We start from the raw sequence: 72,089 nt of genomic DNA on the forward strand, positions 1-72,089 counted from the left end.
AAACCTAAACAGAACCAATAAATAATTATGTCTGTGATTGCTCGCTCTGACCGGGATCCGAAAGCCGAGGGTGAATGGGTTGAGTTGGACGGTGATGAGGAGACCATCTCTCCGGATCTGCAAAGACTGCTAGATCAAGAAGCTCGTCTACTCCAACCGAATCAAGAAGAATTGGAGACCGTGAATTTGGGGCAGGATCAAGAATTGAAAGAGGTCAACATTGGGACCCGTATCAGTGATGGAATAAAAACACAATTGATTCAATTATTGAGGGAATACAAGGACGTATTTGCATGGTCATACCATGATATGCCCGGGTTGGACTCCAACATTGTCGAACACAAGTTGCCCTTAAAAGAGGGGTTTCGACCCATTAAGCAAAAGCTTCGACGAATCAAGCCCGAATGGTCCTTAAAGATTAAGGAGGAGGTAGAAAAACAATTGGACGCGGGATTCTTGGTTGTATCCCAGTATCCCGAATGGCTGGCTAACATTGTGCCAGTCGTCAAAAAGAACGGAAAGGTTAGAGTGTGTGTTGACTATAGGGATCTGAATCGTGCCAGTCCAAAGGACGATTTTCCCTTGCCACATATTGATACACTCGTGGATCACACAGCCACGAACACGCTCTATTCCTTTATGGACGGATACTCGGGGTATAACCAAATCAAAATGAATATGGAAGACCGCGAGAAAACTTCTTTCATCACACCCTGGGGAACTTTCTGCTACAGGGTGATGCCTTTTGGACTTAAAAATGCGGGTGCCACCTACCAGCGAGCGATGGTGACGCTATTCCACGATATGATCCACAAAGAAATTGAAGTATACGTGGATGACATGATCGCAAAGTCAAAAGACGAGATGGACCACATCCAATATTTGAGAAAATTATTCAATCGGCTTCGTAAGTATCAGCTTAAGCTAAACCCGGCTAAGTGTACTTTCGGAGTTCGGTCAGGTAAGCTTCTCGGGTTCATCGTCAGTGAAAAAGGCATAGAGGTGGACCCCGATAAAGTAAAGGCAATAATGGAAATGCCTCCTCCTAAAACTGAGAAAGAAATTAGAGGATTCCTCGGCAGGGTGAACTACGTCGCAAGGTTCATCGCACAGTTGACTGACACGTGCAAACCAATATTCAAGCTGTTGCACAAGAATCATTCCGAAGTTTGGGATGAGAATTGTCAACAAGCTTTCGATAAGATCAAACAGTGTTTGGCCAATCCACCAGTATTGGTGCCACCTGTCGAGGGAAGACCATTAATCCTCTATCTAACGGTGCTTGATGAGTCCATGGGAGCTGTGCTAGGACAACAAGATGAAACAAAGAAGAAAGAACAAGCCATCTACTACCTGAGCAAAAAGTTCCTTGATTATGAAACCCGCTACACGCCACTAGAAAAGACGTGTTGTGCGTTAGCATGGGCAACACAACGGCTCAGGCAGTATATGATTAGGCATACTACTTGGTTGGTTTCCAAAATGGACCCAATTAAGTACGTGTTCGACAAACCGATAATCACTGGGAAGATTGCCCGATGGCAAGTGCAATTATCAGAATTTGACATCATACATGTCACACAAAAGGCCATCAAGGGTAGTACCCTAGCTGATTACCTAGCACACGGGCCGACCAATGACTATCAATCCCTTCAGGATGATTTCCCCGATGAGGATATAATGCATTTACAACATGAAGATCCCAAGGATGATACGTGGACCATGTACTTTGATGGAGCCTCCAACATGCTTGGACAGGGGATTGGAACAGTATTAATCTCCCCACAAGGAAAGCATATCCCCCTAACGGCAAGACTCAACTTCGACTGTACAAATAACATGGCCGAATACGAGGCTTGCGCGTTAGGAATCCAAGCAGCAATCAACAATGGTATCCTAAAGCTCAAAGTATTCGGAGATTCGGCTTTAGTCATCCACCAACTGCGAGGTGAATGGGAAGTCCGAAATCCTAAGCTGATACCATACGTTGAACATATCAAAGACCTGATACAATTCTTTCAAAATGTCGTATTTGAATATATCCCAAGGGAGGAAAATCAGTTCGCTGACGCCCTTGCTACACTATCATCGATGTTCGCCTTGGATAAAGATCATGAAATGCCCATCATCAATATCCGGCGACATGATAAGCAAGCGTTCTGCCTACTGATAGATGAAGCTGTTGATGATTATCCATGGTTCCATGACATCAAACAATATCTGTCAAAAGGGGAATATCCTGATATGGCTAGCGATAATGATAAAAAGCATATCCGAAGAAGGGCCATGGGATTTCTGTTGATTGGAGAAACCCTCTACAAAAAGAATTATGACTCGGTCTTGTTGAGGTGCATAGACCAAGTCGAAGCTCAAAATGTAATCAAAGAAATACATGAGGGGGTTTTCGGTACCCATATTCCCGGGCCTGCAATGGCTAAGAAAATCCTCAGAGCAGGATATTATTGGTCGACCATTGAAAGGGATTGTTACCAATACGTCCGGAAATGCCACAAGTGTCAAGCATATGCCGACAACATTCATGTCCCACCAACGCCACTCAATGTTTTGGCTTCACCATGGCCATTCGCAATGTGGGGCATGGATGTTATTGGACCCATCGAGCCAAAGGCATCCAATGGACATAGGTTCATCCTTGTGGCCATTGACTATTTCACCAAATGGGTAGAAGCGGCATCGTATGCTCATGTGACCCGAAAGGTGGTAACATCCTTCATCAGAAAGAATATCATATGCAGATACGGTATTCCCGACAAAATCATCACTGATAATGGATCCAATTTGAACAATAAGATGGTGGAAGAACTGTGCAAAGAGTTCAAAATTCAGCACCATAACTCTTCCCCATATCGACCAAAGATGAATGGGGCAGTCGAGGCAGCCAATAAGAATATCAAGAAGATAGTACAAAAGATGGTTGTCTCATTCAAAGACTGGCATGAGATGCTACCCTTCGCTCTCCATTGTTATAGGACTTCAGTACGTACATCCACAGGAGCTACTCCATTCTCCCTTGTTTATGGAATGGAGGCAGTTCTGCCGGTTGAAGTCGAGATACCGTCTCTGAGAGTAATCATGGAAGCAAAACTTTCCGAGGCAGAATGGGTTCAAAGTCGATACAACCAATTGAACCTTATCGAAGAAAAACGACTGAACGCCATATGCCATGGTCAAGCCTACCAAAGGAAGATCAAAAAGGCTTTTGACAAGAAAGTCCATCCTCGAATTTACCATGAAGGAGAGCTGGTGATGAAGAAATTGCTACCAGCTCAAAAGGACAAAATCGGAAAGTGGGCCCCAAATTACGAAGGACCATACGTGGTGAAGCGAGCTTTCTCCGGAGGAGCATTGATTCTCACAGACATGGACGGAGAAGAACTTCGATACCCAGTCAACGCTGACGTGGTAAAGAAGTATTATGCTTGAAGACGTTGCTTGCATCAGCCCGCTAGGATGAAAACCCAAAAAGGGCATCCTAGGCAAAAGTTAGGGCAAAACAAAAAGCCCGCCAGTACAAGGGTACTAGGCAAAACAAAGGCAAAATAATCCCCGCTAGGACATGTCCTAGGCAAAAATTAGGGGCAAAAGAATAAGATGCAAAAAGTAAAGCAAGCAACGATCACTTGAACCGAAAACCGAAAGGCGGTCCAAGTGATAATCTTCTAGAAGCAAGCGTCTTGCAGTATCTACACTCCTGGCTCAGGCATCTCATCCGAAACGATTAGGGGAACGGGAAGAGCGACAATTACAGATATAATTGTTTAAGCCAAAAATGTATAGCCCACCTCGGCCAGCCATTCTTCAGAAATTCCCTTTGTAAATCTTTCTGTATAAACATTTGTGAATATCAATAAAATATCCATTTGTTTCTTTTCTCTCTTGACCATGTGATTATGCCTTTGAATTGGTTTTTCATAAAATTGTACGAAATTCCATTAATAATCGGTCAATAAAAGAAAATTGGAGGGGTTCCTGTAAAATCCATAATCTCCTGCATAAAGGCTCACAAAAATACTCCCTCGCGTCAATGACAGAAAGTCCTCCAAGAAGAAGAGGATAGGGAGAGCCACTCACTTTTCTAAATAAATGAACAAAAATAAAAATTGTATTGCATTTGTGCATCACACACACATTAGTTGCACATGCAAAGACCTTATCATGAGGCAACCGCATAAAATAGAAAAATAGAAAATTGCTTGTGTATGACAACAGCAAGCAAAATGCAAAGATTCAGAAAATCAACAGCATCATACAAAATAACTAAGCCTGGAGAGGCTTGCCGAAAGAATACTCTCAGAATAATTGAGCCTGGAGAGGCTCGCAGAAATAATACTCCCCAGAGAAACCTCAACTCACGCTCTTGGACTCAAAATCCCCAGCAAGAGCTATCAAAGCAAGATCGACGACATTCCCAATGGAAGCACGATCTCCCAAGCAGAATATCCAAGTCAAAGGACTTAAACTTCCTCAGTGAAGATAGCTCTCCAACTCAAGTGTCGAGTGAGGCTAAGCCTGTAGAGGCTTCCTAAATAATACTCTGGGATACATAAGATCCCCAAATCCCCAGTCGCCTACTCAAGAGGCATCCCTGCAAAAGGAGAAAAATAAAAAAATCAATAATCATTCCCCAAGTGGAATCTGGCTCTCAGCCAATTATTGAACGTCAAGCTGATATGCCTAACAGAAGAGGCTAATCAAAATCAACGACAAAATCCCCTAGTGGATAACAGCCTACACAGAGGCAGCAAAATCAGAAAACCAAAAGAGACACCCGAACAAGGATAACCGGGATACTCCACCAACGTCGAAAGGACGTCAGCCAATCATAAGGCACCGCTCACATCAGAAAGAGCATCTTTGTGTCTGCACCCCAAAGGAATCAGAAATTCCCCAGTGGGCACCAACTACGCAATGGAAAGTTGGGACACAAGAACCTATGAGTAACTGCACATCCCCTAGACGGATCCCTGCGTTATCCAGCCCCTAGTGGCACAAAATCAGAAACAACCGTCGAAGCAGCATCGTGGACTGTGGAGACAAAATCATCACAAAATCCCGGGAAAGGAGATATTCACGCTACCCCGTCGTCACAAACACGGAGGTATGCAGCTTCCGGCTCGAGCAATGAGCGAACCTATCTCTGGAAAGAGGGTACTCACCGCCTACCGTTGTCACAAAGGTACTTAGCTTCCGGCTCGAACAAAGAGTGAAGCTAAGCCTGGAGAGGCGGGTACTCACAGCTTCCAGCTTGGGCAACAAGCAAAGCAAGGCCTGGAGAGGCAAAACTCACACTGCTCACCGTCGTCACAAAGGTGCTTAGTTTCCGGCTCGAACGAAGAGCGAGACTAAGCCTGGAGAGGCGAAACTCACACTGCTACCGTCGTCACAAGGGTACTTAGCTTCCGGCTCGAACAAAGAGTGAAGCTAAGCCTGGAGAGGCGGTACTCACAGCTTCCAGCTTGGGCAGCAAGCATAGCAAAACCTGGAGAGGCTACTCGACAATTTTCCACCGGAAGACGCTACAAGTCAGAAGGTCGGCGCATCACCCGGACAATTGGGTCAACTCCTTTACTTGTCGGCCGGTATACCAAAAGGCCGTCCGACTAAGTAAAGGGGGGGGCAGCTGTAGACCCCTAAAATTGTCCGGGTCGGAAATAAAGCTTGAAGACTCTCGAAGACTGAAGGAAAATCAGCCAGAAGGACTCCTGGAAGGCCCTAGGAGGGTTCTCTGTAGGTCTAGAGGTCTTAGAATAGCTCAAAATAAGGAAGTGGAGGGAATGAAGCCCAATACGGCCGTACTGAACTTAATACGGCCGTATTGAAGCTTCAATACGGCCGCAGTGAACTCAATACGGCGTATTGAAGTTTCTGAAACTTCAATACGGCCGTACTGAAACCAATACGGGCGTATTGAAATTTCTGAATTTCAATACGGCCGTATTGAACTCAATACGACCGTATTGAAGTTCAAAAATTTCAATACGGCCGTATTGCTCCTGTAGGCCGTATTGCGCCTATTCCCTATAAATATGACGTCAATTGGACGTCATTCCACACTTTTTGAGATAGTTTCAACCCTCTCCTTGAGTATTCTGGGGTTTTTGAGCAGTGTTCTGCCCTAGAAATCACTCGGAGAGTTGATCCGACGAAGTTCTTGAGCCCCGAGCCATTTTGCTTGAGGATCGAACCTAGTCGAGGGGAAATCTTTTTGATTCCCTTAGTTAAAATTTTGTTCTAGGAGAGCGAGAAGCGGGCTTGTAGAGCGAGGGAACGCCAAAACGCTTCCCAGTTCATTTTTTGCAATATATAAAAGCACGCTTCAAGAGGTTTCCCTTCAATCCTTCCTTTTACCGCTTTCTGTTTGTTGCATAATTTAATAAGTCATCATGTAGATATTTAATTCTTAATCGTTCATAATAAAAGGGGTAATTTAGTAATTTACACTGTTATTTTAGAAATAATCTGTCATAGGGAACCCGAAAGGGGCGCTGTGGGGTGCTAACACCTTCCTCACGCGTAACCGACTCCCTTACCCGACTCTGGTTGTAATGGCCAAAGTCGATTTTTGAATCGATTGCCTTAAACTTCTTTTTCCAATGTTTTGAGTAAAACATTGGTGGCGACTCCATGAACCCTCAATTTTTATGAAAACCACTAATCCATAGAGGGTCCCGCTTGGGATTAACATGGATTGGTGAGCCTTTTAATAAAATTGCTCGTTTGACGAGGTCTCAGTTTGAGAATAAGTCATTCTAAGCAATCCATATTTTAAAACAAACGAGTCCAACCATCCTTCGCGAATGCCGAAAGCCCGTTTCGGGCCGGTGGCGACATGGAGGAAGCCGAAGACGAATGGAGAAGAAAAATGAACCCGCCTGTGGGTTTTTATCGGCTTTTCTTATATTGTAAAAAATTGCTTCAAAGCATCGTATGATAAGTTGTACACTTTCTTTAATGAATAAAACAGTATTTTTGAGATTTATTGCCTTTGCATCTCATTAGTCATTCATTTTGCATTTATCTCTCCTAGTAATTAATAAATAAGATTAATAAAAAGAAAGAATTAATCGATGCGTATGTTCAGAATGGATCGCACGCCATTTGTGATAAAATGCAAACCAACAACTGCGCAAAGTGAACACACGACGACGCCGTTGTTGGTAATCAAGACAGAAAAAGGGGAGGGTCCCACGCCGTTAAGGATTGTCGCTCCAAGACCTTTCCCTTACGAATCGAATAAGGCTGTGCCATGGATATACGACATCCATACTTCTGCCGACAATGATATCTCCAATATCGCTGGACTTGGGGGCATGACTAGGAGTGGCAGGATCTACTCTCCCGAAGATCTGCACGATAAAGCTCCCAAGAGTAAAGGAAAAGAAAAGGAGAAAACCGAGGAAGATAGAGAATCCGAGGAGGAGACTGATGAGCTGTTAAAAATCATCAAACAAAGCGAGTACTCCATTGTGGATCAACTTCACAAGACACCAGCAAAGATCACTTTGTTGTCGTTGATCCTAAGCTCCGAACCGCATCGGCAAGCTCTGTTGAAAGTCTTGAACGAGGCGTATGTATCACACACCATATCCCAAGACAAATTTGAGGGAATTGTTAGTCACATCACGGCTAATGATCACCTCACCTTCACAGATGAAGAGATCCCCACCGAGGGACCGCACCATAACAAGCCCTTGCACATCTCTGTAAAGTGCAAGGAGTATCACATCGCGAAGGTCTTGGTGGATAATGGATCTTCCTTGAACGTGATGCCAAAAAGGACGTTCGATCAGATGGCAATCAAGGGAGTCCAAATGCGCCCAAGCAACATGATCGTTCGAGCTTTCGACGGCTCTAAAAGAGAAGTGGTGGGAGAAGTCAGTCTTCCAATCCAAATCGGACCCACTATCTTTAACGTCGAATTTCAAATAATGGACATTACTCCTGCATACAGCTGTCTCCTCGGCCGACCTTGGATTCATGATGCGAAAGCTGTACCCTCTACGCTCCACCAGAAAATCAAGTTCATCGTGGGTGACAAACTGGTGACCGTGCAAGCTGAAGATGACATACTCATCAGTAAGCCATCCAACATACCTTATGTGGATGCAGCAGAGGAAGCTTTGGAAACCACCTTCCAAGCATTGGAAATCGCCAATGTTGAAACGTTTCCCCGAGAAATGAAGAAGGTAGCCCATATGCTCACAAAGAACGGATACTTGCCAGGACAAGGATTAGGTAAGAACTCCCAAGGAATCCCGGAGCTACCCATTATCAAGGACAATCCGGGGAAACAAGGGTTAGGATACAACCCTGTTAAAGATCAAAGAACGAAGAGGAATCAAGATCCTTCTCGACGTTCTTTAAGCCAGATCTTTAGGAAGGCTGGTTCACAAACGTCAAGGCCAGCTGTCGTCATCAGGTGTCCTTTTCCTTCTAAAAGGGATGTGTAAATCCAGTGACTATTAGAGATCACTCCTCGGGGACAGCCCGACCCCCGAGCCTCGATAGGGCACATGTTTCCATCATGATTATAATAAAATCATTCTTCATTAATTCTTTATTGCTTTTTTTCTTGCTTGCAATAAAATTCTAGACCACATTATTTTAACCCTGTTTGAATAAACATGAATGAGGTTAAAATCATCTTAATAATAATAAACCCACATCATTTTTATGTGGAAGTGTGTGTGTCAACTTGGAGCACCTTTTCTTGGCCTCAATAAGTGCCATCATGGATAAAGAAATCCTAAAGAGCAAAAGACCCGCTAGGAATCCCACAAAAGGGTGACCTAGGCAAAAGTTAGGGTTACAAAATAAGACCAAAAGACCCGCTAGGAACCCCACAAAAGGGTGACCTAGGCAAAAATTAGGGTTACAAAATAATGAATAAAAACAAAAGCCCGCTAAGACACCACAAATGGGTGTTTTAGGCAAAAGTAAGAGCCACCAAAAAAAAGGAAAAAACAGAATAAATCCATGATGGTACCATCAATTGAATTCAACAAGGTGTTCAAGAAAAGCTATCCAAGTTGTCAAAGCACAATCATTAATAACAAAGATGTGCTTAACTTCATAAGTGTTTAATCAAACAAGCCTAAACACAATAAGCCTACCAATGGCCAGCCATTCTTACAAAATCCATTTTTCAAAAATAAAATAATCCCCTCTAACATATATCTTTTCCTTCTTTTCTCTCTTGTCCCAACGATTTTTGAATAATCTAGTGGAAACATGGAGATATAGTGGTCAATAGGAGGGTTGACACATCTTCTAAAGGAAGGGAAGGATTATTTGGTTGATGACACCAAATCCCAAAATCAAATACGCATCATTCCTCGGTTACAGAAATCGGCAGAGCACGGCTCGTCTAGAGGAATGGCAAAAATCCAAACACAAAAACACATCGGTTAATTCTTTTGAAAAAAGAATCAAATAGAATTAGGTGCATCATACTGCATACATGCATACAGATGATAGGTGTACTGGAAGATCACTTATTCTCTGTTTATCTTCAAAAAAAAAAAAAAAAAAAAAAAAAAAAATTATTATCAATCAATGCGCCCGTATTGAGTTTAATACGGGCGTATCAAGGTGAACGTTGAAGCAACGTTTCGTATTCAATACGACGTATTAAACACAATACGGGCGTATTGATGCTCAATACGGCCGTATTCCATTCAATACGGGCCGTATTGATTGCCACATTTGTACAATAACGGTAAAGCCAATACGGCCGTATTATATTCAATACGGCCGTACTGGCGAAAACTTCTCTATAAATAAGCCTCCCCCCTCTCATTTTTGCATACCAATCTTCATTCTCTGCATATTTTGTTTGTGAGTGCACCCTAGACAGCTTCTCAGAAATGGCAGAGTCATCCCGAAAAAGACAGAGAGCCCCAGCTCGACGTGAGATGACGGATCGACACAGGCAACGGCTGGAGCTCATAGAGACATTCAACTTCGAGCCGTCAAGGGTGCTCGACTTTGACCTTCTCCGAGCAGTGGGCTTGGAGGATGACGTCAGGGGTTACTTCGGCAGCATAGGATGGGGATTTCTCCTTGATTCCCCTTCTCAGCTGTACTTGACAGCCACGAAGGAGTTCCTGGCCTCCGTCGGTATTACTGAGTCGACGAACAGTTATGGGGAAGATGTCTGCTCGGTTGACTTCTGGATGAATCAGGGGTACCGCTCCTTGACTTTGGACGAGTTCAATGTCCAGGCAGGATTTTTCAGCCGCACTGATCAGCTGGAATTTCGTGATGCCATATGCGAGTGGCCTGATCAGTGGACTCCGGTTGACATGTGGAGATTGCTCACTGGCCGAGAAGATTACCATTCAGGGGTAAAGGGCTCCAGGCTTCCGACCGCTCTTCGGATCTGCCACAAGATCCTTACCAGTACTATCCATGGCAGGTCCAAGAGCCCCGAGTCGATTACTCGTCCGGACCTGCTGGCATTATATTGCATGGCCACCGGACGGAAGGCCAACCCTGGATATTTCTTCCTCGAGCATGTGAAGAAGCTGGGGACACGAGAGGGAGGAGAGTCTAGACAGGGGTATATCTTGGTCGCCCCACTCCTCTCACAGCTGGCGGAGACATGGGGATGCCCCGATGGCGAAGAGCCAAGGGCGCTGGCGCCAAAGCTGATCGGTGCTACCACTTTGATTAGCATGAGGATCATTACTAGATCAGCTGGGGGGTTTGTACGAGTAGATGGCCCCGATGCCTATGCCGACATCCTCAATGACCTCGACTTTGAGGGCGATGGCAGCCCACAGCCAGAGACCGGCACTTCGCAGTCGGATAGGGCCTACTTTGATGCCCGCTTTGACGCTTTACAGCAAAGCATCGATACTCGATTCGATGCTTTTCAGCATAGCATCGGCACATGGCAGCAGAGTACAGATGCTCGACTAGATACCTTGGTGCAGGGGTTCGACAACCTCTCCATCTGGATGCATCGTCGCTTCCCGGACCCGCCACAGGACCCGCCGGCAGAGGAGTGAAGACCGGCTTCTGTTTTCTTGCTTTTTTATGCATTAGTTTGGTTGGGCTTAGCCCCATTTCTTAAATTTTCCTTGTACAAATTCATTTTTAGTAATGAAATTTGCCACTTTTGAATTCAAAATTCTCTAGCAATTTAAATTCTGTACAGCAAAAGCCAAAAACATAAAAAAAAGGCAAAATACAGAAAAAGCCAAATCATAAGAAAAGGCAAAATACAGAAAAAGCCGAAAATGAAAAAAGGCAAGGATATAGAAAATCCAACAAACAGTTTGTACAGAATAACTAAGCCTGGAAAGGCTTACCAAAATAATACTCCACATCTTCCACAGTATGCAGAATAACTGAGCCTGGAGAGGCTCGCAGAAATAATACTCCCCAGAGGGAACCTCAGCTCAAGCTCACGGGAAAATCCCCAGCGAGAGCTACCAAAGCAAGATCGACGCAATCCCCAATGGAAATGCGATCATCCAAACAGTATATACAAGTCAAAGGACTAAAACTTCCTCAGTGGAAGATAGCTCTCCAACTCAAGCGTTGAGTGAGGCTAAGCCTGCAGAGGCTTCCTAAATAATACTCTGGGATACATAAGATCCCTAAATCCCCAATCTCGCCTACTCAGAGGCACCCCTTCAAGAAAAATCACAAAAAGATCAATAACCATTCCCCAAGAGGAATCCGGCACTCAGCCGAACACTGAACATCAAGATAATTCGCCTACTCAGAGGCACTCTTCCAAAAAAGGAAAAAAATATATCAATAAATATTCCCCAAACGGAATGTGGCATCCAGCCAAGCACCAAACATCAAGATCATTTGCCTAACAGAAGAGGCCAGTCAAGAAATGAATGACAAAATCCCCAGCGGATAAACAGCCTACACAGAGGCTACAAAAATCAGAAAATCCAAAAGAGATACCCGAATAAGGACAACCGGGATACTCCACCCACGTCAAAAGGACGTCAGCCAAACATAAGGCATCGCTCAACTCAGAGAGAGAGCATCTGTGTCTACACCCCAAGGAGTCAAAAATTCCCCATGGGTACCAACAATGCAATGCAAGTTGGGGCACAAGAACCTATGAATGACTGCACATCCCCTAGACGGATCCCTGCGTTATCCAGCCCTCAGCGGCACAAAATCAGAAAAACCGTCGAAGCAGCATCGTGGACTGTGGAGACAAAAATCATATCAAATCATTGCCGAAGTGATCAGAAGACACGGAAGCAGGCCTGGAGAGGATAAACTCAACTGCTGAATGTTAAGAGGCAGGACCTGGAGAGGGTAAACTCACACTGCTGAATGTTAAGAGGCAGGACCTGGAGAGGGTAAACTCAACTGCTGAATGTTAAGAGGCAGGACCTGGAGAGGGTAAACTCACACTGCTAAATGTTAAGAGGCAGGACCTGGAGAGGGTAAACTCAACTGCTGAATGTTAAGAGGCAGGACCTGGAGAGGGTAAACTCACACTGCTGAATGTTAAGAGGCAGGACCTGGAGAGGGTAAACTCACGCTGCTGAATGTTAAGAGGCAGGACCTGGAGAGGGTAAACTCACACTGCTGAATGTTAAGAGGCAGGACCTGGAGAGGGTAAACTCACACTGCTGAATGTTAAGAGGCAGGACCTGGAGAGGGTAAACTCACACTGCTGAATGTTAAGAGGCAGGACCTGGAGAGGGTAAACTCACACTGCTGAATGTTAAGAGGCAGGACCTGAAGAGGGTAAACTTAGCTACCGAGGTTGTCAGGAGCGCCGAGGTATGCAACAAAAGGTCGGCGCATCACCCGGACAATTGGGTCAACTCCTTTACTTGTCAGCCGGTACACCAAAAGACCGTTTGACTAAGTAAAGGGGGGGCAGCTGTAGACCCCTAAAATTGTCCGGGTCGGAAATAAAGCTTGAAGACTCTCGAAGACTGAAGGAAGATCAGCCAGAAGGACTCCTGGAAGGCCCTAGGAGGGTTCTCTGTAGGTCTAGAGGTCTTAGAATAGCTCAAAATAAGGAAGTGGAGGGAATGAAGCCCAATACGGCCGTACTGAACTTAATACGGCCGTATTGAAGCTTCAATACGGCCGCAGTGAACTCAATACGGCGTATTGAAGTTTCTGAAACTTCAATACGGCCGTACTGAAATCAATACGGCCGTATTGAAGCTTCAATACAGCCGTATTGAACTCAATACGGCCGTATTGAAATTTCTGAATTTCAATACGGCCGTATTGAAGTTCAAAAATTTCAATACGGCCGTATTGCTTCTGTAGGCCGTATTGCGCCTATTCCCTATAAATATGACGTCAATTGGACGTCATTCCACACTTTTTCAGATAGTTTTAACCCTCTCCTTGAGTATTCTGGGGTTTTTGAGCAGTGTTCTGCCCTAGAAATCACTCGGAGAGTTGATCCGACAAAGTTCTTGAGCCCCGAGCCATTTTGCTTGAGGATCGAACCTAGTCGAAGGGAAATCCTCCGGATTTCCATAGTTAAAAGTTTTTTAGGAAGGAGCGAGCGAGCTTGTAGAGCGAGGGAACGCCAAAAAGCTTCCCAGTTTCACTCAATATATAAAAGCACGCTTCAAGAGGTTTTTTCTTAAATCCTTCCTTTTATTGCTTTCTGTGTGCATATTTAAACTGTCATCATGTAGATAGTTAATTTATAATTGCTTAGAATAAATAGGGGTAATTTAGTAATTTTATGCTGTTATTTTAGAAAATAATCTGTCATAGGGAACCCGAAAGGGGCGCTGTGGGGTGCTAACACCTTCCCCACGCGTAACCGACTCCCTTACCCAACTCTGGTTGTAATGGCCAAAGTTGATTTGTAAAATCAATTGCCTTATCCCTTTTTCCAATGTTTTGAGTAAAACATTGGTGGCGACTCCACAAACCCCTCCTTTTGCGAAAACCACTAATCCATGGAGGGTCCCGCTTGGGATTAATATGGATTGGTGAATCATTTAATAAAATTGCTCGTTTGACAAGGTCTCAGTTTGAGAATACGTCATTCTAGCAATCCATATTTTTAAACAAATAAACGAGTCCAACCATCCTTCGCGAATGCCGAAAGCCCGTTTCGGGCCGGTGGCGACAGTCATGTGTGTTACACGATTCTACACGTGTGATGCATCGGCACGGGCATGTGCGTGATACAATGCTGGTTGTGTGATGTTTTGACACGATCTTGTGCATGACATGATACTAGATGTGTGATGCATTGATATGGGCGTGTGCATGATCATACGGTACTAGTAGTGGAATGCATCAGCACAGTCGTGTGCGTGACACAATGCTAGATTTGTGATGCATCGACATAGGTGTGTGCATGATATGGTGTTGGATGTGTGACCTGGCGCATATCTAATTTGTGATGTGGTAGTGGAATGGAATGATTCTAGAGTTGATGATATTAAGTATGTTTGGATGATGGCTATATTGTATTTATATTTTGTTTTAAATTGAGATTGTGTTGGTGAAGATTTCTGATTGTGATTTTCATATGAATGTCTTTTTTTCTAACCGTACGTTATGTGGTTGTTTTTAGGTGAGGAGGATTTGGATATGAGTGGCATTCAATATGCCAACTGTTAAGTTGAGGGATTGCTCTGATGATGTGATATCAGGGCAAGGGATTTTAGAATGTTAATTTTATTATAATCAGATCTTATATTTAATTGTTAGTTAAATATACAAACTTATATTTTCTAATTTTTAAAAAAAAATTATTTGGATAGTTGAATGTATTTTGATACGTGAACCATTTTACCCATGTTGAAGGAGTTATATATATATATATATATATATATATATATATATATATATATATGTATAAGTTTTTTGTACAAAAGAAATTAATTGGCCATAACTCAGATAGTCATAGGTAATAATGTTATCAAGTGTTAAAGCCCTAATTTTATCCCTAACTTTGTCGCCTAAAGATCTAGGAAGACCGACTAAAAAATTTTCTTTCCAAAATGGTTCTTCACTATCTTCTCTTGTAAAAACCCTAGTCAGGAAAGTATCCTTATACCACTTAAAATCTCCTATGGTTTTACATTTGAGGTTAGACAAAAGTTTAGTAGATTTATCTTTCCATAAAGACGGATCTCCTATAAAATGTTGGGCTATGGTAAAAATTAAGGTATTCACCGCATCTGGAATGGTCTCACCATTATTGAAGATTGGTTCACCATTGTCATCGATCTTAACAGTTGAAAAGATCCCTAATTTTTGTACTTCAATGAGATAATGATCCCACCAACCTTTAAGTTGCCCTGTAAATCCTGATACTACAATATTTGCTATAGCTTCCTCAAAACTCTCATGGGCAGTTTGGTAGGCAGTAAAAACCATGGTCATATGTTGTAACATATGCATGATATTGTATTCAGATTTACCATCAATATTCCATTCATAAACATTGTTCGTATTAAAACTACTATTATTGAGATCCTTATCTTCTATGGCCAAATCTAAGGCTGTAAAGGGATAGGGTTTTGTTAGACCTTTCCATTGTGTTTTGGAGGTGGTCATGATGGGATTAATCTGAATGGTTTTGGGATTACTAGAATCAGAATCCTGGTCTGATCCTTGGTTTAAAACACCTATATGGAACCTAAAGTAGAGACCAAATCCCCACCAGGGAAGAAATCCATAGTATGTTACAATTGTAAGAAACCTGGTCATATCAGTAAATACTATAGACTAAAAAGGAGAATTAGCAACCTCAACCTACAACCTGAATTAGAAGAACAAATTAACAATCTTCTAGTTGAAACTTCTGTAGAAGAATCCACGGATGATTATTTTGATGAAGATATTCATAATATTCAGCAAGATGATGAAGTCTCATCATCTAGTAGTAGTGATACCCCAACCATAAATGTTTTAACAAAAGAGCAAGAACAAGTAACTTGACCTGAACTGTTTATAAATGAGCTACAGTGTCGGTATCTTGACAGGAACTATTCATTCTGGTAATGTTTTGCTACAGTGCCGGTATCTTGACTGGAACTGCTGATCACATTAGACTGGGTAGATATCTACATACATTGCTGGGTTGAAATGATAACAACAAACAATCACTATGACATGCGGTGCATGGTTTTCACAATATGTAATGTGAATATATCCACCATGAAATAACATTATCATGATTAATATTCAAACAGATTGATAATTGTTAGATTTCTGCTAGGTTTATACCAAAGAAGTCATCTTCATTTTGATAGAACTCATCTAGAGAATCTGTAGACCCTAATGAGTTGGGTAAGGAGGATTTTGAAGTTTCGCCTTCATTTTTTACTAGAGTCAAAATATCTTCAAGGTTCATGGCAATTCTTTCTTTTGTTTTTGCAGCAACCAGTGACGCTGTAATTTTTGCTTTCTGATTGAGAAACAATGATGTTTTTGGGTCAGCTATTTTTAAATACTTTGTATTAGAGACAAACCAATTTTTTACTTCTTGCAGGTTTGCTCTACTAGCATCAAATTGAGTCCACCATTTGACATAAGAGTTTCTTTGCAATAGAGGAGGTTGTAGTGGATGTTCTGCTTTTCCAAACTTGTACTGCAATGAACATATCCATGATAGTGAGAAGCTTGAAAAAAATTGAAGATCTACTGGGATCCATGTATTTTGGTTGTCATACATGGATTTGAAGATCTTAAACCCTTCGTCTGTTGGGGTTGGAAGGATTTCTTCGATTGGACCAAAGAAGTCCCACCATTGGAGAAACTAGCTGGGGAACTTATATTGGACATTTCGTTTAAAATATATTAGCCATGAATGGCGGTTGGTTTTATTTTGATACCAGAATGTTTTATTCCAAAAATCATGGAAAATTTTCGAGTAGTACTCCGGTTTTGGCCAAACTGGCTTGGAGTTAAAACTTTTAAAATTTGAAAGGTTGTATGAGTTATATTACAAGGATCTTTAAGATCCTTATAATGCTTGATTGCTACAGAACCTGTATCAACCAAAATAAACTCATAAAACTTTCTTGTTTTGTTGAGGGCTAGAGGTTTGAAATGAAAGCCCTCAGGAAAATTTTTTTGTGAAATTTTATTTGGGTTTTTATCCCAAAATTCAGATTCCATTTGAGTAATTACTGTCGCCACCGGCCCAAACGGGCCTCGGCGGTCGCGAAGACGGTCGAGCTCGCTTTTATTTTAGTTTTGAAAATGTATTGGATTATTAGAACGACTTGTTCTCAAACTGAGACCTTGTCGATCTTATCCAATTTATTTATTAAAAGTCTCACTAATCCATATTAATCCCAAGCGGGACCCTCCATGGATTAGTGGTTTTCGCAAAAGGAGGGTTCGTGGAGTCGCCACCAATGTTTTACTCAAAACATTGGAAAAAGGGATAAGGCAATTGATTTTATAAATCAACTTTGGCCATTACAACCAGAGTCGGGTAAGGGAGTCGGTTACGCGTGGGGAAGGTGTTAGCACCCCACAGCGCCCCTTTCGGGTTCCCTATGACAGATTATTTCTAAAATAATAGCGTAAAATTACTAAATTACCCCTATTTATTATAAGCGATTATAAATTAACTATCTACATGATGACAGTTTAAATATGCACACAGAAAGCAGTAAAAGGAAGGATTTAAGAAGAAACCTCTTGAAGCGTGCTTTTATATATTGAGTAAAACTGGGAAGCTTTTTGGCGTTCCCTCGCTCTACAAGCTCGCTCGCTCCTTCCTAAAAAACTTTTGACTATGGAAATCCGGAGGATTTCCCTTCGACTAGGTTCGAATCTCCAAGCTAAGTGCTCGGAATTCCAGAACTTCGTCGGATCGACTCCCAGAGAGATTTCTAGGGCAGAACACTGCTCAAAAACCCCAGAATACTCAAGGAGGGAGTCAAAACTGAGTGTGAAAGTGTGTAATGACGTCCAATTGACGTCATATTTATAGGGAATAGGCGCAATACGGCCTACAGAAGCAATACGGCCGTATTGAAATTTTTGAACTTCAATACGGCCGTATTGAGTTCAATACGGCCGTATTGAAATTCAGAAATTTCAATACGGCCGTATTGAGTTCAATACGGCTGTATTGAAGCTTCAATACGGCCGTATTGATTTCAGTACGGCCGTATTGAAGTTTCAGAAACTTCAATACGCCGTATTGAGTTCACTGCGGCCGTATTGAAGCTTCAATACGGCCGTATTAAGTTCAGTACGGCCGTATTGGGCTTCATTCCCTCCACTTCCTTATTTTGAGCTATTCTAAGACCTCTAGACCTACAGAGAACCCTCCTAGGGCCTTCCAGGAGTCCTTCTGGCTGATCTTCCTTCAGTCTTCGAGAGTCTTCAAGCTTTATTTCCGACCCGGACAATTTTAGGGGTCTACAATTACCCAAAATTTATTCTTTGGAATGTAATGTGATTGAGTTTTTTGAGATTTGGATTGTGCTAAAATTGGATTTTGAGAGGTGGATTGGATCTGTTTTTCTGGTATTTTTCCAATAAGGAGATCCAAGGATTTTGATTCTGATTCATCTTCTTCCGACATAATGTCAGCCCAAGTCTTGATTAGAATTGAGGTAAGACTTTGGGTTTGAAGATTCATGAGGGTTGAGATTGAGATTGGTATGGCATAATCTAACTTGGTTTGTTTTTTAGGTTGGTTGGCATGGTGAGTAGATGACTCCGCAACTTGGTTTGGTTGAGTCAATGACTCTAAAAGTTTGAGAACTGGAGTGGATGGATCCAATGATTTTGTTGACTTTGTTAACGTCATTTGATTGGTTGATGAGTCCATAACTTGATCCGTTCTAGAGGACGCCACCTGTTTCCCTCTACCTTGACCTCTGGTTGAGGCCAAGATTGCCTTTTTAGGCATTTTCCGTATTCTGTAAATATTCACGAGTTAAATAGTCAGGGAGAGAGTTAGAAGTGCCTTTGAGATATTCTATGTCAAAATCAAAAACACTTAAAATTGCTTGCCATCTGGCAAAAATATGTTTTGATGCAAGATTTTTACATCTTTTTGTAAAATTTCTTTGGCTGATTTACAATCAACCCTAATTAAAAAATTTTGGTTCAAAAGATCAGATTGAAATTTTGAAACACACAAAACAATTGCTAAAACTTCTTTTTTAACATTTGAATAATTCTGCTGTGCAGGATTCCAGTGTTTAGAGGTATAGGCAACTATATGCTCATTTTCTCCCAATTGTTGTTTGAGAATTCCTCCATAACCAAGATCAGAAGCATTTGTGTCAACAATCTTATAGGCTTGAGGAATAGGTAGGGAAAGACAAGGAAGGATTTTTACCAAGAGTTTGGCTTGTTTGACAGACTTGGTATGCTGGTCTTTCCATGATGGAGCATTTTTATTTAATCTATCATGAATAGGTTTGATAATGTTGTTTAAATTGGGAATGAAATCTCCCACATAATTCAAACATCCTAAAAATCTTTGGAGTTGAGTTTTATCAAAGATTTTATCGGGGAATTTATCAGAAAATTCTATGGGTCTACTGATAGGGGTGATTTTACCCTGATGGATGATAAGACCCAAAAACTGGATCTTTGTTTGGAATAGACTGATTTTTGAGCTTGAAACTGCTAAGCCATTTTGCCTAATAGTTCGAACGAAGACGTTAACATGTTTGAAATGTTGATCAATAGATTGGGAAAAGATTAAGACATCGTCAATATAGATAATGGCAAAACTTGTATACGGATTAAAGATGTCATTCATAATCTTTTGAAATTCTGAAGGAGCATTTTTTAATCCAAATGGCATAACGTTCCATTCATATTGCCCAAAGGCAACAGTGAAGGCGGTCTTGTACCCTTCCTTTTCTTGTATTTGAATTTGCCAATAACTAGATTTCATGTCAAACTTTGAGAAGATTTTGGCAGAATGAAGATGGTTAAGAAGATTTATTTTGTTTGGGATAGGATACCAAATCCATTGTAGAGCCTGATTGAGAGGTTTGCAGTTTATGACAAGTCTAGGAGTCCCTCTTTCAAGTTCAGCTTGTTTATTGACATAAAAAGTTGCGCAGGACCAAGGGCTTTTACTAGGTCTGGTAGATTTTTACTCAAGAGATCCTTGATCTCCTTTTGACAATATTGGAGAAGTTGCTCATTCATTTGAATGGGTCTGGCTTTGGTTGGGATTTGACTTTCCTTGAAATCTTTTTCATAGGGAAAGCTAACAACATGTTGTTTTCTATCCCAAAAAGCATGAGGAAGGTCAGAACAAACAGAACTTTGGATTGTAAGTAGAAGATCTTTGATCTTGTTTTAGATATGAGTTTTCTCAAGTTGTTGCTCAATAGTCTTAAAGGAAATTTCTTCCTTCAGATAGTTAATATGGTTGGATTTTTGTTCTATCAGATTAATAGTTTTACTGATGGGTTTTTTAATAAATCTAAACATAATAGATTTACCACCTTTGTGAGAGGATATACCCTCATCATTAATTTCTAATGGAAATAAAGCCCTAATGAAAGGAGTTCCTAGAATAACATCGTTTCTCAGGTCCTTGACTAATAAAAAAGAGGTTTCAATTTTTTGACCTTGGTTTTCTATGGTGGCTTTGGAAAGCTTGTATCTAATCTGTAGTTTACATCCATTAGCAGTGCTAAGCTTTTCAGATGTTTTTTCAAAATATTTGGTTGGAATGATTCCCTCTAGGATATAATTGGAGTCTGCTCCAGTATCAAACAGAGCTACTGTTTCCAGGACAAAATCTTCAACGATAATCTTGATATTGATAAAGAACTTTTGAATGGTTAATCGGTTTATAAGACCTAAGAAATCACTCCAATCAACTTCATTATGCTCTAAATCCTATTCAGAAGGAGGTTTTTCTTGGTCAGAATCTTCTTGTAATTGGGAAAGAATATTTTTATGAAGGACTTGTTGTTCCTTAATACTCCTAATTTCCCTTTTCAGATTGTTAATCTCAGCTTGGAGATCTTGGATAGTAATAGGTTTGGTAGAAGTTTTTTCTAACTTCTTGAGGATAGGATTTAAGTCATACTTATTGGTAACAACAGAATTCCTGGGTTTTGTTTCTAAAGCCTGTTTAAGTTTATTCAGAAAAATTCTTTTTTCTTCTAGGTCAGGAATAGAACTGATTGCTTCAAACAAAAGATCTTGCTCTTTTGTTAAAACATTTATGGTTGGGGTATCACTACTACCATATGATGAGACTTCATCATCTTGCTGAATATTATGAATATCTTCATCAGAATAATCATCCGTGGATTCTTCTGCAGAAGTTTCAACTAGAAGATTGTTAATTTGTTCTTCTAATTCAGGTTGTAGATTGAGGTTGCTAATTCTCCTTTTGAGTCTACAGTATTTACTGATATGACCAGGTTTTTTACAATTGTAACATACTATGGATTTCTTCCCTGGTGAGGATTTGGTCTCTGCTTTAGGTTCCCTAGTGGATGTTTGATTTCTCCTTTTATGATTCCTAAAACGTCGTTGGTGTTGGTAGTGGGTGATGCTAGGTTGGTCATGCCTAACGATTTTCCTGGTTTTTTTTTAGAACATCCTGGTAAGCCAAATTGTTCACAAAAAATGCTTAATTCTTTCCTACTTTGGGCTTTTTCTTTTGCTAGCTGCCTCTAAAGCTTGTCATTTTGACAGATTTCCAAGGCTATTTTTTGTACAAAAGAAATTAATTGGCCATAACTTAGATGGTCACAGGGAATAGTGTTATTCGGTGTTAAAGCCCTAGTTTTATCCCTAACTTTGTCGCCTAAAGATCTAGGAAAACCGGCTAAAAAATTTTCTTTCCAAAATGGTTGTTGACTATCTTCTCTTGTAAAAACCATAGTAAGGAAAGTATCCTTATACCACTTAAAATCTCCTAAGGTTTTACATTTGAGGTTAGACAAAAGTTCAGCAGATCTATCTTTCCATAAAAACGGATCTCCTATAAAATGTTGGGCTATGGTAAAAACTAAGGTATTCACCGCATCTGGAATGGTCTCACCATTATTGAAGATTGGTTCACCATTTTCATCGATCTTAACAGCTAAAAAGATCCCTAATTTTTGTGCTTTAGTGAGATAATGATCCCACCAACCTTTAAGTTGCAATGTAAATCCTGATACTATAATATTTACTATAGCTTCCTTAGAACTCTCCTGGGCAGTTTGGTAGGCAGTACAAACCATGGTCATATGTTGTAACATATGCATGATATTGTATTCAGATTTACAATCAATATTCCATTCATAAACATTGTTGGCATTAAAACTACTATTATTGAGATCCTTATCTTCTATGGCCAAATCTAAGGCTGTAGAGGGATAGGGTTTTGTTAGACCTTTCCATTGTGTTTTGGAGGTGGTCATGATGGGATTAATTTGAATGGTTTTGGGATTACAAGAATCAGAATCCTGGTTTGATCCTTGGTTTAAAACACCTATAGTTCTTGCGGGCATCCTTAATTTGGGTCTAGAAGAGGCTTCTTCAGTACCTTGGGGAGTTTCAGGGATGATGGTACCTTTAAGCAAATTATTAATTTTACTTAATAATTCACTAGCATTTGAATCCGTATTTGCTTTTGCCTTAGCCTTTTGCAAAGTTTGTTTAGCTTTTTGACTAAGCTTGAAAGGTTGGAATAGGGGTTTTTCTAAATGTTTAGAACTTGAGGCTTGGATAGCGAGTGGTTGGCTTGATTCAGATCTATGGGCAGTTAATTTGTCACCTAGAACCTGTAGATACTTGTTTGTATAATTAACTTGCTCCATAATACTTTTAATGTCTTTGGAAGTTAAATTTTCATCTACATCCTTGGTCTCAAAGGGTGCAGCAAGTACAGGGTTGCTCTTGTCATCCCTAATTTAAGGGAGTTGGTATTGGGTTTTTGGAGGAAGTTCAGATTGGACCTTCTTTCCATCTTTGAGATGCAAAACAAAATTTGCAGAATATTGTCTTATAAGGTCATCTCTGAAAGGATAATTTATATCTTTCTTAATGGTATAAGCATGAAACCAATCAAGAAAGGGGATATTGAGTTGGACTTGATTCAATAAATTATAATAAGTCTCCTGAATCTCTACTCTTTTTGAACCTTGGTAATTTTTCAAAAACCAAGATCTTTGAGGTTGATTTTCCTCCGAGGAAAAATCTTTATGGAGGGCCTCTTTATCAATTTGGAACTCAGATTGTATCATAATGATCATTAAGGGAAGAATAGGTTGGAGACTGGATAGACTTTTGGTCATCCTCATCATTGGTTTGGTAAACGGCTCTTGGAATGGTTGAATTGGTTTCTATTCCTTGAAGATTTGTATTAGGAACAATTATTCTAGGAATATTGGTTGCACTAGATTGTGAGGCTACTGAGAAGGATCTTCTAGCAGAAGTGTATTTAGATCTAGTAGCTTCGGTTCTTGAAGAAAAGGAATTTCTCCTATCGAAAATGATTTCTACCTTACCATCCTCAAACTGCCTAATTTCTTGGAATTCAGGGGCTTGTCTGGGTAGGGTTGGTGTTGCTCTTTCAAGTTGCCAAGCTGTAGGAAGTTCTACTTCATCCCATTTTATGAGTTTGGGAACAACAACATTGGCTTTTGTGATGTCTGTGACAAACAAGGTGGTTTCCTTATCATTTGTTTTAAGAAGAACCCTTGAGTTACAAGTGTTCATGACTTTGTATTGGATTCTATACAGGAGGGCTGCAGGGATAGAACCTTCTTTCATGTTTAACCCATGCAGTCTAATATTTAAAAACAATGCATCTAAGACATTTCTATCTAAAAGACTCACAGATTTATTTGGGAAACAATTGAAATAAACAGAACCATGTCCTAAACTTGTTTCAACGATTCCTATAAGGGAGTCATGGAAGTCATTGTTCCTAATATCTCTAAGACACATAAGGATTGAGGCATTAAGACCTTCCCTGATTAGGGGCTTAACAGCAACTTGGACACACCCTATATGGAGGTACTTGTACTTCCTAGAATGTTCTATAACAGATTGTTTAGTAAGAAGATGAAACTCCTCACCAGCTTGGGGGTCTAAAGGTATGTTGTTTTCAGCAGTCTTGATAATGTAATAAGAACTGCGAACATGTTTTTCATCAGGAATATATAACTCATCCTAGGTTATTTTGGGAATTTCCCAATTATCAATTGCTTGGTTAATATCTTCAAAGCAGACTTCTTCTTCGAAGATATTGCTTTTAGGAGGAATTTCCTCCATGGTTTGATTTTGCTCAGTGAGCAGATTTTTTGAAGGTGAAGAGGAGGAAGCAGATGCTTTGACAGTGAGACGACGAGAAAGGGAGCGAAGGAAATTACTCATGGTGTATTAGTATCCAGTATCATTACCCTCATTTGGTTCCATAAGATACCATAAATTAATATTAAATTAATTTCTGTCCAATGAATCTGGTTTTATAAAACTTTTTTTTTTTTACAAAAAGGAATCCTTATGAACTAGCTTTAGATCTTGAAGACAACATTGTCAAATTAGTCTTACTGCCACTCACGGGTCTTACTGCTACAGTTGTTTCAAAATCTTAAAGCATAGATTCATAGTTTTCCAGATGTTGGGGGTAGAATGGGTGTCACAAAGAACACAAAATATAAGGAGTGAGAATGAAGTTAGATGAAAACACATAGAAGGGGGTTTGAATATGTGTGTGTGTGTGTGAACAAAGAGAATTTATAACTCGTTTTCGCAAGAAGACATTTTTTCATCCAATAAGAAAATGTTTTTAAGCATTTGACGATTCTGCATCATTTGCTTAGCAAAGGACATTTTCGTCTGAGAGTTTTATCGTCTCCTTTAGGAAGATGTTTCTTGAAGTAATAAGTTAAAAGTGTGCATCTTCTATATAAAGATAGTTGTGTTTTAGAAACAAGAAGTAGACGAAACTTTCAGTTAAATAAGTAAGCTAAACAAGGTTTGCGTTTGCGTCTAAAAATTGGTTTCAATGAAGAATAAACGTTGGACGAAATTTTATAAGATGATTTGACAATTAAGTAAGCTTTACGTCTGAAATATAAATAAGTAGTGCAAGCGTTTTTATACTAGTTTGCTCAAACTGAGCTACGTCCAGTCTCCTTCAACTGAAAGGTTCCACTAGATATTAAAGTGAAGAACATTTGAGTATTATCGTCCACTCCTGGACTTGAGTATTCTTAACCACTCCTGGCCCATTGGCTTCACTCACCAATGCTAGTATTCTTAAACCACTTCTAGTTCAACAAGTATTCTCGACCACTCCTGGCCTGCCAGCTTCACTCACCAGCGCTAGTATTCTTAAACCACTCCTGGCCCGCCAGCTTCACTCACCAGCGCTAGTATTCTTAAACCACTTCTGATTCTCCAAGTATTCTCAACCACTCCTGGCTCGCCATTTTCACTCACCAGCACCAGTATTATCTTACCAGCCAGTTCTGGCTAGCAATGAGTATTCTTTGACAAGCCCCTCCGAGCTTTACAAGTATTCTTTTCCTAGCGTCTTCAGGTTTTACAATGTTTGCTAGACAAGTTTAGTTTGAGTGTTCGGGTTACTCTCAAGGAGAGGATACATGTGTTTCTACACTCACTACGGTTTGATGCTAAGTTGTACTTATTTGAAATTCTGTAGTTTACTGAGAAGAACACATTAATGTACTTTTGACTCTATACGCATTATCTCTAGTTTCATTACATTATGGGCTAGATATCACTCTTCTTCACGCTTACACCATTTCGGGCTAAACAGCCAGCCTTTTAAGATTTGATGTTGAGACCTATATATAGTCTTGTGAAATTTTCCCGTTGCAAGTGTCCACTGAAGCAGATATAGTTGTTTACGACTAGTTTGATCTTCTCATTTAATGCTCAGATTCTTGCATTAAATGTTGCTTCCTGTGATAGATCTTGTGTGAAGTATTTCTTGTCTTGGTAGTAGCATTGTCTAAATTCAGCAAAGACCTAGGAACGTTTTTGTCCTTTTTAGGTCACATAGCTGTGAAGTTTTGTCCTTGTCTGAAAAAGTAATGTACTTTTTCTGACACATGCATGATTTTAGTTCTACGCTTGATTTTCTCCTTTCTTCTCTTATTCTCACAATTACGATGACTTCGTGTGTTCTCCTGTGAGTGTGGACGACATTTAAATTGTCCTTTGAAACTTGATTCCTCAGGTGGTTGTGTGATAGCTTTCGTCTACGTCTGTTAGTCTATATGTAGCTCAAGCCTTGACCTTTGTCTGAGCATTTGTCATTAACACATTGACTTTTCCTTTTTTCTTCCTTTGCGTCTTTATGTTGCATTTTAGGTTGTGCTTGACATAGTTTTGCCTTGTTCTTGATTTGGCCTTGTTGGATGCTTGTGTTAACCTTTCGTCTGTCGTCTTGTATCATCTGATGCATATGCTTATTCTTCATTTTACCTGTACTTATATTCTTCTGAAACACTAAAACACTTGTTAGAGATAACCACGTGCATTATATTTGTCACACTCAAAACCTTTCTAAGAATTGCTTCGTCTGACTTAACAATCTCCCCTTTTTTGATGATGACCAATATAATTTATAAAATTGCTTCAGATAAAATTAAATCTTGTAAATCAGATCTGTACTAACTGTACTTCGCACTCGGGCTCCAAGCCCGGATTAGCGATACAAAGCAACCCCGGGCACACGCTGAGTGACGTCAGCCCGGTATTTAGGGCCCGGTATTTGGGTAGATCATTCCCGAACCCGGGGATCTCGTCCCAGATCAGAACTGCCCTCCAATTATATCATATCATATCTCATCATATCATATCATACCATATCATATGATATCTTATCATATCATATCATATCATATCTTATCATATCATATCTTATCTCAGGCCCAAGGCCCAAGACAACCCTAATTCACACAAAGGTATGTGCATTATTTATACGAGACTCATACTCCCACAAACACTAACTTTGGCATCGGAGTCTCTTTTGCAGGTACCTCCCCCATCTTCGAGCACCAACGCATCAGCAAAGAAGGCTCATCGATCTTACTGGACGGTCCACCCCAACGACCAAATTCTGGTAAGAACATTTGGCGCCCACCAAGGGGCCGATCAAGACCAGCTCTTATCGGGCATTCTTATGGTTTTCACTAGAAGCCATAACAGACGCGCAACAGACGACCTAGATCGCTCAACTACCATGGATAGTGATACAGCAACATTAAGGAGGCTGATCGACTAGGTCGAGCAGATGCGGAAAGAACACGCCGCCGACCTACAAAGCATTGTAGACCCCTAAAATTGTCCGGGTCGGAAATAAAGCTTGAAGACTCTCAAAGACTGAAGGAAGATCAGCCAGAAGGACTTCCAGAAGGCCCAAGGAGGGTTCTCTATAGGTCTAGAGGTCTTAGGATAGCTAAAATAAGAAAAGTGGGAGGAATGAAGCCCAATACGGCCTCCCAGAGGTTCAGTACGGCCGTATTGAACATTTTGAACTTCAATACGGCCGCACTGAACTCAATACGGCCGTATTGAAGTTTCTGGACTTCAATACGGCTGCATTGAATTCAATACGGCTGCACTGAACTTCAATACGGCCGCACTGAACTTCAATACGGCCGTATTGAGGTTTTTTGAACTTCAATACGGCCGTATTGAATTCAATACGGCCGTATTAGTTCAAAATTTCAATGTTGACCGTATTGACCCTCATAAACCGTATTGAGCCTCTTCCCTATAAATATGACGTCAATGGGACGTCATTTGACACTTTTCCACACAGTTTTGACTCCCTCCTTGAGTATTCTGGGGTTTTTGAGCAGTGTTCTGCCCTAGAAATCTCTCTGGGAGTCGATCCGACGAAGTTCTGGAATTCCGAGCATTTAGCTTGGAGATTCGAACTTAGTCGAAGGGAAATCCTCCGGATTTCCATAGTCAAAAATTATTTTTAGGAAGGAGTGAGCGGGCTTGTAGAGCGAGGGAATGCCAAAAAGCTTCCCAGTTTTACTTGATATATAAAAAGCACGCTTCAAGAGGTTTCTTTTCTAAAAATCCCTTCTTTTACTGCTTTCTGTGTGCATATTAAACTGTCATCATGTAGATAGTTAATTTATAATTGCTTAGAATAAATAGGGGTAATTTAGTAATTTTGCACTATTATTTTTAGAAATAATCTGTCATAGGGAACCCGAAAGGGGCGCTGTGGGGTGCTAACACCTTCCCCACACGTAACCGACTCCCTTACCCGACTCTGGTTGTAATGGCCGAAGTCGATTTTTGAATCGATTGCCTTAAGCTTCTTTTTCCAATGTTTTGAGTAAAACATTGGTGGCGACTCCATGAACCCTTCCTTTTTATGAAAACCGCTAATCCATGGAGGGTCCCGCTTGGGATTAACATGGATTGGTGAGCCTTTTAATAAAATTGCTCGTTTGACGAGGTCTCAGTTTGAGAATAAGTCATTCTAGCAATCCATATTTTTAAACAAATAAAAGAGTCCAACCATCCTTCGCGAGTGCCGAAAGCCTGTTTCGGGCCGGTGGCGACAGATGGCGACTCCACTGGGGAAGCTTCGAGAGTCAGTCCCATTGAGTGACAGATTATTTTTAACAAATAATAGTTAAAATTACTTTATTACCCCTTGCTTGTATGATAACATGTTTATCTAATTGGCTTTAATAACTGTTGTTTGTTTAATTTTCTGCAATTGTTTGAAATACAAACTGCACACGAACCTTTGCACACAACAGTTCCCTCTATACCCGGGGGCATGAGTGGTAAGCCATAGGGAGTGGATGTTAGTACGGCCGGTTGTCGAATGGGTCTATAGGTGCCCGTAGACCGTTGTCGGAAAGCATCACTCAAGGTGATAACCATGAACTCGAGTCCGACAGTGCGTTGGAGCTTTCCATCGGCTTACGACGAGAGGAATTGGGTCCCTATAATGGGGGCACCTTGGGGGCCTCAGACCGGTGAGAACAGTTAGAACCACCTTGAATATGCACTTTTCTGCAGGATACCCCTACCTCGTGATTCGCTCGTGACTGTTCGTGGATGAGTGAATTGTTTGTGCATTGTTTATGTGAAATTGTTTGAGCATACATTGCATTTCTTTAAACATACAACATTCCTATTCTTTTAAAATAAAAATAAATAGGAATAAGGATCTTCCATTGCATGGTGTTAACATCTACCTTCATCACATTCATGTAGGTAGTTTCCCTTTTCACCCAAAAAAAATACAAAAAACAAAATACCCAAAAAAAAGGAAAAAAGGGTTATTTATCCAAACCAAGCAATATCATGCATCATCTTAGGGACATCCTAAAAACATGATAATGCTTAGTTGAATAAACACAATGCATGCATATTCATCGCCATCATCTCATATCATGCATTCTTATCAAAGATCATGGAGGGATCTAGGTTTGCATTTCATACATCCCTCCCAATAAATCATTAATAAACATTAATAAAAAGAAAGAAATAATCGATGCGTATGTTCAAGATGGATCGCACGCCATTTGTTATTAAGTGTAAGCCAACAACCGCGCCAAGCGAGCGCACATCAACTCCGTTGTTGGTAATCAAGACGAATAAAGGGGAAGGTCCAACACCATTAAGGATCACTGCTCCAAGACCTTTCCCCTACGAATCAAATAAGGCTGTGCCGTGGATATACGACATCCATTCTTCTGCCTACAGCGATATCTCTAACATCGCTGGACTTGGGGGCATGACTAGGAGTGGCAGGATCTACACTCCCGATGATCTGCACGACAAAGCTCCCAAAAATAAAGGAAAAGAAGAAAAGAAAACCGAGGAAAAAGAATCCGAGGAGGAGACAGACGAGCTGTTAAAGTTTATCCGACAGAGCGAGTACTCCATCGTGGATCAACTTCATAGGACGCCAGCAAAGATTACGCTGTTGTCGTTGATCCTAAGTTCCGAACCGCATCGGCAAGCTCTGTCGAAAGTCTTGAACGAGGCATATGTGTCGCACACTATCTCCCAAGACAAGTTTGAGGGGATTGTTAGTCACATCACGGCTAGTGATCACCTCACCTTCACCGATGAAGAAATCCCCGCTGGGGGACCGAATCATAACAAGCCCTTGCACATCTTTGTAAAGTGCAAGGAGTATCACATCGCTAAAGTCTTGGTAGATAATGGATCTTCCTTGAATGTGATGCCAAAAAGAACGCTCAAGCAATTGGCAATCAAGGGAGTCCAAATGCGCCCGAGCAACATGATCGTTCGAGCCTTCGATGGTTCTAAAAGAGAAGTGGTGGGAGAGATCAATCTTCCAATCCAAATTGGACCCACTATCTTTAATATCGAATTCCAAGTGATGGACATTACTCCCGCATACAGCTGTCTCCTCGGCCGACCTTGGATTCATGATGCGAAAGCTGTACCCTCTACGCTCCACCAGAAAGTCAAGTTCATAGTGGGTGACAAACTGGTGACTGTACAAGCTGAAGATGACATACTCATCAGCAAACCATCCACCATACCTTACGTGGATGCAGCGGAGGAAGCTTTAGAAACCGCCTTCCAAGCATTGGAAATCGCCAATGTCGAAACGTTTCCCCGAGAAATGAAGAAGGTAGCCTCCATGCTCACCAAGAACGGATACTTGCCAGGACAAGGATTAGGCAAGGACTCCCAAGGAATCCCGGAGCTACCCATTATCAAGGATAATCCGGGGAAACAAGGGTTAGGATACAACCCTTATAAAGATCAAAGGACGAAGAGAAACCAAGATCCTTCTCGACGTTCTTTAAGCCAGATCTTTAGGAAGGCCAGTTCACAAGCGTTAAGGCCGGTCGTCGTCGTCAAGTGTTTTTCTCCTTCCGATAGGGATGTATAGACCTGATGACTATTAGAGATTACTCCTCGGGGACAGCCCGACCCCCGAGCCTCGATAGGGCACATGTTTCCATTATGATTATAATAAAATCATTCTTTATTAATTCTTTATTGCTTCTTTTCTTGCTTGCAATAAAATTCTAGACCGCATTATTTAACCCTGTTTGAATGAACATAAGTGAGGTTAAAATCGTCTTAATAATCAATAAACCCACATCATTTTGTGTGGAAGTGTGCACGACAACTTGGAGCACCTTTCCTTGGCCTCAATAAGTGCCGTCATGGATAAAAAGAAATCTATTCAAGACAAAAATCCTAAAAATAAAAGAAGCTCGGCAGGAAACCCAAAAAAGGGGACTGCGCAAAAATAAGAGCAAAAGACCCGCTAGGAATCCCACAAAAGGGTGACCTGGGCAAAAATTAGGGTTACAAAATAATGAACAAAAACAAAAGCCCGCTAAAACTCCACAAATGGGTGTTTTAGGCAAAAGTTAGGGCAATCGAAAAACAGAATAAATCCATGATGGTACCACCAACTGAATTCAACGAAGGGGCTCAAGAAAAGCTATCCAAGTTATCAAATCACAAATGTTAATAACCAAGACGTGCTTAACTTCATAAGTGTTTAATCAAACAAGCCTAAACACTTAAGCCTACCATTGGCCAAGCCATTCTTACAAAATCCATTTTTCAAAAAATAAATAATCCCTTCTAAAACACAAACTTTTGAAAATATATCCTTTCTTTCTTTTCTCTCTTGTCCCAAACGATTTTTGAATAATCTAGTGGAAACATGGAGATATAGTAGTCAATAGGAGGGTTGACACATCTTCTAAAGGAAAGGAAAATCATTTGGTTGATGACACCAAATCTCAATATAACATGCATCATTCCTCGGTTACAGAAATCGGCAGCACACAGCCCGTCTAGAGGAATGGCAAAAATCCAAACAGAGAAACGCATCGGTTAATTCTTTTGAAAAGTGAATCAAATAGAATTAGGTGCATCATACTGCATACATGCATACAGATGATAGGTGTAATGGAAGATCACTTATTCTCTGTTTATTGAAAAAAACAAAAAAAATATATATAAACTTCAGAAAAACAATACGCCCGTATCATGTTCAGTATGCCCGTACCAAAATTAGGGTTATGAGCAAATTTTCAATTCAATACGGGCATACTGAAATGAATAACGGCCGTATTGGCAATAACAGAAATCCTCCCTCACATCAATGACAAAATTTCTCCAAGAAGAAGAGGATAGGGGGAGCCATTCATTTTTTCCAAAAATAAAATAATTAAACTTGCATTTTGTGCATCGCGCACATTAATTGCACATTCAAAGACCTCATCATGAGGCAATTGCATAAAATAGAAAAAATAGAAAATTGCTTGTGTATGACAGCAGTCAACAAAAGTCGAAAACGAAAAAAGGCAAGGATACAAACAATACTCCTCAGTTTGTACAGAATGATTGAGCCTGGAGAGGCTTGCTGAAAAAAATACTTCCTCAGAATAATTAAGCCTGGAGAGGCTTGCAGAAACAATACTCTCTCACCATACAGAATAACTGAGCCTGGAGAGGCTCGCCGAAATAATACTCTCAGAATAACTGAGCCTGGAGAGGCTTGCCGAAATAATACTCTCTCAGAATAATTGAGCCTGGAGAGGCTCGCCGAAATAATACTCTCACAGAATAATTGAGCCTGGAGAGGCTCGCCGAAATAATACTCTCTCAGAATAACTGAGCCTGAAGAGGATTGCCAAAATAATACTCCTCAGAGACATTTCTGTACACAAAAAGCCGAAATCAACCAAAAAAAGGCAAAAACACAGAAAAAGCCAAAATCAACAAAAAAGGCAAAAACACAGAAAAAGCCAAAATCAACAAAAAGGCAAAATACAGAAAATCCAACAAATTATACAGAATAACTGAGCCTGGAGAGGCTTGCCAAAATAATACTCTCCAAAAAGACATCTCAGCTTGCATTCTTGGGCTGAACAAAAAAAAACCAATACTCCCACAGAATAAATGAGCCTGGAGAGGCTTGCTGAAAAAATACTCCCACAAAATAATTAAGCCTGGAGAGGCTTGCCGAAATAATACTCTCCAAAAGACGTCTCAGCTCGCATTCTCGGGCTGAACAAAAAACAATACTCATGCAGAATAACTGAGCCTGGAGAGGCTTGCCGAAACAATACTCCCACAGAATAACTGAGCCTGGAGAGGCTCGCCGAAATAATACTCTCTCAGAATAATTGAGCCTGGAGAGGCTCGCCGAAATAATACTCCCCAGAGATATCTCAGCTTCCACTCACGGGCCAAATTCCCCAGTGAAAGCTATCAAAGCGAGATCAGCAAAATTCCCCAACGGAAGCATGATCCAAACAAAATATCCAAGTCAAAGGACTTAGACTTCCTCAGTGGAAGATAGCTTTCCAACTCAAACGAAGAGTGAAGCTAAGCCTGAAGAGGCTTTCTAAATAATACTTTGGGATACATAAGATCCCCAAATCCCCAGCCGCCTACTCAAGAGGCATTCCTACAAAAAGGAAAAAAAATCAAAAGATCAATAATCATTCCCCAAGTGGAATCCGGCTCTTGGCCAAACATCAAGCATCAAGATGATCTGCCTAACAGAAGAGGCTAATCACAATCAATGACAAAATCCCCCAGCGGATAACAGCCTACACAGAGGCGACAAAACCAGAAAAACAAAAAGAGTCACCCGAATAAGGATAACCGGGATACTCCACCATCGTCGAAAAGACGTCAGCCAATCATAAGGCACCGCTCATCTCAGAAAGAGCATCTTCGTGTCTACACCCCAGGGAAACAGAAATTCCTCAATGGGCACCAACTATGCAAAGGAAAGTTGGGACACAAGAACCTATGAGTAACTGCACATCCCCTAGACGGATCCCTGCGTTATCCAGCCCTCAGTGGCACAAAAATCAAAAACAATCGTCAAAGCAGCATCGTGGACTGTGGAGACAAAATCAAAATCAACATCCAGAACCCTCAGTGGATAATAGCCTACACAGAGGCTACAAAAATCAGAAAAATCAAAGAGAGACACCCGAATAAGGATAACCGGGATACTCCACGTACGTCAAAAGGACGTCAGCCAAACATAAGGCATCGCTCAAATCAAGAAGAGCATCTGTGTCTACACCCCAAGGAGTCAGAAATTCCCCATGGGTACCAACTATGCAAATGCAAGTTGGGGCACAAGAACCTATGAATGAATGCACATCCCCTAGACGGATCCCTACGTTATCCAGCCCTCAGTGGCACAAAATCAGAAAAACGTTGAAGCAGCATAGTGGACTGTGAAAAAAAAAAATCATCGCAGATCCCTGGAGAGGGTAAACTCGCATTGTCGAAGTGATCAGAAGACACGGACGCAGACCCTGGAGAGGGCAAACTCAGTTGCCTAGGTCGTCAGAGACCAAACAAAGTCTGGAGAGACGGTACTCAAACAAAGTCTGGAGAGACGGTACTCAAACAAAGTCTGGAGAGACGGTACTCAAACAAGGTCTGGAGAGACGGTACTCAAACAAGGTCTGGAGAGACGGTACTCAAACAAGGTCTGGAGAGACGGTACTCAAACAAAGTCTGGAGAGACGGTACTCAAAGAAAGTCTGGAGAGACGGTACTCAATCAAAGTCTGGAGAGACGGTACTCAAAGTCTGGAGAGACGATACTCAAAGTCTGGAGAGACAGTACTCAAGGTCTGGAGAGACAGTACTCAACCATCAGCGTCGTCAGAGGCACGTTGGTGTTCAACTTCCGGCTCGGGCGTCGAGTGAAGTTGACCCTGGAGAGGGTAAACTTAGCTACCGAGGTTATCAGAAGCGCCGAGGTATGCAACAACCTAGAGAGGCTACTCAACAATTTTCCACCGGAAGACGCTACAAGTCAGAAGGTCGGCACATCACCCGGACAATTGGGTCAACTCCTTTACTTGTCAGCCGGTACACCAAAAGGCCGTCCGACTAAGTAAAGGGGGGGCAGCTGTAGACCCCTAAAATTGTCCGGGTCGGAAATAAAGCTTGAAGACTCTCAAAGACTGAAGGAAGATCAGCCAGAAGGACTTCCAGAAGGCCCAAGGAGGGTTCTCTATAGGTCTAGAGGTCTTAGGATAGCTAAAATAAGAAAAGTGGGAGGAATGAAGCCCAATACGGCCTCCCAGAGGTTCAGTACGGCCGTATTGAACATTTTGAACTTCAATACGGCCGCACTGAACTCAATACGGCCGTATTGAAGTTTCTGGACTTCAATACGGCTGCATTGAATTCAATACGGCTGCACTGAACTTCAATACGGCCGCACTGAACTTCAATACGGCCGTATTGAGGTTTTTTGAACTTCAATACGGCCGTATTGAATTCAATACGGCCGTATTAGTTCAAAATTTCAATGTTGACCGTATTGACCCTCATAAACCGTATTGAGCCTCTTCCCTATAAATATGACGTCAATGGGACGTCATTTGACACTTTTCCACACAGTTTTGACTCCCTCCTTGAGTATTCTGGGGTTTTTGAGCAGTGTTCTGCCCTAGAAATCTCTCTGGGAGTCGATCCGACGAAGTTCTGAAATTCCGAGCATTTAGCTTGGAGATTCGAACTTAGTCGAAGGGAAATCCTCCGAATTTCCATAGTCAAAAATTATTTTTAGGAAGGAGTGAGCGGGCTTGTAGAGCGAGGGAACGCCAAAAAGCTTCCCAGTTTTACTTGATATATAAAAAGCACGCTTCAAGAGGTTTCTTTTCTAAAAATCCCTTCTTTTACTGCTTTCTGTGTGCATATTAAATTGTCATCATGTAGATAGTTAATTTATAATTGCTTAGAATAAATAGGGGTAATTTAGTAATTTTGCACTATTATTTTTAGAAATAATCTGTCATAGGGAACCCGAAAGGGGCGCTGTGGGGTGCTAACACCTTCCCCACACGTAACCGACTCCCTTACCCGACTCTGGTTGTAATGGCCGAAGTCGATTTTTGAATCGATTGCCTTAAGCTTCTTTTTCCAATGTTTTGAGTAAAACATTGGTGGCGACTCCATGAACCCTTCCTTTTTATGAAAACCGCTAATCCATGGAGGGTCCCGCTTGGGATTAACATGGATTGGTGAGCCTTTTAATAAAATTGCTCGTTTGACGAGGTCTCAGTTTGAGAATAAGTCATTCTAGCAATCCATATTTTTAAACAAATAAAAGAGTCCAACCATCCTTCGCGAGTGCCGAAAGCCCGTTTCGGGCCGGTGGCGACAAGCATGCGTGCCAAGCACGAAATTGATCTAGCAGCAACGCGTACCGCTAATGAAGTCGACCTAGCTGCACTACGGGCCGAGAACGAGCGCATTCACACCCAACTCCCTCGGCGTCCCTCAGATCAACCTCCTCCGCAAAGTAACCTGAATAAGGACGAAGGGCACTCGTTTTCACAACCGCCAACAGCGGCTAGGGCACCGACTCCCAAGCCTCCCACACATCGGTCTCACGCGCCGACGAACAGGTCGACGCACGACGTCAGCAACGCCCCTGCCCACGGCACGGGGAATCAGACGACCTTCCGCCGCCATCCTTTCGTGGACGGTATCATGGAGACACCTCTCCCCTTTGGGCGGAAGCCTTTCCACCTCGTCCGCTACGACGGCACAACCGACTCGGACGAGTATATCAATCTATACACCACCTAGGTAAACCTCTATACTAATGAGGATGCTATACTATGCAGGGTTTTTCCAACCTCGCTCAAGGGGGCTGCACTCAACTGGTATACCCAGCTACCCGCCGAGTCAATTGACAGCTTCGGCACCCTGGTCAGACGGTTCACAACGCAGTATGCGACAAGTCGGCCTCATCACATAACGTCAGCTGCTCTGGCCAGCCTCAGACAGAGCGATGATGAACCACTACGGACGTTCATGCAACGCTTTGTCAGCATCTCGGTGAAAATTCGAAATTTGAATCCCGAGGTCGCCCTACACGCCATGCTCATGGCACTCAAGCCCGGACCGTTTGTCGACAGCCTATGTCGCGAAGCTCCTCGCGACATGGACGAGCTACGTGCCCGTGTTGCTGGATACATCCAGAGGGGAGAACACTCCGCCTTCCGTGACCAGGTTCGCAGAAAACCACAAGGAAAGCAAGACCAAGGTCAGGCCACAAACATTTAAACATTTAAAATTCTGAGGTCGAGTACGAACCTTAAACATTCCTACCCGAGGTCGAGAACGAACCTCGTTAAAATTCTGAGGTCGAGTACGAACCTTAAACATTCTTACCCGAGGTCGAGAACGAACCTCCTTAAAATTATGAGGTCGAGTACGAACCTTAAACATTCCCATCCGAGGTCGAGAACGAACCTCCTTAAAATTATGAGGTCGAGTACGAACCTTAAACATTCTTACCCAAGGTCGAGAACGAACCTCCTTAAAATTCTGAGGTCGAGTACGAACCTTAAACATTCTTACCCGAGGTCGAGAACGAACCTCGTTAAAATTCTGAGGTCGAGTACGAACCTTAAACATTCTTACCCGAGGAACGAACCTCGTTAATATTTTGAGGTCGACCTTAAACATTCTTACCCGAGGTCGAAAACGAACCTCGTGAAGGCTTACCTAACTTTATTCTAACGTCGAATACGAACCTTAATACGCCTATTCCGAAGAATTTAAACCTTATGAAAGTCCACCAAGCTCTATTTAAGTCGCATACGAACCTTAATATTAATATCCGAGGTCGAGCACGAACCCCGATACTGTCCTTAAAGGTCGAATACGAACCTTAATCAAATCATTCACGTAAACCCGAGGTCGAGCACGAACCCCGGTACTCTTACTCAAAGGTCGAATTCGAACCTTCATAACCTCAATATTTTCACTTAAAGGTCGAATTCGAACCTCCATCGTTTATCCCAATTTGAGGTCGAGTACGAACCTCAAACACATAAATCTGAGGTTGAGTACGAACCTCAATGTTCTCACCTAAGGTCAAGTCTGAACCTTCGTTCATCTCAATTTGAGGTCGGGTACGAACCTCAACATTCTCACTTAAAGGTCGAATTCGAACCTTCATTAGCCAGTTTATCACAAATTCGAGGTCGAATGCGAACTTCGATGCCTTCACAAGATCGACTTCGAACCTTAATCAAACCGCTTCGCTCATCACTTCGCCAAACCGTCTAACCCATAATCCGAGGTCAAGTCCGAACCTCGTTAAAATTATAAGGTCGAGCACGAACCTTAAATATTCTTACCCGAGGTCGAGAATGAACCTCGTTAAAATTCCAAGGTCGAGTTCGAACCTTATTATGCCAAGGTCGAGTCCGAACCTTGAGACTATATTTTCTTAACCAAGGTCAAGTCAAAACCTTGAGACTATATTTTCTTAACCAAGGTTCAAGTTCGAACCTTAGTTCAAACGTTTCATTCGAATTTGAGGTCGGATACGAACCTCGATACTCTCACCTAAGGTCGAATTCGAACCTTAGTTCAATCGTTTCACTCGAAGTTGAGGTCAGATACGAACCTCAATACTCTCATCCGAGGTCGAATCCGAACCTCGCTTAAAGTTCAGCCATCTTTAGTTTGAGGGCGAATATGAACCTCAATACTCTCATCCGAGGTCGAATCCGAACCTCGTTAAAATTCAGACAAAGATCAAACAGAGAAAACAGACATAAAATAGAAAAAGCCACAGGCCACACCACTCACATCAGTAGCTGGAGCGACCTGCTCAGCAACTTGGGGCTCCACGTCAATACTCTCATCCGAGGTCGAATCCGAACCTCGTTAAAAATTCATCCAACTTTGGTTTGAGGTCGAATATGAACCTCAATACTCTCATCCGAGGTCGAATCCAAACCTCGAGATCACATTCTCTTAACCAAGGTCGAGTTCGAACCTTGTTATGCCAAGGTCGAGTCTGAACCTCGAGATCACATTTTATCAACCAAGGTCGAGTTCGAACCTTGATATGCCAAGGTCGAGTCCGAACCTTGAGATCACATTTTAGTAACCAAGGTCGAGTTCGAACATGACATGCCAAGGTCGAGCTCGACCCTTAAAAAATCACATCTACTTAACAAGATCGAATTAGAACATTCAAACATCAAATTTGGGAGCTCCTCAGAAGCCCCTTTGCTCTTACATCACTCGGTGCTGGGGGGCAAGTGTACTGGCCAGCAGAGTTGCCAACTTGTCCCTCACCAATCTATTGACCCGGTCAAAGGTTTACTAGCCTAACCAAGCAGCAAACTCATTATTGTCGAGTTCCTCAACTCGACCATGAAACATGGATATCGAAATACCACATCGGCCCAAAGATGCCATGTCATCAAACGGATAAAAATACAATTTTGTCACCGCGCTGCAATCACAAGGTAAAACCCTAACAATGCCAATGTGCCGGTAAACAGTAAAAACCCTAATATTAAATCATTTTACTCAAAATTTGAGGTCGAGTACGAACCTCGTTAAAATTCCGAGGTCGAGTACGAACCTCGACAGGCTCACTTGAGGATCGAGTTCAAACCCTAAACGCGTTTATTTGAGGTTCGAATACGAACCCTAAACATTCTCATCCGACGTCGAGAACGAACCTTGTGAAGGATTACCTAACCCTACCTCAAGGTCGAATACGAGCCCGAACCTCGTCCAAGTTTGAGGTCAAACACGGACCTCAGCACCCTTATTTAAAGTCGAGTACGAACCTTAAGTTCGTTCAGCAAAATTCAAACCCGATCCTCGTTAAAGGTCGAGGTCAAATACGGACCTCAACATCCTTATTTAAGGTCGAGTCCGAACCTTAATAAAATCGTTTCAACCAAATCTGAGGTCGAGTACGAACCAAATCCGAGGTCGAATACGAACCCCGACACTCTTGTTAAGGTCAAGTCTGAACCTCATCATCCGAGGTCGAATACGAACCTCGATGCCCTCGCCTAAGGTCAAGTTCGAACCTTAATTAAATCATTTTACTCAAAATTTGAGGTCGAGTACGAACCCTAACACGCCCATTTAAGGTCGAATACGAACCTTAACACATTCATTTGAGGTCGAATACGAACCTTAACACGTTTATTCGAGGTTGAATACGAACCTTAACGTATTTGTTTAAGGTTGAATACGAACCTTAAACACGCGAACTTGAGGTCGAGCCCGAACCTCGAAATGATCGAGGTCAAATCTGAACCTCGACACTACTACCTAAGATCAAGTTCGAACCTTCACGAGAAAATACTTAAAATTAAGGCCGAATTCGGATCTCAGCGTGAGCTTTCACCAAAAATGAGAGTGTACAACAGACATTGAACGTGTGTCTCAAAATGTGTGCAAAGCAAAAACCAAACGCAAACACATAAAGGCAGAAGAAAAATATGCATATACAAACAAAGTTCCCAGAGTTCAACGCTTGAATTCAAAACAGAAAATCAAAGCAAAGGGAAAATTAAACTAGGTCATAACAAAATTAGCCTACGTAGAGGCATTCTTGCTGGAGCTATCCTCCACGACGTCCTCCTTGACGAGCCCGGTCTTAACTCCTCAACCTACGGCCTTCAGAGCTCGGGGGGCTAGTGTACTGACTGTACTTCGCACCCGGGCTCCGAGCCCGGATTAGCGATACAAAGCAACCCCGGGCACACGCTGAGTGACGTCAGCCCGGTATTTAGGGCCCGGTATTTGGGTAGATCATTCCCGAACCCGGGGATCTCGTCCCAGATCAGAACCGCCCTCCAATTATATCATATCATATCTCATCATATCATATCATACCATATCATATGATATCTTATCATATCATATCATATGATATCTTATCATATCATATCTTATCTCAGGCCCAAGGCCCAAGACAACCCTAATTCACACAAAGGTATGTGCATTATTTATACGAGACTCATACTCCCACAAACACTAATTTTGGCATCGGAGTCTCTTTTGCAGGTACCTCCCCCATCTTGGAGCACCAACGCATCAGCAAAGGAGGCTCATCGATCTTACTGGACAGTCCACCCCTACGACCAAATTCTGGTAAGAACAAGATCAAATCATACTTTAGGCCAACTTCCCATACTATCAATGTATTACAACTCTCCCCCTGAGTATATTCTCTCCCCCTTACTTGATTATTCCATAGTCGTTTTTGATTTGTTTATCATATTTATTATATTTGATGAATTCATTATGTCGTAACCGGGATCATGACGGGATGACGCTAACATTTATTTTTCAATGAAGCCGCCACCAATATTTTATTTTAGGGGAAAAACACTGAAAAACCCTTTAAAAGATAATCTTTAAAATTAAAGGTGGGTTCGGGAGTCAATTACATGTAGGGAAGGTACTAGCACCCTACAATGCCTGTAAAAACAGTGCCTTTAATTAATTAAGCAAAATTATATAAATTTATAAATATTTAATTTACTCTTGAGATGCCTTTTTTTGGATTTTTATTAGAAAATTGTAAGGATTTGGGTTAGCAAATGGCTAATCAATAAACCCTTCCAATAACATGAAAGATAGAATTGTTATTCAATCAATGTTATTGATTTTTATTTGTTGATACTAAATTATGCTCAAAGCTTAGGACAATGAATAATTATTCTACGAACTTTTATGATTTATATGATATTAAAGGGTAGAAGTGCTCCTCAATTAATATCATTAACCATAAAAATAAGTATACATGAAGCAAAATTATGTTTACATTTTTTATCTAAAGAGATTTGCATAAGGATTCAAGTTAGCAAATGACTAATCAATAAATCCCTCCAATAACGTTAAAAATAGAAGTGCTACTTAATTAACGCTATTGGTTGCAACATATCTCTATTTTTTTTTAAAAAAGAAATTTTGTACAGGAGAGTTTAAGCTAGCAAATGACTAGTCATTAAACCCCTAGAACCAAATAATGTTAGAGATAAAAATGTTATTCAACTAACATTATTATTGGTTGTATATTAAATATTTTTATAAATAATAATCCTAAAGACAAAAATTCACTATGTACAAGCAATAAACAAAAATAAATAAATAAATAAATAAAAGGTTAAGAAAAGAAACGATACCAAATGAGTTGAATCTTCGAATATGATGATCAAGAAGGTGTTTTTTGGCTACCTTTCACTCTACAAAGGTGTCTCACAGATCTCAAGAAATACAAAAGAGAGGGGGAAGAGAAAGAAAAATTTTTTTTGAGCTCTCAAGAGTATTGGACGAAATTTTTCAGCCTTGAAAACTGTGCCCCAGACGTCTATTTATAGACGTCAGACCTGACCAGAACGGCCCTGATGGAAGACCATCCTTGGTACTTCATGTGAGACCCATCACATGGTTCATGACTAGGAGATTGGAGAGATACCATGTATGGATCCATCTCCTAGGCCTAATTTGAGTAGTATAGAATTTTATTGCTTTATTCCAATTTTACCCTTGTACTTTGGTGTATTTTAGTCATAAACTTTATTTTACTTATATTTCCAATTTTACCCTTGTATTTTGGGGTATCTTAGTCATAGGAATTATTTTCTTTTGTATTTCCCATTTTACCCTTGTATTATGGGGTGCTCTAGATGATTAGGGTTTTAAGTTTGGGCTAAGGTTTTAAATTAGGAGGTGACGCAATTTTTGGTGCTCTTGGACCTATTTTGGTGTTAGAAAGGCTTAGGCCCAAGTGGAGGGCAAAGGTTGCATGGTCTTATCATGCACCTAGATATAGCCAATCTAAACCCAAAGATTCCATCCTTGGCCACCAAGTTGCATCTAGGGTTAATTTGCATTTCATTTGGAGTGCATTTGCCTTGAGAATTTCGGCCATGCATACTCCAAATGCAACCCTATATGCCTTCCCTCCTATAAATACCCAATGCACCACAACTTGTAAATACTTTGGATTATATGATATTGAGTGAGAATTTTATGCCTCAAAATCCCATCCTTAGTCACTAGGTTAATTCGGCTAGCCTACTTCATTCTCCACCCTTGGAGAGTGAAACCCTAGAGTGGCCTCCATCTTCATTTTGGAGTGAGCCAACCTTGAGCAACCATACACCAACCTTTCATCCTTCATCACCTTTACGTCCCAAAACCACCTTTCACCCACACATCCACATAACCCCTTTCTCCTTTGGTGAACCTAGATCTTTGGGCAAGGAGTCCCTCTTCAAGGAGCCAAAATCATCCATGGAAGGGAGGATCCCATCAAGTGGTATCAGAGCCTGTCGCCACCGGCCCGAACGGGCTTTCGGCATTCGCGAAGGATGGTTGGACTCGTTTATTTGTTTAAAAATATGGATTGCTAGAATGACGTATTCTCAAACTGAGACCTTGTCAAACGAGCAATTTTATTAAAAGTCTCACTAATCCATATTAATCCCAAGCGGGACCCTCCATGGATTAGTGGTTTTCGCAAAAGGAGGGGTTCGTGGAGTCGCCACCAATGTTTTACTCAAAACATTGGAAAAAGGGATAAGGCAATTGATTTTTCAAATCAACTTTGGCCATTACAACCAGAGTTGGGTAAGGGAGTCGGTTACGCGTGGGGAAGGTGTTAGCACCCCACAGCGCCCCTTTCGGGTTCCCTATGACAGATTATTTTCTAAAATAACAGCGTAAAATTACTAAATTACCCCTATTTATTCTAAGCAATTATAAATTAACTATCTACATGATGACAGTTTAAATATGCACACAGAAAGCAGTAAAAGGAAGGATTTAAGAAGAAACCTCTTGAAGCGTGCTTTTATATATTGAGTGAAACTGGGAAGCTTTTTGGCGTTCCCTCGCTCTACAAGCTCGCTCGCTCCTTCCTAAAAAACTTTTAACTATGGAAATCCGGAGGATTTCCCTTCGACTAGGTTCGATCCTCAAGCAAAATGGCTCGGGGGTCAAGAACTTTGTCGGATCAACTCTCCAAGTGATTTCTAGGGCAGAACACTGCTCAAAAACCCCAGAATACTCAAGGAGAGGGTTAAAACTATCTGAAAAAGTGTGGAATGACGTCCAATTGACGTCATATTTATAGGGAGTAGGCGCAATACGGCCTACAGAAGCAATACGGCCGTATTGAAATTTTTGAACTTCAATACGGCCGTATTGAGTTCAATACGGCCGTATTGAAATTCAGAAATTTCAATGCGGCCGTATTGAGTTCAATACGGCTGTATTGAAGCTTCAATACGGCCGTATTGATTTCAGTACGGCCGTATTGAAGTTTCAGAAACTTCAATACGCCGTATTGAGTTCACTGCGGCCGTATTGAAGCTTCAATACGGCCGTATTAAGTTCAGTACGGCCGTATTGGGCTTCATTCCCTCCACTTCCTTATTTTGGGCTATTCTAAGACCTCTAGACCTACAGAGAACCCTCCTAGGGCCTTCCAGGAGTCCTTCTGGCTGATCTTCCTTCAGTCTTCGAGAGTCTTCAAGCTTTATTTCCGACCCGGACAATTTTAGGGGTCTACAGCTGCCCCCCCTTTACTTAGTCAAACGGTCTTTTGGTGTACCGGCTGACAAGTAAAGGAGTTGACCCAATTGTCCGGGTGATGCGCCGACCTTCTGACTTGTAGCGTCTTCCGGTGGAAAATTGTTGAGTAACCTCTCCAGGTTGTTGCATACCTCGGCGCTCCTGACAACCTCGGTAGCTAAGTTTACCCTCTCCAGGTCCTGCCTCTTAACATTCAGCAGTGTGAGTTTACCCTCTCCAGGTCCTGCCTCTTAACATTCAGCAGTGTGAGTTTACCCTCTCCAGGTCCTGCCTCTTAACATTCAGCAGTGTGAGTTTACCCTCTCCAGGTCCTGCCTCTTAACATTCAGCAGCGTGAGTTTATTCTCTCCAGGTCCTGCCTCTTAACATTCAGCAGTTGAGTATTGCCTCTCCAGGCCCTGCCTCTTAACATTCAGCAGTGTGAGTTTACCCTCTCCAGGTCCTGCCTCTTAACATTCGGCAGTTGAGTATTGCCTCTCTAGGCTCTGCCTCTTAACATTCAGCAGTTGAGTATTGCCTCTCCAGGCCTGCTTCCGTGTCTTCTGATCACTTCGGCAATGATTTGATATGATTTTTGTCTCCACAGTCCACGATGCTGCTTCGACGGTTTTTCTGATTTTGTGCCGCTGAGGGCTGGATAACGCAGGGATCCGTCTAGGGGATGTGCAGTCATTCATAGGTTCTTGTGCCCCAACTTGCATTGCATTGTTGGTACCCATGGGGAATTTTTGACTCCTTGGGGTGTAGACACAGATGCTCTCTCTCTGAGTTGAGCGATGCCTTATGTTTGGCTGACGTCCTTTTGACGTGGGTGGAGTATCCCGGTTTATCCTTATTCGGGTATCTCTTTTTGATTTTCTGGATTTTGTTGCCTCTGTGTAGGTTGTTTATCCGCTGGGGATTTTGTCATTCATTTCTTGACTGGCCTCTTCTGTTAGGCAAATGATCTTGATGTTTGGTGCTTGGCTGGATGCCACATTCCGTTTGGGGAATATTTATTGATATATTTTTTTCCTTTTTTGGAAGAGTGCCTCTGAGTAGGCGAATTATCTTGATGTTCAGTGTTCGGCTGAGTGCCGGATTCCTCTTGGGGAATGGTTATTGATCTTTTTGTGATTTTTCTTGAAGGGGTGCCTCTGAGTAGGCGACTGGGGATTTAGGGATCTTATGTATCCCAGAGTATTATTTAGGAAGCCTCTGCAGGCTTAGCCTCACTCAACGCTTGAGCTGGAGAGCTATCTTCACTGAGGAAGTTTAAGTCCTTTGACTTGTATATACTGTTTGGATGATCGCACTTCCATTGGGGATTGCGTCGATCTTGCTTTGATAGCTCTCGCTGGGGATTTTCCCGTGAGCTTGAGCTGAGGTTCCCTCTGGGGAGTATTATTTCTGCGATCCTCTCCAGGCTCAAATATTCTGCATACTGTGGAGGATGTGGAGTATTATTTTGGTAAGCCTCTCCAGGCTTAGTTATTCGGTTCAAACTGTTTGTTGGATTTTCTATATCCTTGCCTTTTCATTTTCGGCTTTTTCTGTATTTTGCCTTTTCTTCTGATTTGGCTTTTTCTGTATTTTGCCTTTTTTTATGTTTTTGGCTTTTGCTGTACAGAAATTAAAAGTGCTAAAGAAATTAAATTCAGTTATTATGAGAGAGTATTATTTCGGCAAGCCTCTCCAGGCTCAGTTATTTTGCAGGAGTATTATTTCGGCAAGCCTCTCCAGGCTCAATTATTCTGAAGGAGTATTATTTCGGCAAGCCTCTCCAGGCTCAGTTATTCTGAAGGAGTATTATTTCAACAAGCCTCTCCAGGCTCAATTATTCTGTGGGAGTATTGTTTCGGCAAGCCTCTCCAGGCTCAATTATTCTGTGGGAGTATTGTTTCGGCAAGCCTCTCCAGGCTCAGTTATTCTGTATGATGCTGTTGATTTTCTGAATCTTTGTATTTTGCTTGCTGCTGTCATACACAAGCAATTTTTCTATTTTTCTATTTTATGTGATTGCCTCATGATAAGGTCTTTGAATGTGTAACTAATGTGTGTGATGCACGCGATGCAAGTTTTTATTTTTGTTCTTTTATTTAGAAAAGTGAATGATTTTCCCTATCCTTTTTTTTTTTTTTTTTTGGAGGAGTTTCTGTCATAGACGCGAGGGAGGATTTTTGTGAGCCTTTTATGCAGGAGATTATGGATTTTACAGGAACCCCTCCAATTTTCTTTATTGACCGATTATTAAGGAATCTCATACAATTTTTTAGAAATACCAATTTAAAGGCATAATCACATGGTCAAGAGAGAAAAGAAATGAATGGATATTTTATTAATATTCACAAATGTTTTTACAGAAAGATGTACAGAAGGAATTTCCGAAGAATGGCTGGCCAGGGTAGGCTATATACATTTTAGCTTTAAACAATTATATTTGTAATTGTCGACCTTCCCATTCCCCTAATTGCTTCGGGTGAGATGCCTGAGCCAGGAGTGTAGATACTGCAAGACGCTTGCTTCTAGAAGATTATCACTTGTACCGCCTTTCGGTTTTCGATTCAAGTGATCGTTGCTTGCTTTGTTTTTACATCTTATTCTTTTGCCCCTAATTTTTGCCTAGGACGTATCCTAGCGGGGATAATTTTGCCTTTGTTTTGCCTAGTACCCTTGTACTGGCGGGCTTTTTGTTTTGCCCTAATTTTTGCCTAGGATGCCCTTTTTGGGTTTTCATCCTAGCGGGCTTGTGCAAGCAACGTCTTCAAGCATAATACTTCTTTACCACGTCAGCGTTGACTGGGTATTGAAGTTCTTCTCCGTCCATGTTTGTGAGGATCAGTGCTCCTCCGGAGAAGGCTCGCTTTACTACGTACGGTCCTTCGTAATTCGGGGCCCACTTTCCGATTTTGTCCTTTTGAGCTGGTAGCAATTTCTTCATCACTAGCTCTCCCTCATGGTAGACTCGAGGGTGGACTTTCTTGTCAAAAGCCTTTTTGATCTTCCTCTGATAGGCTTGACCATGGCATATGGCGTTCAGCCGTTTCTCTTCAATGAGGTTCAACTGGTCATACCGGCTTTGAACCCATTCTGCCTCGGAAAGTTTTGCTTCCATGATTACTCTCAGAGAAGGTATTTCGACTTCAACAGGCAGAACTGCCTCCATTCCATAAACAAGGGAAAATGGAGTAGCTCCTGTGGATGTACGTACTGAAGTCCTGTATCCATGGAGAGCAAAGGGTAACATATCATGCCAGTCTTTGAATGAGACAACCATCTTTTGTACTATTTTCTTGATATTCTTATTGGCTGCCTCGACTGCCCCATTCATCTTTGGTCGGTATGGGGAAGAGTTGTGGTGTTGGATCTTGAACTCCTGGCACAATCCTTCCACCATCTTGTTATTTAGATTGGATCCATTATCAGTGATGATCTTATCGGGAATACCGTATCTGCATATGATGTTTTTCCTTATGAAGGATGTTACCACCTTTCGGGTCACATGAGCATATGATGCCGCTTCTACCCATTTGGTGAAATAGTCAATGGCCACAAGGATGAATCTGTGTCCATTGGATGCCTTTGGTTCGATGGGTCCAATAACATCCATGCCCCACATTGCAAATGGCCAAGGTGAAGCCAACACATTGAGTGGCGTTGGTGGGACATGAATATTGTCGGCATATGCTTGACATTTGTGGCATTTCCGAACGTATTGGTAACAATCCCTTTCCATGGTCGACCAATAGTACCCTGCCCTAAGGATTTTCTTAGCCATTGCAGGTCCGGGAATGTGGGTACCGAAAACCCCCTCATGTATTTCTTTGATCACATTTTGAGCTTCGACTTGGTCTATACACCTCAACAAGACCGAGTCATAATTCTTTTTGTAGAGGGTTTCTCCTATTAGCAAAAATCCCATGGCCCTTCTTCGGATATGCTTTTTGTCATTATCGTTGGCCATGTCAGGATATTCCCCTTTTTTCAGATATTGTTTGATATCGTGGAACCATGGACAATCGTCGATATCTTCATCTATCAGAAGGCAGAACGCTTGCTTATTATGCCGCCGGATATTAATGACAGGCATTTCATGTTCACTATCCAAGGCAAACATTGATGAGAGCGTAGCAAGGGCGTCAGCAAACTGATTCTCCTCCCTTGGAATGTATTCAAAGATGACACTTTGGAAGAATTGTGTCAAATCTTTGATATGCTCAACATATGGTATCAGTTTAGTATTTCAGACTTCCCAGTCACCTCGTAGCTGATGGATGACTAAAGCCGAATCTCCAAATACTTTGAGTTTGAGGATACCATTGTTGATAGCCGCTTGGATTCCTAACGCGCAAGCCTCGTATTCGGCCATATTATTTGTACAGTCGAAATTGAGTCTTGCTGTTAGAGGGATATGCTTTCCTTGTGGGGAGATTAACACTGTCCCAATCCCCTGTCCAAGCATGTTGGAGGCTCCATCAAAATACATGGTCCACGCATCATCTTTTGGTTCTTCATGTTGTATACTCATTATATGCTCATCGGGGAAATCATCCTGAAGGGATTGGTAATCATTGGTCGGCCCGTGTGCTAGGTAATCAGCTAGGGTACTGCCTTTGATGGCTTTTTGTGTGACATGTATGATGTCAAATTCTGATAATTGTACTTGCCATCGGGCGATCTTCCCAGTGATTATTGGCTTGTCGAACACATACTTAATTGGATCCATTTTGGAAACCAACCAAGTAGTATGCCTTATCATATACTGCCTGAGCCTTTGTGTTGCCCACGCTAACGCACAGCAAGTCTTTTCTAATGGCGTGTAGCGGGTTTCATAATCTAGAAATTTCTTGCTCAAGTAGTAGATGGCTCGTTCTTTCTTTCCAGTTTCGTCCTGTTGTCCTAGCACGGCTCCCATGGACTCATCAAGCACTGTTAGATAGAGGATTAATGGCCTTCCCTCGACAGGTGGCACCAATACTGGTGGATTGGCCAAGCACTGTTTGACCTTGTCAAAAGCTCGTTGACAATTCTCATCCCAAGTTTCGGAATGATTCTTGCGCAACAGCTTGAATATTGGCTTGCACGTGTCAGTCAACTGTGCGATGAACCTTGCAATGTAGTTCACCCTGCCAAGGAATCCTCTTATCTCCTTCTCGGTTTTAGGAGGAGGCATTTCCATTATTGCCTTTACTTTATCGGGGTCTACCTCTATGCCTTTTTCACTAACGATGAACCCGAGAAGCTTACCCGACCGGACTCCGAAAGTACACTTAGCCGGATTTAGCTTAAGCTGATACTTGCGAAGCCGATTGAATAATTTTCTCAAATATTGAATATGGTTCATCTCGTCTTTCGACTTTGCGATCATGTCATCCACGTATACTTCAATTTCCTTGTGGATCATGTCGTGGAATAGTGTCACCATCGCTCGTTGGTAGGTGGCGCCCGCATTTTTAAGTCCAAAAGGCATTACCCTATAGCAAAAAGTGCCCCAGGGTGTGATGAAAGAAGTTTTCTCGCGGTCTTCCTTACTCATTTTGATTTGGTTATACCCCGAGTATCCATCCATAAAGGAATAGAGCGTGTTCGTGGCTGTGTGATCCACGAGTGTATCAATATGTGGCAAGGGAAAATCGTCCTTTGGACTGGCACGATTCAGATCCCTATAGTCAACACACACTCTAACCTTTCCATTCTTTTTGATAACTGGCACAATGTTAGCCAGCCATTCGGGATATTGGGATACAACCAAGAATCCCGCGTCTAATTGTTTTTCCACCTCCTCCTTGATCTTTAAAGACCATTCGGGCTTGATTCGTCGAAGCTTTTGTTTAACGGGTCGAAACCCTTCTTTCAATGGCAACTTGTGCTCGACGATTTTAGAGTCCAAACCGGGCATATCACGGTACGACCATGCAAATACATCCTTGTATTCCCTTAATAATTGGATCAATTGTGATTTTATTTCATCACTGATATGGGTCCCAATGTTGACCTCTTGTATTTCTTGACCCTGCCCCAAATTTACGGTCTCCAATTCTTCTTGATACGGTTGGAGTAGACGAGCTTCTTGATCTAGCAGTCTTTGCAGATCCGGAGAGATGGTCTCCTCATCACTGTCCGACTCAACCCATTCATCCTCGGCTTTTGGATCCCGATCGGAGCGAACAATCACAGACATAATTATTTATTGGTTCTGTTTAGGTTTAGAATTTATTAATGTTAATGAGAGAGAGAGAAAAGAACGGAATGAGAGAATAATATGTGAAAAATGCCTTTTTATTGATATATGTATGTAAAACTGTACAAAACCCTTATTTACATGAAAAAGGTCCTCATGATCTCGGGTACTGATCATGAGTCCCAAAAAGAAAAATGTGGAGGGGCCCTATCGTGGCTTGCCATACTCTACTCCTGCTTTGGTAGAGGATTCTTGCTCACATCGGGCGCTGTCGAATCGAAAGTGACCCACCCAGCATCAATAAGGCCTTGGACCTTGTGTTTGAGAGCTAGACAGTTCTCTGTTGAATGCCCTGGTGCTCCCGAATGGTATAGACATTTGTCTTGAGGCTTATACCAATCGGGGTAAGGTGGGTCGATCTTTCTTGGTGGAATATAGGCTAGAAGTTGGGCTTCTACTAGCTTCGGCAGGAGATCGCTATAAGTGGTCGGAAGTTTGTCAAACTTCTTCACAGAGTTGTATTGCGATTTGCCTGACTTCGAAGTGGAAGAAGATGGAGAAATGGTTACAGCGTTGACTCCTCCTTCTTTCTTCTTCCCGAAGGCCTTCTTAGCTTCATATGATTGGGAAGGCTTAGCCAGCTTCCCACTTTTAAGTCCTTGTTCCACCCTTTCTCCGATGGTGATGATGTCCGAGAAGAGTGTCGTTGTGTTCCCTATCATTTTATCGTAATAGGGACCAGTCAACGAGTTGATGAATAAGGACACCGTCTCCTTATCCGACAGCGGGGGCTCTATCTGTGCCGCCAACTCCCTCCAACGTTGGGCGTACGCCTTGAAGGATTCATCATTCTTTTTACTCAAGGCTTGAAGATCAGACCTATCGGGTGTTAGGTCGATGTTGTATTTATAGCGCTTGAGAAAGGCGTCGGCCAACTGCCTCCACGTGCACACTTGATTTCCATCCAGCTGCATATACCAATTGAGTGCAGTTTCAGCTAAGCTCTCTTGAAAGCAGTGGATCAAGAGCTTTTCATTTGTGGCATATGCAGCCATCTTGCGACAGTACATGGTGAGATGACTTTTGGGGCAAGTCGATCCCACGTACTTTGGGAAATCCGGCACTTTAAATTTAGGAGGGAATTGAATGTCCCTCACTAAGCACATGTCAGCGGCATCTTTGATGTCAAAATCATGCCCCTCCATAGCCCTCAACCGATCCTCTAGGGCGTGGAATTGTTCTTTTGAAACTTCGGGCTCTTTAATCATGATTCCAGCCCCAAGGGGTACAGCATGTGGAGGATCTTTTTCATGCTCTTCCTCTTCTCCCTCATGATGGGACCCATGTTCACTGTGATGAGATCCATGGACGTTGTGGTGACGCATGAGTTCCATCATTTGCGCCATTTGCTCTTTAAGCTGTGAAAGCTCGGTTGTGAGCTTCTTGTTTTGCTCCTCCAATGCTTCCATTTTCTTGATTCTCTGTGCGCGCGTAAGGACAGAGAGATGACCAGCCACTTTCTAAAATGAATGTTTAGTTAGTTTATTTTATGGAATGAATACACTCTTTAACATGAGCTTGATAAACCTCCATCTTTAAGGCGCTGCCTTTTTAAGACGGAAGTTTACCACCCTTCTTTATCTATGATCTCTCCCCAACGGAGAATCTCTATAGTCATGGGTCTCTTTCACTCATGTCAAGAGGTATTGGTGACCCTAAAATGTATGTTTTTATGAGGATGCATGGTCTCTTATTGGTAATGATGCACATGCCCCTTACTTTTATATTTTCACACATTGGTTTTTCCTCTCATGTCATGACATTTTCATGCATGGGGATTTATTCTTAGACCTTATTACGAGGTTATTTATTAATGCACAAACAATTGCACATAAGCATTTACACAAACAATTCACTCATCCACGAATAGTCACGAACGAATCACGAGGTAGGGGTCTCCTGCAGAAAAGTGCATATTCAAGGAGGATCTAACTGTTCTCACTTGGTCAAAGGCCCCCAAGGTGCCCCCATTATAGGGACCCAATTCCTCTCGTCGTAAGTCGATGGAAAGTTCCAACGCACTGTCGGACTTAAGTTCATGGTTATCACCTTGAGTGATGTTTTTCCGACAACGGTCTCGTAGGCTCCTATAGACCCATTCAACCGGCCGTACTAACATCCACTCCCTATGGATTACCACTCATGCCCCCGGGTATAGAGGGAACTGTTGTGTGCAAAGGTTTGTGTGCAATTTATTTCAAACAATTGCGGAAATTTAAACAAACAATAGTTATTTAAAGCCAAATATATAAAGCATGTTATCATACAAGCAAGGGGTAATGAAGTAATTTTAACTATTATTTGTTAAAAATAATCTGTCACTAAATGGGACTGACTCTCGAGGCTTCCCCAGTGGAGTCGCCATCTGTCGCCACCGGCCCGAACGGGCTTTCGGCATTCGCGAAGGATGGTTGGACTCGTTTATTTGTTTAAAAATATGGATTGCTAGAATGACGTATTCTCAAACTGAGACCTTGTCAAACGAGCAATTTTATTAAAAGTCTCACTAATCCATATTAATCCCAAGCGGGACCCTCCATGGATTAGTGGTTTTCGCAAAAGGAGGGGTTCGTGGAGTCGCCACCAATGTTTTACTCAAAACATTGGAAAAAGGGATAAGGCAATTGATTTTTCAAATCAACTTTGGCCATTACAACCAGAGTTGGGTAAGGGAGTCGGTTACGCGTGGGGAAGGTGTTAGCACCCCACAGCGCCCCTTTCGGGTTCCCTATGACAGATTATTTTCTAAAATAACAGCGTAAAATTACTAAATTACCCCTATTTATTCTAAGCAATTATAAATTAACTATCTACATGATGACAGTTTAAATATGCACACAGAAAGCAGTAAAAGGAAGGATTTAAGAAGAAACCTCTTGAAGCGTGCTTTTATATATTGAGTGAAACTGGGAAGCTTTTTGGCGTTCCCTCGCTCTACAAGCTCGCTCGCTCCTTCCTAAAAAACTTTTAACTATGGAAATCTGGAGGATTTCCCTTCGACTAGGTTCGATCCTCAAGCAAAATGGCTCGGGGGTCAAGAACTTTGTCGGATCAACTCTCCAAGTGATTTCTAGGGCAGAACACTGCTCAAAAACCCCAGAATACTCAAGGAGAGGGTTAAAACTATCTGAAAAAGTGTGGAATGACGTCCAATTGACGTCATATTTATAGGGAGTAGGCGCAATACGGCCTACAGAAGCAATACGGCCGTATTGAAATTTTTGAACTTCAATACGGCCGTATTGAGTTCAATACGGCCGTATTGAAATTCAGAAATTTCAATGCGGCCGTATTGAGTTCAATACGGCTGTATTGAAGCTTCAATACGGCCGTATTGATTTCAGTACGGCCGTATTGAAGTTTCAGAAACTTCAATACGCCGTATTGAGTTCACTGCGGCCGTATTGAAGCTTCAATACGGCCGTATTAAGTTCAGTACGGCCGTATTGGGCTTCATTCCCTCCACTTCCTTATTTTGGGCTATTCTAAGACCTCTAGACCTACAGAGAACCCTCATAGGGCCTTCCAGGAGTCCTTCTGGCTGATCTTCCTTCAGTCTTCGAGAGTCTTCAAGCTTTATTTCCGACCCGGACAATTTTAGGGGTCTACAGAGCCAAGGTTCATCAAGGGTAAAATCTTGTCTTTCTTGTCTTCTTGATTGTCTTTTTTTCTATTCGGTCATTTCTCTCCTTCTTGTCTTCTCTTGTGTGGCCGAATAGTTTTGGGTTCACACCTTGTTCCTTGTGACCCTTCCTTAAATATTTAGGTTTCCATTGTTAGGTGTTTGCCATGCTTTTTCATTCTTAGGTTTGAGTCTCATTTGAATATGCTTTTTGATTTTTGAATCTTTTAAGTTTTGTCAAAGTTTTGTTTCCTATATTTTGTCAAAAAACAATACCATGTATGTATGCCAAACACTTTGCATGAATGCATGAATCAAAAATACCATGATGCATAACATAAGTGGGCGTGACATATAGAAGCTTTCTAGGGGTCATTCATGCATGCTACTTAGTCTTAGCATGTTCCTTGCATTTTTGAGTTTCCATGTGTGAAATACTTCCTTGCACATGCATCTAACTTGCTGCCCACTTTTCCCTTGCATTCCACTTGTTATGGTCTTTATTTGATGCTTAATAACCCTAAAAGAATCTAAGAGGTGTGCTGGAAATTTAGTACAAAACAACTTGTCCTAAATAGTACAAGACCAATTCCACTAAAAAGATTCCCTAAAACCCTCTAAGAACTTGCCACTTGTCTCCTTTCTCTTTCTCCTAAATTTGACCTAATTTTTCCCACCCACAAGTGCAAAACCTAAGCAACAAATGGGCTGAACATTTAAAAAAAAAATTGGACCCAAGGAATATCAAAAAAAAAATTGACGTGAAAGAAAAGGAAGAAAAGAAAGAACAAAAAAAAATTGACCAAAAAGGACTTGTTGCTAGACTTGTGGACTTGGACCTTTACCAATGCATTTGGGAGTTGGACTTGTGACATTTTGAACCTATTTTGAGACCTTAAGAGTGGCTGGACCGAATCATATAAAAGACTTAAGCAAGTGGACGAAACACTAATCCATTCTAGTGCCATTCTAGGAATACTCTTTTGTGTGCTTCCTTTTTAATTGTGTCTTAATTTTTTAGTTTGTCTTTTCTTTGGCCTCTTTGTTTTGTCTCAATCAATTCTCTCTGAGTTTAGCCTTTCCTAATTGTGATTTTTCAGTTTTTATTTCTTGGACTCTTGCTCTTTGGGTTGGTTTCATTTTGAATGTAGGTGAAGAACCTATCTAGAAACCAGCAAACGTTTGGTGGATTTGAGTGGAGGAGTGAACCGAATCCAAACCTAGCCTTTGGAGGGATTTACACCACACAAAAGGAGTGTTTAAACACTTGGAGAGGACTAACAAGTTTTCTCATTGTGAAGGAACCCAAGTGGAGGAGTTGAAGACCTAAATTTTTTGTCTTTTCATATTTTTGCTTGATTTCTTTTGGGCCACTTGTATTTGGGCCTTATTTCTTTATTTGGTTTGTAATTGGCCATTTTTAAACCTCTTCATTTTGGTTTAATCTCGTGTAGTTGAAGGTGATTTGAAAACCTTCACCTAGGACTTCCACTAGTATATGTTTTAAGTGCTTTCCTTTTGCATGATTTAAAGCTTTTGGTAGTATAATTGTTAGGGTTTTATCTTTGTCTCCAATTTCGTTTAGAAGGCTTGCTTTTGCCTACTAGGGGTAACGTGCACACACACACCTTATTGTTGTGTCAAATTGTTTTGTGAGAAAAGTGGAAAAGGCTTAGTGATTTTTACTTGATAAGACTTGGTTATTAAGTGATTCCTAGTAGTCCACCTCCCTTTGATAGTTCCCTTTGTGCACTTAGGTCTTTTCCTACCTATCTTGCACCTTGAAAACCTTTTTTTTTTTTAAACCTTTTATCACTTACTCTTTGTGAAAACCTTTTTCAAACCTTTTTGAAAACAACTTTGTGAAAACCTTTTTGGATCAAAGATGAGTGATCATTCTAGTGTCCATGGTCATAATTCATGTAGTTCTAGGTCTAGTGTTAGGGATGAACTTAGGCAACTAAAAGAGTACCTAAGAAAAAAAGAAGAGGAAAATATAAAAAGAGAGGAAGAGTTGAGAAGAAAAGGAAAAGAGTTTGAAAAAAATAATGAGGAGATATAAAGGTTGCTTGCTAGGCTAGTTATGAGAGGAGAGGCTAGTGGTTCAAAATCAAGAGTCACTTCTCCTAAATCCTCAAAAGGCAAGGGGCACATGATACATTCAAGTGTTCATGAGGAGGAAGGGCATCATACCCAACCTCCAAGGGATATCTTCCATAGTAGTCATCACAATGATGATTACTATCAAAGACCCCCAAGGCAACATAGACATAGGGAGTCTTCCAATTGGGAACCCCACATCACTCTTCCCCCATTTCATGGCAAAGACAATGTTGAAACATATTTGGATTGGGAAATAAAAGTATAACAACTATTTTCTTGCCATGGAGTGAGTGAAGAGAGAAAGGTTTCTTTGGCAACCCTTAGCTTTCAAGGGAATGCCATGTATTGGTGGACCTCCTTAGAAAAAGAAAGGAGAATAAACCATGAGCCCCCAATCCAATATTGGAATGAGCTCCGTAGTGCCTTAAGAAGGAGGCATATTCCTCCATACTATGATCGAGAGCTTATGGACAAGCTTCAAAGATTGAAACAAGGATCCTCTAATGTGGAAGAATATAGGCAATCTATGGAGTTGCTAATGATGAGGGTTGGGATTAGGGAGGAAGAGAGGACTACAATCTCTAGATTTCAAAGTGGTCTTAATCTTGAGATAAGAGACAAAGTTGAACTTTTACCTTATAGGGATTTGAATGAACTAGTTCAACTTTGTTCAAGAGTGGAGCATCAACTTACAAGGAAACCTTTTCGAAAAGACTCCACTCCCTCTTATTCAAAGAGTTTTAAGAAGGAGGGCCACTCTTCCCTACCTTATCCCAAAGAAGAAAAAGAAAAAGAAAAAGAAAAAGAAAAATCATCTTTTAAAGCACCTTCCAAAGAGTCTAAGTCAAGTGAAATCAAGTGCTTCAAGTGTCTTGGAAGAGGACATATTGCTTCCCAATGTCCTACAAAGAAAACTATGGTTTTAAAATCCCAAGACCACTATAGTAGCGTTGATGAAGCTACTTCTTCTTTCTCTAGTAGTGAAGAAGAAGCCATAGATTCCGAGGAAGAAATTTTACCTTGTGAAGGAGACTTACTATTGGTTAGAAGGCTTTTTAACAATCAACCTAGTGGCATTGACCAATCTCAAAGAGAGAACTTGTTTCAAACAAAATGCAAGATTCTAGAAAATACTTGTTCTCTCATTGTAGATAGTGGGTCTACTTCAAATTGTTGTAGTACTAGATTGGTTGATAAGTTAGCTTTGACTACAAAACCTCATCCTAAACCTTATAGAATGCAATGGATCAATGAGGAGAGAGGTATTGTAGTTAACCAACAAGCAAGCATACCAATCTCCATTGGAAATTAAAAAGAAGAAATTTTGTGTGACATAGTGCCATTGGAGGTTAGTCATGTATTACTTGGGAGGCCATGGAAATTTGACAAGCAAACAATCCATGATGGCCTCACCAATAAAATAAGTTTCCATCACTTGGGAAAGAAATTTATGTGGTGTCCTCTATCACCTTCTCAAGTGAATGAAGACCAACTCAAATTAAAAGCTAAGAAATATGAGGAGGAGAAAAGAATAAACAAACAAAAAATAAAAGAAAAGAAAAAAAGAATTTTTCCTTTGAAGAAAAAGGGCTAGGTTAAAGAGAACCTTAACCCTTGTGCCATCCTCATTCTTTTGGTGCCAAAGAAAGATGGAAATAGAGGATGTGCACCAATTTAGAAAGCCATCGATAAAATCTAGGCACCCAATCCCTAAGATAGACGATTTGATGACTGAATTACATGGGATCACCACAACTTTTGAAAATTTTCTTATATGGTTATGCCTTTTGGCTTCCTCAATGACCCTAACACTTTCATTCAACAAATTGTGTACTTAAGGATTGCATAGCTATGTTTTAGTATTTTACTTCCCTAATTGTGGTTTCACATCTTTTTGAAGGATCAATAGAATGGAAGAGCTTAAAGATTTGAAGTCAAATCCTTCTCAAGAAAGAGGGGATGATGGAGGACCATCCTTGGTACTTCATGTGAGACCCATCACATGGTTCATGACTAGGAGATTGGAGAGATACCATGTATGGATCCATCTCCTAGGCCCAATTTGAGTAGTATAGAATTTTATTGCTTTATTCCAATTTTACCCTTGTACTTTGGGGTATTTTAGTCATAAACTTTATTTTACTTATATTTCCAATTTTACCCTTGTATTATGGGGTGCTCTAGATGATTAGGGTTTTAATTTTGGGCTAAGGTTTTAAATTAGGAGGTGACGCAATTTTTGGTGCTCTTGGACCTATTTTTGGTGTTAGAAAGGCTTAGGCCCAAGTGGAGGGCAAAGGTTGCATGGTCTTATCATGCACCTAGATATAGCCAATCTAAACCCAAAGATTCCATCCTTGGTGATGGCATCCTTACTTGCATGAACTTGAGATGATGAGCAAGGAGGAGGACGCCTTCTCCAAGGATCAAGTTCTTCAAAGGTGGACCAAGGTTTTAGGGTGGATGATGATGGAATGGACGAAAATGAAGGTTGGGTAGAAGGTGTTTGAGGAAATGCTTGAGAATGGTACTCTAGGGTTGGCTCACTTCATGATGATGAAGGCCACTTCTAGGGTTGTTTCTCTCAAGGTGGAGATGGTAGGGTTTGGCCGAAAATAGCCAAGGGTGACTAAGGAAAGATATAAAGGCACTAAAGGCTCTCTTTATATTCAATATCCAAAGTCTTTACAAGGTGTGGGGTGTTGGGTATTTATAGGAGGGGAGACATCTAGGGTTGCATTTGGAGTAGGCAAATGCATTCCAAATGAAATGCAAATGAACCCTAGATGCAACTTGGTGGCCAAGGATGGAATCTTTGGGTTTAGATTGGCTATATCTAGGTGCATGATAAGACCATGCAACCTTTGCCCTCCACTTGGGCCTAAGCCTTTCTAACACCAAAAATAGATCCAATGAACACCAAAAAAATGTGTCACCCTTCTAGTTAACACCCTAGCCCAAAATTAAAAACCCTAATCATCTAGAGCACCCCATAATACAAGGGTAAAAAGGGAAATACAAGGGAAAATAAATTCTAAGTCCTAAACACCCCAAAATACAAGGGTAAAATTGGAAATACAAGTAAAATAAATTCTATGATTAAAAAGAACTCAGGAGCTAAGGTCCAAACTCACTAACCCATTCCTCTTGCCTCCTTTAATATATCACCTCTTGGTCTTCTCGGCCTTAGTGTTATTCCATCATTCCCTCCCTCTTGAAAAGGATTTGACCTCAAATCAAGAGGTTCCTCATGGTGGGCATCATGACCAACAAAAACATAAAAATAAGCATTAGAGGTAATAGTATATGATAGAAATGGAAAGTGTATCCTAAGAGGAGTTCTACTAAAAATGCTAAAAAGATTGTCTAACTTAAAAGGACTAGACTTTCTAATGTTAAGGATAGGATCCTCCCCACGGTGAAGTCTAGGTGTATAACTAAAACCTAAAAAGGTAAAAAGACTAAAACTATAGCATACTAATGTATTAGTCCTAAAAACTAAAATATCTTGTTGGAAGTGCCCAATGTAATGACCTAGGTATGTATTGGAAAATAAAGAAAACTTAACTAAAAAATTACCTAAACAACTTTGTATTGCATAATTTGTTAGATACATATGAGAAAAAGGTGTTAAGAGGAGTCTAGGAAACTCATATAATCTAAGTTTGTCTTGTAGGAAAGTATTCAAGTTAAGTTCAAATAAGTTTGCACTTCCTTCAAGATCAAAAATAGAAGATACAACACCATGAGATGTATCAAACAAACCATACAAACCAAAAGTTGGGTGCTTTATGAAGAAAACTGAAGTAGAAAGAGTCTTAAAGAAAGAAGACTTATCTTCCTTGGGCACCACCAAGGAAGTAGCACAAGAAGTGGGACTAAGTGAAGTCCACTTCTTCTTCACTAAATCTTGAAGTTGAGATTCTTTTTCTTTAAAAAGGATTTGTTTTTGAATCTCCACTTCATGACTAGTGGCAACGTGAGAGAAAGAGTTAAGGTCTTGATGAATGAAGAAAGTCTTTTTAAAATCATTTTCAATGGGAAAGTGAATCTCTTCAAGCATAAGCCCTTTGGAAGAAACATTATCCTCCTTACTCTTCTCTAAGAGTGTTGGTTGTTGTTTTTCATTTTCTAGCTGTAGACCCCTAAAATTGTCCGGGTCGGAAATAAAGCTTGAAGACTCTCGAAGACTGAAGGATAATCAGCCAGAAGGACTCCTCGAAGGCCCTAGGAGGGTTCTCTGGAGGTCCAGAGGTCTTAGAATAGCTCAAAATAAAGAAGTGGAGGGAAAAAGCCCAATACGGCCGTACTGAACTTAATACGGCCGTATTGAAGCTTCAATACGGCCATACTGAAGTCAGTACGACCGTATTGACACTTCAATACAACCGCAGCGAACTCAATACGGGCGTATTGAAATTTCTGAACTTCAATACGACCGTATTGAACTTCAATACGACCGTATTGAAGTTCAAAAATTTCAATACGGCCGTATTGCCCCTGTAGGCCGTATTGCGCCTATTCCCTATAAATATGACGTCAATTGGACGTCATTCCACACTTTTTCACTCAGTTTTGACTCCCTCCTTGAGTATTCTGGGGTTTTTGAGCAGTGTTCTGCCCTAGAAATCTCTCTGGGAGTCGATCCGACGAAGTTCTGGAATTCCGAGCACTTAGCTTGGAGATTCGAACCTAGTCGAAGGGAAATCCTCCGGATTTCCATAGTCAAAATTTTATAGGAGAGAGCGAGCGAGCTTGTAGAGCGAGGGAACGCCAAAAAGCTTCCCAGTTTTACTCAATATATAAAAGCACGCTTCAAGAGGTTTCTTCTTAAATCCTTCCTTTTACTGCTTTCTGTGTGCATATTTAAACTGTCATCATGTAGATAGTTAATTTATAATCGCTTATAATAAATAGGGGTAATTTAGTAATTTTACGCTATTATTTTAGAAATAATCTGTCATAGGGAACCCGAAAGGGGCGCTGTGGGGTGCTAACACCTTCCCCACGCGTAACCGACTCCCTTACCCGACTCTGGTTGTAATGGCCAAAGTTGATTTATAAAATCAATTGCCTTATCCCTTTTTCCAATGTTTTGAGTAAAACATTGGTGGCGACTCCACGAACCCTCCTTCTGCGAAAACCACTAATCCATGGAGGGTCCCGCTTGGGATTAATATGGATTGGTGAGCCTTTTAATAAAATTGCTCGTTTGACGAGGTCTCAGTTTGAGAATAAGTCATTCTAGCAATCCACATTTTCAAACAAATAAAACGAGTCCAACCATCCTTCGCGAATGCCGAAAGCCCGTTTCGGGCCGGTGGCGACAGATGGCGACTTCACTGGGGAAGCTTCGAGAGTCAGTCCCATTTAGTGACAGATTATTTTTAACAAATAATAGTTAAAATTACTTCATTACCCCTTGCTTGTATGATAACATGATTTATTATATGGCTTTTAATAACTGTTGTTTGTTTAATTTCCGCAATTGTTTTGAAATACAAATTGTACACAAACCTTTGCACACAACAGTTCCCTCTATACCCGGGGGCATGAGTGGTAATCCATAGGGAGTGGATGTTAGTACGGCCGGTTGATGGGTTTATAGGAGCCTATGAGACCGTTGTCGGAAAACATCACTCAAGGTGATAACCATGAACTTGAGTCCGACGGTGCGTTGGAGCTTTCCATCGACCTACGACAAGAGGAATTGGGTCCCTATAATGGGGGCACCTTGGGGGCCTTTGACCAAGTGAGAACAGTTAGATCCTCCTTGAATATGCACTTTTCTGCAGGAGACCCCTACCTCGTAATTTGCTCGTGACTGTTCGTGGATGAGTGAATTGTTTGTGCATTGACTATATGACATTGTATGAGCATACATTTGCATTTGTTAAACAAACAACATCCCTATTCTATTTAAATAAAAAGAATAAATAGAAATAAAGATCTTCTAGTACATGGTGTTAACATCTACCTTCATTTGCATTCATATAGGTAGTTTCCCTTTTCACCCAAAAAATACAAAAAGATACAAAATATTCAAAAGAAAAATATGTATTTACCCAAACCAAGCAATATCATGCATCATCTTAGGAAAATCCTAAAAACATGATAATGCTTAGTTCAATAAACACAATGCATGCATATTCAACATCATCATCTCATATCATGCATATAGATCATGGAGGGATCTAGGAATCATTCATTTCATACATCCCTCCTAGTAATTCAGTAATAAAAATTAATAAAAAGAAAGAAATAATCGATGCGTATGTTCAAAGAATGGATCGCACGCCGTTCGTTATCAAGTGTAAGCCAACAACCGCGCCAAGCGAGCGCACATCAACTCCGTTGTTGGTAATCAAGACGAATAAAGGGGAAGGTCCGACACCATTAAGGATCACAGTTCCAAGGCCTTTCCCTTACAAATCAAATAAGGCTGTGCCGTGGATATACGACATCCACTCTTCTGCCGACAGCGATATCTCCAACATCACTGGAACTTGGGGGCATGACTAGGAGTGGCAGGATCTACACTCCCGAAGATCTTCATGATAAAGCCCCCAAGAATAAAGAAAAAGAAGAAAAGAAAACTGAGGAAAAAGAATCCGAGGAGGAGACAGACAAGCTGTTAAAATATATCCGACAGAGCGAGTACTCCATCGTGGATCAACTTCATAAGACGCCAGCAAAGATTACGCTGTTGTCGTTGATCCTATGCTTCGAATCGCATCGGCAAGCTCTGTTGAAAGTCTTGAACGAGGCATACGTGTCGCACACTATCTCCCAAGACGAGTTTGAGGGGATTGTTAGTCACATCAAGGCTAATGATCACCGCACCTTCATCGATGAAGAAATCCCCGCCGAGGGATCAAAACACAACAAGCCCTTGCACATCTCTATAAAGTGCAAGGAGTATCACATCGCAAAAGTCTTGGTGGATAATGGATCTTCCTTGAATGTGATGCCAAAAAGAACGCTCAAGCAATTGGCAATCAAGGGAGTCCAAATGCGCCCGAGCAACATGATCGTTCGAGCCTTCGATGGTTCTAAAAGAGAAGTGGTGGGAGAGATCAATCTTCCAATCCAAATTGGACCCACTATCTTTAAATGTCGAATTCCAAGTGATAGACATTACTCCAACATACAGCTGTCTCCTCGGCCGACCTTGGATTCATGATGCAAAAGCTATTCCTTCTACGCTTCACCAGAAAATCAAATTCATTGTGGGTGACAAGCTGGTGACTGTACAAGCTGAAGACGACATACTCATCAGCAAGCCATCCACCATACCTTATGTGGATGCAGTGGAGGAAGCTCTAGAAACCGCCTTCCAAGCATTGGAAATCGCCAATGTTGAAACGTTTCCCCGAGAAATGAAGAAGGTAGCTCATACGCTCACAAAGAACGGATACTTGCCAAGACAAGAATTAGGCAAGGACTCCCAAGGAATCCCGGAGCTACCCATTATCAAAGACAATCCGGGGAAACGAGGGTTAAGATACAACCCTAACAAAGATCAAAGGACGAAGAGAAACCAAGATCCTTCTCGACGTTCTTTAAGCCAGATCTTTAGGAAGGCTGGTTCACAAACGTCAAGGCCAGCTGTTGTCATCAAGTGTCCTTCTCCTTCCGATAGGGATGTATAGACTCAGTGACTATTAGAGATCACTCCTCGGGGACAGCCCGACCCCCGAGCCTCGATAGGGCACATGTTTCCATTATGATTATAATAAAATCATTCCTCATTAATTCTTTATTGCTTCTTTTCTCGCTTGCAATAAAATTCTAGACCACATTATTTTAACCCTGTTTGAATAAACATGAATGAGGTTAAAATCATCTTAATAATCAATAAACCCACATCATTTTTATGTGGAAGTGTGTGTGTCAACTTGGAGCACCTTTTCTTGGCCTCAATAAGTGCCATCATGGATAAAGAAATCCTAAAGAGCAAAAGACCCGCTAGGAATCCCACAAAAGGGTGACCTAGGCAAAAGTTAGGGTTACAAAATAAGACCAAAAGACCCGCTAGGAATCCCACAAAAGGGTGACCTAGGCAAAAGTTAGGGTTACAAAATAATGAACAAAAACAAAAGCCCGCTAAGACATCACAAATAGGTGTTTTAGGCAAAAGTTAGGGCCATCAAAAAAGGAAAAAACAGAATAAATCCATGATGGTACCATCAATTGAATTCAACAAGGGGCTCAAGAAAAGCTATCCAAGTTGTCAAAACACAATCATTAATAAAGATGTGCTTAACCTCATAAGTGTTTAATCGAACAAGCCTAAACACATAAGCCTACCATGGCCAGCCATTCTTACAAAATCCATTTTTCAAAAATAAAATAATCCCCTCTAAAACACAAACTTTTGAAAATATATATCCTTTCCTTCTTTTCTCTCTTGTCCCAACGATTTTTGAATAATCTAGTGGAAACATGGAGATATAGTGGTCAATAGGAGGGTTGACACATCTTCTAAAGAAAGGGAAGAATCATTTGGTTGATGACACCAAAATCAAATATGCATCATTCCTCGGTAACAGAAATCGGCAGAGCACAGTCCGTCTGGAGGAATGGCAAAATCCAAACACAAAAACGCATCGGTTAATTCTTTTGAAAAAAGAATCAAATAGAATTAGGTGCATCATACTGCATACATGCATACAGATGATAGGTGTACTGGAAGATCACTTATTCTCTGTTTATTGAAAAAACAAAATATATAAACTTCAGAAAAAACAATACGCCCGTATCATGTTCAGTACGCCCGTACCAAAATTAGGGTTATGAACAAATTTTCAATTCAATACGGGCATACTGAAATGGATGCGGCCGTATTGGCCATAAAGAAATTTTCAAAGACCTCGTCATGAGGCAACTACATAAATTAGAAAAAATAGGAAAAATTGCTTGTGTATGACAGCAGCAAACAAAATGCAAAGATTCAGAAAATCAACAGCGTCATACAAAATAACTGAGCCTGGAGAGGCTTGCCGAAAGAATACTCTCAGAATAATTGAGCCTGGAGAGGCTTGCCGAAAGAATACTCTCAGAATAATTGAGCCTGGAGAGGCTTGCCGAAAGAATACTCTCAAAATAACTGAGCCTGGAGAGGCTTGCCGAAAGAATACTCTCTCAAAATAACTGAGCCTGGAGAGGCTTGCCGAAAGAATACTCTCAAAATAACTGAGCCTGGAGAGGCTTGCCGAAAGAATACTCTCTCAAAATAACTGAGCCTGGAGAGGCTTGCCGAAAGAATACTCTCAAAATAACTGAGCCTGGAGAGGCTTGCCGAAAGAATACTCTCTCAAAATAACTGAGCCTGGAGAGGCTCGCCGAAATAATACTCTCTCAAAATAACTGAGCCTGGAGAGGCTCGCCGAAATAATACTCTCTCAGAATAATTGAGCCTGGAGAGGCTCGCCGAAATAATACTCTCTCAGAATAACTGAGACATTTCTATACAGAAAAAGCCAAAACCAACAAAAAAGGCAAAAATACAGAAATCAACAAAAATACAGAAAAAGCCGAACTCAACAAAAAAGGCAAAAACACAGAAAAAGCCAAAATCAACAAAAAAGGCAAAAACACAGAAAAAGCCAAAATCGAAAAAAGGGCAAAATACAGAAAATCCAACAAATCATACAGAATAATTGAGCCTGGAGAGGCTCGCCGAAATAATACTCTCTCAGAATAACTGAGCCTGGAGAGGCTTGCCTAAATAATACTCCCGCAGAATAATTGAGCCTGGAGAGGCTTGCCGAAATAATACTCCTTCAGAATAATTGAGCCTGGAGAGGCTCGCCGAAATAATACTCTTTCATCATAACTAAAGCCTGGAGAGGCTTGCAGAAATAATACTCTCAGAATATTTGAGCCTGGAGAGGCTTGCTGAAATAATACTCTTTCAGAATAATTGAGCCTGGAGAGGCTTGCAGAAATAATACTTCCTCAGAATAACTAAAGCCTGGAGAGGCTTGCAGAAATAATACTCTCCCAACTGTACAGAATAAATGAGCCTGGAGAGGCTCGCAGAAATAATACTCCCCAGAGGAACCTCAGCTCAAGCTCACGGAAAAATCCCCAGCGAGAGCTATCAAAGCAAAATTGACGCAATCCCCAATGGAAGTGCGATCATCCAAACAGTATATCCAAGTCAAAGGACTTAAACTTCCTCAGTGAAGATAGCTCTCCAACTCAAGTATCGAGTGAGGCTAAGCCTGTAGAGGCTTCCTAAATAATACTCTGGGATACATAAGATCCCCAAATCCCCAGTCGCCTACTCAAGAGGCATCCCTGCAGAAGGAGAAAAAATAAAAAAAATCAATAATCATTCCCCAAGTGGAGTCTGGCTCTCAGCCAATCATTGAACGTCAAGCTGATACGCCTAACAGAAGAGGCTAATCAAAATCAACGACAAAATCCCCCAGTGGATAACAGCCTACACAGAGGCAGCAAAATCAGAAAATCAAAAAGAGTTACCCGAATAAGGATAAACCGGGATACTCCACCAACGTCAAAGGACGTCAGCCAAACATAAGGCATCGCTCAACTCAGAGAGAAAGAGCATCTGTGTCTATACCCCAAGGAGTCAGAAATTCCCCAAGGGTACCAACAATGCAATGCAAGTTGGGGCACAGCAACCTGTGAATGACTGCACATCCCCTAGACGGATCCCTGCGTTATCCAGCCCTCAGTGGCACAAAAATCAAAAATAATCGTCGAAACAGCATCGTGGACTGTGGAGACAAAATCAACATCCAGAATCCCCAGCGGATAACAGCCTACACAGAGGCAGCAAAAAATCAGAAAATCAAAAAGAGTTACCCGAACAAGGATAACCGGGATACTCCACCAACGTCGAAAGGACGTCAGCCAATCATAAGGCACCGCTCACATCAGAAAGAGCATTTTTGTGTCTGCATCCCTAAGGAATCAGAAATTCCCCAGTGGGAACCAACTACGCAATGGAAAGTTGGGACACAAGAACCTATGAGTAACTGCACATCCCCTAGACGGATCCCTGCGTTATCCAGCCCTTAGTGGCACAAAATCAAAAAACAACCGTCGAAGCAGCATCGTGGACTATGGAGACAAAATCATCACGAATCCCTGGAAAGGAGATATTCACGCTACCCCCGTCGTCACAAACACGGAGGTATGCAGCTTCCGGCTCGAGCAATGAGCGAAGCTATCTCTGGAAAAGGGATACTCACCGCTTACCGTTGTCACAAAGGTACTTAGCTTCCGGCTCGAACAAAGAGTGAAGCTAAGCCTGGAGAGACGGTACTTACAGCTTCCAGCTTGGGCAACAAGCAAAGCAAGGCCTGGAGAGGCAAAACTCACACTGCTTACCGTTGTCACAAGGGTACTTAGCTTCCGGCTCAAACAAAGAGTGAAGCTAAGCCTGGAAAGGCGGTACTCAACCATCAGCGTCATCAGAGGCGCGTTGATGTCCAACTTCCGGCTCGGGCGTCGAGTGAAGTTGACCTTGGAGAAGGTAAACTCAGCTACCGAGGATGTCAGAAGCACCGAGGTATGCACCCACCTGGAGAGGCTACTCAACATTTTTCCACCGGAAGACGCTACAAGTCAGAAGGTCGGCACAATACCCGGACAATTGGGTCAACTCCTTTACTTGTCAGCCGATACACCAAAAGGCCGTCCGACTAAGTAAAGGGGGGGCAGCTGTAGACCCCTAAAATTGTCCGGGTCGGAAATAAAGCTTGAAGACTCTCGAAGACTGAAGGATAATCAGCCAGAAGGACTCCTCGAAGGCCCTAGGAGGGTTCTCTGGAGGTCCAGAGGTCTTAGAATAGCTCAAAATAAAGAAGTGGAGGGAAAAAGCCCAATACGGCCGTACTGAACTTAATACGGCCGTATTGAAGCTTCAATACGGCCATACTGAAGTCAGTACGACCGTATTGACACTTCAATACAACCGCAGCGAACTCAATACGGGCGTATTGAAATTTCTGAACTTCAATACGACCGTATTGAACTTCAATACGACCGTATTGAAGTTCAAAAATTTCAATACGGCCGTATTGCCCCTGTAGGCCGTATTGCGCCTATTCCCTATAAATATGACGTCAATTGGACGTCATTCCACACTTTTTCACTCAGTTTTGACTCCCTCCTTGAGTATTCTGGGGTTTTTGAGCAGTGTTCTGCCCTAGAAATCTCTCTGGGAGTCGATCCGACGAAGTTCTGGAATTCCGAGCACTTAGCTTGGAGATTCGAACCTAGTCGAAGGGAAATCCTCCGGATTTCCATAGTCAAAATTTTATAGGAGAGAGCGAGCGAGCTTGTAGAGCGAGGGAACGCCAAAAAGCTTCCCAGTTTTACTCAATATATAAAAGCACGCTTCAAGAGGTTTCTTCTTAAATCCTTCCTTTTACTGCTTTCTGTGTGCATATTTAAACTGTCATCATGTAGATAGTTAATTTATAATCGCTTATAATAAATAGGGGTAATTTAGTAATTTTACGCTATTATTTTAGAAATAATCTGTCATAGGGAACCCGAAAGGGGCGCTGTGGGGTGCTAACACCTTCCCCACGCGTAACCGACTCCCTTACCCGACTCTGGTTGTAATGGCCAAAGTTGATTTATAAAATCAATTGCCTTATCCCTTTTTCCAATGTTTTGAGTAAAACATTGGTGGCGACTCCACGAACCCTCCTTCTGCGAAAACCACTAATCCATGGAGGGTCCCGCTTGGGATTAATATGGATTGGTGAGCCTTTTAATAAAATTGCTCGTTTGACGAGGTCTCAGTTTGAGAATAAGTCATTCTAGCAATCCACATTTTCAAACAAATAAAACGAGTCCAACCATCCTTCGCGAATGCCGAAAGCCCGTTTCGGGCCGGTGGCGACACTAGCCACTCTTTAACCTTCTCTATACTTTTCTTTATTTTTTCTTTCTTTTCTATTTTCTTTTCTTTTTCTTTCCTTCTAAGTTCCTCCTCTCTTGTTGTATTTTCTTGCTCATGCATACTCCTAGGAACGCTAACTTCTTTGCCTTTTTGAGATCTAGTTGGAACAATCCTAGGTTGGGATCCACTAGTTTCTCTCCTCTCAACTAATTTTGCAAGTAGTTGTTGTAGACCCCTAAAATTGTCCGGGTCGGAAATAAAGCTTGAAGACTCTCGAAGACTGAAGGAAGATCAGCCAGAAGGACTTCCAGAAGGCCCAAGGAGGGTTCTCTATAGGTCTAGAGGTCTTAGGATAGCTAAAATAAGAAAAGTGGGAGGAAAGAAGCCCAATACGGCCTCCCAGAGTTTCAGTACGGCCGTATTGAACATTTTGAACTTCAATACGGCCGCACTGAACTCAATACGGCCGTATTGAAGTTTCTGGACTTCAATACGGCTGCATTGAATTCAATACGGCTGCACTGAACTTCAATACGGCCGCACTGAACTTCAATACGGCCGTATTGAGGTTTTTTGAACTTCAATACGGCCGTAATGAATTCAATACGGCCGTATTAGTTCAAAATTTCAATGTTGACCGTATTGACCCTCATAAACCATATTGAGCCTCTTCCCTATAAATATGACGTCAATGGGACATCATTACACACTTTTCCACTGAGTTTTAACCCTCTTCTTGAGTATTCTGGGTTTTTTTGAGCAGTGCTCTGCCTAGAAATCACTCGGAGAGTTGATCCGACAAAGTTCTTGAGTCACGAGCCATTTGCTTGAGTCTCGAACTGAGTCGAAGGGAAATCCTCCGGATTTCCATAGTTAAAATTTTCTAGGAGGGAGCGAGCGGGCTTGTAGAGCGAGGGAACGCCAAAAAGCTTCCCAGTTTTACTTGAATATAAAAGCACGCTTCAAAGGTTTCTTCTTAAGTCCTTCCTTTTACTGCTTTCTGTGTGTATATTTAACTGTCATCATGTAGATATTTAATTTACAATCGCTTATAATAAATAGGGGTAATTTAGTAATTTTGCGCTATTATTTAATAAATAATCTGTCATAGGGAACCCGAAAGGGGCGCTGTGGGGTGCTAACACCTTCCCCACGCGTAACCGACTCCCTTACCCAACTCTGGTTGTAATGGCCGAAGTTGATTTATAAAATCAATTGCCTTATCCCTTTTTCCAATGTTTTGAGTAAAACATTGGTGGCGACTCCATGAACCCTTCCTTTTTATGAAAACCGCTAATCTATGGAGGGTCCCGCTTGGGATTAACATGGATTGGTGAGCCTTTTAATAAAATTGCTCGTTTGACGAGGTCTCAGTTTGAGAATAAGTCATTCTAGCAATCCATTATTTTTAAACAAATAAAAGAGTCCAACCATCCTTCGCGAATGCCGAAAGCCCGTTTCGGGCCGGTGGCGACAGATGGCGACTCCACTGGGGAAACTTCGAGAGTCAGTCCCATTTAGTGACAGATTATTTTTAACAAATAATAGTTAAAATTACTTTATTACCCCTCGCTTGTATAATAACATGTTTTACCTATTTGGCTTTTAATAACTGTTGTTTGTTTAATTTTCGCAAATGTTTGAAATAAAAACTGCACACAAACCTTTGCACACAACAGTTCCCTCTATACCCGGGGGCATGAGTGGTAAGCCATAGGGAGTGGATGTTAGTACGGCCGGTTGTCGAATGGGTCTATAGGTGCCCGTAGACTGTTGTCGGAAAACATCACTCAAGGTGATAACCATGAACTCGAGTCCGACAGTGCGTTGGAGCTTTCCATCGACTTACGACGAGAGGAATTGGGTCCCTATAATGGGGGCACCTTGGGGGCCTCAGACCGGTGAGAACAGTTAGAACCACCTTGAATATGCACCTTTCTGCAGGAAACCCCTACCTCGTGATTCGCTCGTGACTGTTCGTGGATGAGTGAATTGTTTGTGTAAATGCTTATGTGCAATTGTTTGTGCATTAATAAATAACCTCGCGATAAGGTCTAAAGAATAATCCCCATGCATGAAAATGTCATGACATGAGAGGAAAAACCAATGTGTGAAAATATAATAAAAGTGAGGAGCATGAGCATCATTACCAATAAGATATCATGCATCCTCATAAACCATGCATTCTAGGTTCACCAATACCTCTTGACATGAGTAAAAGAGACCCATAATTATCGAGATTCTCCGTTGGGGAGAGATCATAATTCAAGGAGGGTGGTAACACTCCATTTTAAAAAGGCAGCGCCTTAAAAATGGAGGGTTATCAAGCTCATGTCAAGAGCGTATTCATCCCATAAATAAACTAATTAAAATATTCATTTTAGAAAGTGGCTGGTCATCTCTCTGTCCTCACACACGCGCAGAAAATCAAGAAAATGGAAGCATTGGAGGAGCAAAATAAGAAGCTCACAACCGAGCTTTCACAGCTTAAAGAGCAGATGGCGCAAATGATGGAACTCATGCGTCAACATAACGTCCATGGATCAAGCCACAGTGACCATGGGTACCATCATGAGGAAGAGGAGGTGCATGAAGAAGAGCCTCCACACGCCATACCTATTGGGGCTGGAATTATGATTAAAGAGCCCGAAGTTTCAAAGGAACAATTCCACGCCCTAGAGGATCGGCTAAGGGCTATGGAGGGGCATGATTTCGATATTAAAGATGCCGCCGACATGTGCTTAGTGAGGGATATTCAATTTCCTCCTAAATTTAAAGTGCCAGATTTCCCGAGATACGTGGGATCGACTTGCCCCAAGAGTCATCTCACCATGTACTGCCGAAAGATGGCTGCATATGCCACAAACGAAAAGCTCTTGATCCACTGCTTCCAAGAGAGCTTGGCTATTA

This window comes from Cajanus cajan, chromosome 7 (assembly GCF_000230855.2).
Source record: "Cajanus cajan strain Asha chromosome 7, NIPB_CcT2T_4, whole genome shotgun sequence".
In the NCBI taxonomy this organism is placed as follows: domain Eukaryota; kingdom Viridiplantae; phylum Streptophyta; class Magnoliopsida; order Fabales; family Fabaceae; genus Cajanus; species Cajanus cajan.